General features: G+C 35.8%; 2 protein-coding genes across 2 annotated transcripts; one reads left to right on the top strand and one right to left on the bottom strand.

Annotated features, from left to right (window-relative positions):
* Window positions 1–22,249: 22,249 nt before the first annotated feature.
* On the bottom strand, window positions 22,250–63,198 carry LOC149150737 (protein ALUMINUM SENSITIVE 3-like). The gene is made up of 3 exons (XM_089440795.1): window positions 62,898–63,198; window positions 22,745–22,990; window positions 22,250–22,644 (listed from the first exon to the last, which is right to left on the bottom strand). Exons 1-3 carry the CDS (start codon window positions 63,126–63,128, stop codon window positions 22,330–22,332), a joined length of 792 nt encoding a protein of 263 aa, XP_089296921.1. The 5' UTR covers window positions 63,129–63,198; the 3' UTR covers window positions 22,250–22,329.
* A 2,125-nt stretch (window positions 63,199–65,323) lies between these two features.
* Window positions 65,324–65,740, top strand: LOC149150736 (uncharacterized). Its single transcript, XM_089442926.1, has one exon. It carries the CDS (start codon window positions 65,324–65,326, stop codon window positions 65,738–65,740), a length of 417 nt encoding a protein of 138 aa, XP_089299052.1.
* Window positions 65,741–72,089: the final 6,349 nt, after the last annotated feature.

Below are 72,089 nucleotides of genomic sequence, written 5' to 3'. Positions count from 1 at the left end.
TGAGGGTGGAGGTGGTTTAATCTCTGGCTTCCCTTGATTTTTTTTGAATCAGTTCATCCATGAGATCCCACATTCATGCTTGGAATATGGCACGAGGGTACTGGCTGAAAGAAATATTTGGTTCAGTCATGTCTATGGTCGAGTGTTACGTGGAAGCCCTGAACCTATCGAATTTTCCTATGGTTGATAAAAGTTATGTTCTCTCACTTTTTTCCTTGTTTATATGTGGATTTAATGGTTGTTATCTCACTTTTATTTCCATGGTTTTATGCTGGTTATAAGCATGGTTAATTGACTATTTCATGTCATGGTGACTTCATGTATTTACTTTTAATGGTTAAAATGATGGATGTAGGACCTAATTAATGTCATAACATTTCAAGGGAGAAGGTGGTGATCCTTCTTGTCATATTCCATAAGAGTTTTCAGTGATTCATGTTCTGTCTTGTATCCTAGACCTATAGATTGCATTGATGCTAAGTATTTGACATAATGTCAATCCTAGTTGGGGATGGTCAAGCCTAATCCTGAAGTTTATTTTTAGTTTATTAGTATTGTCATTATGTTTTTAATGGATTCTCGAAGTTACAGCAATTTCTGGGAAATGAATGAAATTATTGTCTAGAAAAGTGTTTTAAATTTCGCAGACGCTGGCACAGGTTTGCTAGGAAAAGTCCCTAGATGCAGGCTTGTGGGAGCATTCAGAGGTTCCTAGACGCTGGCATGCCCATAGAATGAGAGTGTTTAGAGGTCAAGAGGTCTAAAACCTTAGTGGGACCCAAGGGCAGGATGCCAGAGTGGGTGGGTTGCCTCCTAGGAGTGTTGTTGTTGATGTGTAAGGTATGGTTGATATGTTTTCATCGATTCCATTTCCTTAAGGTCACCAAGAAGGTTGAATCCTATCATAGTAACCTCTTTTAACATGGTTACCTTGGTTGTTTGATTACTTGGGTAGACGTGGGAGGAGGGTGGTTATAATTCAGATACATGTGAACCTTCTTATTTGACATTGGCAGCTGGATTACTTTTTCAACTTTTCATCAAGTGCCTCTTTCCTTTTCCAGCACTAGCACTTATTTTCCTACACCTTATATGATCCTAAAAAAGGATCTTCTTATCACATATCATCTAGAGGTTATAAGTATTCACATACTTAAATATTCATGTAGGAAGTATACGCAGTAATCAAGACAATGGGTCAAAACAATAAATCTAAATAAGAATAGTATCACAAAAAATTAACATAAATCTGAAAGGTACTTATCTCTAATGAGAAGTGATAATCTCCCTCTTGAACCAACCTTCAATATTCATGATTGTCCATTGTTCATATAACATTATTTCCTTCATTATATTTCAACCAAATTCATTATCAAACAAGACTATTTCAGACTATCCCTTCTAGCACTAGAACATCTTCACACTAATCATGCTAGGGTTTCTAGATTGCATATCTAAAAAAATTGTCTCCAGGGTTTCATCCAAACCCTAACCTCATAATATCCAACAAACCCCACCAAGGGTAGCTCAATCACAAAATTTCCATGAAAATGACATGTTATGAGAATGAAGTGTTATGAACTAGAAGATTATAGGTTCAAATCTCTAGTTCAACTGGAAAGAGTCATGAAAATGAAGTGTTATGTACCAAGTCTTCCCTACTTATCATGCCTACAAAATGGGCATACATAAGCAAAGTTTATAGTGGTAGTGGTAGTGGTAGTAGTAGGAATTTACCCAAAATAATATGAAACTAGCCTAATTGCAAATTCCAAATCACAAAATAAAAATAAAAATAAAATTATATATATATAATTTTCTTTGAATCATATAACTTTATAATTAATTCCCAACTTTAAATTTTTCCCATAAAATTTGAATTATAAAACTTGTACAAATATTTAGTAAATATTTGTATTCACAAATTAACTCTCTTATCAAAGGTATTTTCATTTTTTAAATTTAACAAATGGTTGAATACTTTTCATTTTTTAAATTTAACAAATGGTTTTATTCAAATATTGAAAGCATCGCAAAGGCATAAAAAGTTGTTTCCATAGTTTTAAACGATAATGACTTTATTTTAAATTAATTAAAATCCTTCTTATCCTTCTTTTCAGTCCCCTCTGAGGTAACAAAAAATTCCAATCTCGTGTGAAGAAACATACATTTCTATTAAAAATATGTAAAATACTAGAGATTACCTACCTATTAACATAAGCACTGGTTCATTATTGTGATATTGAGGAAACTATTATGAAAAATGCATTGTTTTAAAATATGAAATTACTTTTATAAGTTAAATAGTGGCTAACCAAATAGAAAGAAGATGTTCCTATCTCTAGGTTTTGTCCAAAAGGAAACCAAATATTTATGATTCATTAAAGAAAGAAAAACAGACATCCGAACCTCGCTCGACAAACCACCCTGCACAAACAAATTCATGTGTACCTCATAAATATGTCACTATATATGAATTTGGAAAAGGTTACAAGAGTAATACAACTTGTTAACCACACTTTGTCAACAGTCCGAAAAATCAGTATACTAAGTGGAGAAAAGGTTGCAGAGATCAAAGTCATCTACCAGCATGAAGTTGTCATTGTCAAGCCAAATTTTGTGAGAATTGTTGTAAATTATGTTATTATGACCATTTAATTATGTATCAACACCTAGGTAAGCCTCTAATTTTGGAAAAGTATTTCATCCTAAGAAGTTTTTTAACCTCCCTAAATTATGTTCGCTTGTAAAAATGCATAATCGGGAAAATGTTTCTTCCCATTATAACCCCAAAGCTAGGGTGGAATTTGTTGGTAATGTCTTAGGTGAGTCCTAGTATTTATCGAGTCTGATGTGAAAGTGTGTTTAGGAATTATTTTAGTTCATGGTCCCTTGTAATCAGAACACTGTGGCTAAATTTTTGTTATTATAAGCACACTTGGTTTCATACTAGATCATATTGTGTGGCAGAATTGGGTAAATTTTTTAGGGTCTATATCTAAAGGTGTTTCCCATTTCAAGGATTGAATTTGTAATCATTCTAATGTAAAATATTTTAGTGCATGGTCCCTTACAATCAGAAACCAGGGCTAAAATATTTGAGGGTTGAAAAAAATAATTAAATCCCCTCTAGAGTCAATTCATTAATTCTTCTAGATAAATTAAATAAAAATCCTAAGCTAGAAAATTAATTAATTTTGAGCCAAAAAATAATTATAGAGAAATTATTTTCTCTTCGAGTGGAAAATAATTAAAAAATTGTGGGTCAAAAAGAAGTTAATTTTTTAAGGTCCTCCACCAAGGGAAAAATGAACATTTAAATAAAATTTGAGCCCTTGGACCTTGGTGGTTAAGTCAAAGTCAATTTTTTTAGGAAATTAATCCAAAATAACAATTTTTTGATTAATAAAAAATGGTTTTAAAGAGAAATTAGAATTTTTCCTCAAAAATAAAAATTCAATGGGGGGTGTTAAAATATGATCAATTTATTTTCAATGGTAAAGATTATTGTGACTAGGATCAACCCAACTCGTTGTTATTTTCCACTTCGATGGGTTTTCTCTATATAAGGAATCCATTTATATTATGGTTCCCAAATTTGGGTGAGGTGATTTTGTAATGTTGGTACTAAGCTACTACTTTGTCAGGAATATTTTTTCTCATATTAGAAATACTTTGGGGTTCAATTCATGGTGTTGTTATATCTGTTGATTTGTGGTATGTGTTAGCTATGTGTTTATCTTCTATATTGTGCTAAAAATATTTAACTATTATTCAATTTATCAGTGATAAGAGCATTCTATTGGTATGAGATATCTTAGGTAATTTTATTCTCCATATGATCTAACCATTTGACATAAGATTTGATAGAGATTTACAAGTATGTTATCCCTTGGGTTCAAGTTCACAAATAGTGGCGTCAAATTGTTTACAATCATCTCTTTTCAGTTAGATTTTGTTCCTTGCATCCTTGTGCATCTTGACTAAGTGTCGTCTAGTGAAATTGGTGTTTTCCTTACTATTGCAATCATCATCTTCTTTGATCCCCCATCTTGAATTTCATTGTATTTTTTCATCTCTTGCATACATTTTCATTCTTGCATATCACTACTTGCATTCTCAATGACAAACATAAGTGCTCTAGAAGGATAATTGAATTGATAATGTTGATTTATTTCTCTAAATAATATATTATGGATTAATGCTCTCTTTCTCTCATTGATAGATATTATTATTGTGTCATTGTTTCTAAAGGAATACTTCTAGTTTGTCATTGCTATCACTGGTTATTGGACAAGTGAATACATTTACCTTCATTATTATTGTGGAATAAGCAGTTTTTATGGATTTAATAATTTTTTGCAAGTGAGCTTTACATCCTCTATTTATAATCTTGTTCATCTAAGTCACTCTTAAAGAACTTGTCTAATCATAATTTTGATAAGAGAAATATTGAAGTAATCTAATTGTGTTCATAAAGAATTTAGTTTTTCTCTTTTATATCTAATTGGCAAGTTGGAATTCTATTTTTATTATCTACAAAGCTACTAATTGTGTTAAGAAAAATTGGATTTGTTAATTATTGTGAATCATGATATTGGTAAACTTGACAACATTGAATGGCACCATCTAGCTAGTTCATTGAGAACTTTATTTTGGTGAATATTGTCATTATACATTGTTAAGTACTTCATTGTTATAAATTGAATATCATTGTAATTTATCTCTAAGTACTTAAATCATTTAACAACTTCACATTAAGAGTAATCACTCATATTTTTGTTGGATTCTTGGCATTGTCAGGATGGCTAGTGGTTGTGAGTGTGTTGGCATTGATGTCAATTGAATGACTATGGTGAATTAGGGGGTCATATTCTTGGAATCATGTTTTAGGTTGCAAGTGGGTTCATTATTGTATCAGACCCTCTCCATTTTAAAGTGATCTAAAATATATTTCCAACAGTATGAACAAGTCTAGGAAAGGCCATCAGGATCAAAAGTTATTCACTGTCAAAGTTTTTCCAGAATGGGTCCAAATATCGAGGCAGGTTGGCTTATCGAAACCTCAGGAAGCCAAAATTTCAAAGGGTTGAAGTATTGGAGGCTGATGAAATATCGAGACCCGATATCAGAGGATGATCAGGAAATAATTTCGGTAGGGTCAAGTTTCGGAATCTGAAATATCAAAGGACAGCAGACTAGATATCAGGATTTCAGAACTCCAATGAAATTCCCTATGAAGAATGTTTTGATCTAATAAAGCAGGCCCGATATTAGAACCTCGGAACAAATGAGTACATCGGGACCTTGGCAACTTATTCCCTCGGAGAAATATTTTTAAAGGGTCCTAATATCGGAAGGCTGAAACATCAAAGCATTGCGACCTCAGGAGGACAGAATTTCAGAGCCGGTTTCTGGAAGGATGGGGCCATCGGAACCTTGAAGCAATCTATAATAGAGGATAGGGCCATGGAACCTCGAAGCAGGATATATTAGAGGATGGACCCATTGAAACCTTAGAGCATAGGGCCATCAGAATATCAGCGGTAGGAGTCTGAGCATATAGGAGTTTTGGAACCTTAGAACTTCTTAACGAATGAATTCTTTAAAATATTTCATAGTGTTAAGTGACGAGGGATACCAAGAAGTGAAATACAAATGATTTCGTTGAAAAATTAAAGTCCAATGGACCCCTTTCTCTCTCCTCCGGGTGGACACATGGGAGCACTTTATTGGTCCTAAGGGACTAAGGTGGTAGATGATGTGGTTGTATAGCAAGACACGTGGTAGGCAAATTAGGCATTTTGGGTGGCCTAGTGGGCCAAATATGGGTGACACATGTCACCACTAAGGAGACGCCATGTGGAGTGATGATGTCATTATGACGTCACTCAGAGGTCGACATTTCGGAGGTCAAGGATTTTGGGACTCCACTATAAATGTTTCTTTGAAAATTTCCTATAAAGGAGCTCTAATGGACTGGATCTTGGTCATGTGATACTAATAAAACCAAGGGCATGGAGCAAGCTTAAGCACCTAGTTGCTATGAAGAATTTCAGACCTCGGTGTTTCGTAACTCCTAACTAAATGCCCTATGAGGAAAGTTCTGATGAAAGGGGGGCTCCAATGGTGTTTTGATGCTCGGTCATGTTGAGTCTAAGAAACCAAGGGTGAAGAGGAATTAGCAAATGAAGATAGGCCCCTGACAGAAAGATATGTCCTTAGCACCTAAAAGCTAAGACATTGGTTACAGTACCGAGTCCCATGGAGGAAAAAAAGGAAAGTGCCAAACGAAAAGACCTCGAAACATCACGACCTTGTAACATCATTTGAATAGAAGTTACGAGAGATGGTGTCTCTAACATTGTATCACCCAAGGCCTATATCGATGGTCACAAGAAGCAGTCATATAAAAGAACAAAGTATTAAGGGTTAAGCTTTAAGGGGCTAAAGGCATCAACATTGTGAGATATCATAACTATTTTTTAATAAAAGTTACGATGAGTGGAGCTTTGATACAACACAGTTATGTTTGAAGTGCTCGGTCACAGGCAGTAGTCCCATGGTGAGAAGTGTGATAAGGAGCTAAAGGCCAATCGGGACCTTGCGATTTCGTAATCATGTATTAATAAAAGATTTTGATGTGTAAGAGCTCTGATATAATATTTGAGTACATTGTAGGATTGGATGATTTGACAGCTAATGGAATTAAACAAGGTTGGTTGTTGGAGTTATTGTGACTTTAGAAGTTCGTTGAGACAGAGATAGAGGTCATCTCATGTTTCCTATCCATGTCTTACAGTATTAAATGAGGAACAGAGAATCCATTCTCAAAGTACTGGCAAGCTCTGTTAAGCCTTGAATAAGCATGGAAGTCACATTAGAATGGGAAATTTGACTGAGATTAAATTCTCGGTATGGAGGATTGCTCAGGGAGTAAGTGAAGAACTTGGAAGCCCATCCTTATGTTTAAATGCCATGACAAAATTCACCCATTCGATGAATAGTAGCTTGGAGGAGCCCTACATGGGTACACTTAGACAATGATGGAAACTTGTGACAAAGACAACATTAAATAGTGTGCAGCAAAGGATAAACACGACTGATTTCCATCAAGCAAATGGGGAAAAGAGAGTATAGTTGAATGTACTGAGCTGTGTGGAGTCTGTGGGACTGTGTCAAGTGTTGAGTTGAAGTGAAGAGATACTGAGAACTTATGTAAGAGAAGGCCGAGGGTTGAGAATTGGTTGCTGTGAGAAGTGGATAGAGTCCAGTTGTGAAAGACCAAAGGAGTCTTGGAACATTAGAAGAATAATAGAAGAAGTTTAGTCTACAACCAACCATAGTGGTATATTTCTATGTATGTAAATGCCTATGTTTTCAGTTTGAAAATAGTAAGAAAAGTAGAACAGTTGTGTCACGCGGAATGGGTCGATCTTGCGGACAAGATGGACCTTCCTAGAATCTAAAGAAGACCTAACGACAAGCAGACCAACCAGACACTATCTTTCTCTAAATATGCTTTAATTAACAATAGAAAACAAAGTTTTTTAGGGCCTACCTTTGGTCCAACGCAAGCTTGTGGATGCCCTCGCTCCTTTGATCCAAATGAGCTCCTTTTCGCGAATCTGAAAACACAAACAAGGGAAACACATTAAATAGCACCTGAAAAACCAATTGCATAAAACATATTTAACATGAAAGTCAAGGAGTCCATGAAACAAATAACATAAGATACTTGTTGAGAAAAATGAGTTTGATTGTATTAATTCAAAAGAAGAAGAACCTTACAACCTTTGCCTTGATGCTGTACAAGCTCCTCCCAGGGTCCAACAAGATGTCTCCTCTACTTGACAAGTTTCACTCACTCTCCAATGGAACCAAAAGGTATGTGATCTCTCCTCTCAAGCTCAAACAAAGAGTCTCAATTTCACCAGCATTTACCCTCAAAATGTTCAGCTTCTAACCTCCCTAGTCCTCACCCCAATGCCTGTATTTATAGTGCAATGGAGGGAAGTTACTAGGTCCTCCTTCAAAGGGATAAAGCCCTCCTTCAAAGGGATAGCTCCTTTAGTCAAGGGATTAGCTCCTTCTCTTTTGGGATGCATGAACCACCTCAGAGCGAACAATCCACGTCAAAATTCCTTCTAGAAAACTCTAAAATTAACCCAAAGTGAGTTTTTTTAGATAAAAATTGCGCCTTTTGACTTTCACAGGGGTCCGCACCTGCATCGTTAGGAACAGAGCGGGTAGGTACGCAGCTTTTGTACACAGAAGGTGCGGGACCGCAGGTGACCATGAGAGAAAGTGCGGAACCAGAGTTACATTGATTTTTAATGTCTTTCTCCCACTTCCAAAGCTTGATTTGAAGAGCTGAGGTCCTAGACTTGCTTAGGAGGACAGTACAAGTGATGATAGACCCATACTGACTGCAAATATTCATGGTGACGATATTTTTGTGTAAAAAGTGGCATCAATACGTTGGTGACTCTCAGCAAGTAGGCGCTTGCTATCCTAAGGGGGTCAGCGCCTCCTATGAGTGGTTTCTTACAAATCATCTGATGTAATTAAGTAGGTGCTTAATTTTACATCATAATAACAAACAGATTGGTGGTTTTTTCCCTTTGGGTTTCCACGTGAAAAATGTCGATGTCATTATGTGTATGTTGCTCATGTGATGAATTGTATGTACATGTGAATGTCTCATCTTGCTGCTCATTTTATTTATGTATGAATACTTTCATAAGTAATAGATAGTAGAGGAAAGAATTAAAAACATATTCAGTAAAAATTGTAAAAACCTCACTATTACTGATTCACCCTCCCCCCCCAGTAATTCCTTATTCAAACAATTTTTCACTTGCATTTTAGGACTAGATTTGTATTAATTAATTTACCTCTAGGCATAATCTTGTTAGATATATAGATAGGACCACCCTTTTCACCCAACTTTTGAAACCTAGACCCCATATTGTGGTTACTAGTGATTGCATCAAGATTTAGAGTTTTGAAAGGATTTATTGTATTGTTATTAACAATATAATAGTGTTATCATAATAATATTTAATTAATTTTATTAATAAAGTCGTGAACTTATAATGGAGCCCCTTAGTATAAACTTAGGGAAAATAAAATATTAATGTGAATTAATATAAAACTATGTTAGAAGGGTCCAAAATTCATGGATCAAGCTAGAGTTAATCATATTCATTGATTAGGGACTTAATCTCGGTCGTTGAATTGTCAACGAGAAAAGCATAAGAGGAGGCTTGAGGATCACTTGGAGAACACACCGAGTTGATCAAGATTTCGATTTTTTGGGGCAGGGTTTGCTGAGGAAGTTGAAAGAGTGATTAATGATTGCAGCTGAGGGACAGTGAATACAAAATCAGAGAGGCAGAGAGAGTACCAGAGCAACAGCATAGAATCTGATACAGAGGGACGCAGAGCCAACCAAGGCCCACGCAGAAGCAGCCAGGAGCTACGCAGTGCTTGAGATGGCCAGCGTAGGTGATGCAGAGGCTCTAGAGGCTAACGTAGTGCCTCCAGAGGCTAACGCAGGGCAAGGAGGGGTGACATTGGGCTAACGTTGAGCCAGAGATAGGCTGACCTGGTCCCTAGAGGCAGACGTTGGGATTTTTATGGGGCAGATTGGAGCTGAGAGCAACTAGATTGGTCATTCAAGGTTTTAGCCGGAATATCTGCTTCCAAGTAGAGAGGTACTACTGGTGAGATTATTCTCTGTTGGGTGAGCCAGTTTTGGCACCCATATTGTATTCAGAAACTGCATAATAATAAAACCCTCAGATAGTTGCATGGGTTTTCCCGCATTGGGTTTTTCCAGGGACATTGGTTCAAAAACAACGGTGTCACTTGTGTGCTTGTTTTCCTTCAGTTGATGATCTGTAATGTGTTGAGCATGTACTTGTATTTATTTCCAGTATTTACATGGTAAATAACTTGTTAATTAACAGAAAAAGTAGGCAAGAATAAATCAATAAAGTACATGAAGGGTTTCTAATAGTTAGGCTTAGAAATTCCAACATGGTATCAAAGGGTGGTTGCAGATCACAGGAGAACTGAGAACATGAGCCGAGCAGAGTAGTAGTAGCAGAAAACAGTGGTCCTGAGTGACAGAAGTTGTTCCTAGCGGAGAAGCAGCAAGGAAGGGGTGATGTAGTGCTTGTGTCATCCAGTTTGAGCCAGGAAGAGGATTAGTCAGTGGCAGAGGGGAGCGGACTCGACCTACATAGTGCCCAGTCATCTTTCTCAATCATGAAGGATTGAAAACCATGGCCAGGAGGTACGGATTTTTCTTGTGTCGGGATTGCGCAGAGCCTAGAAGCTCTAACCTTCATTTTTCTAGGGCTTAGGAGGCTATGGGTAAGTTGCAGAGTGAAGTTGGTGAGGTACTGTAGTCAAAACAATTTCTAACATGGCAAGACCAAGGAGGAGGGAGTTGTTGCCAAGGATTTATAGCCAAGAATCTATATCAGTGGTGCAGCTGCACTAATGATCAGAGTGGGGGCATCTCGACATTAGCAAAAGGGTTTCCAGGAGAGAAATCGAGGCTCAGAGGGATTCACACCAAGAACTTCCAAGAGGGAAGTAGAGGAGCAGTGAGATGGTAGTGAATGGGGTAAGAGTCCAGGACAGACTGGATGAAGCCTCAAACTTCATAGTCTGGAAGGCCAGAATCTTATCTGTTCTAGACAGCAACCATCTCAAGCAATTCGCCTTGAGGAAAATAGCAGTCCCAGTTGACCCGATTGACAACGATAGGTATGAGGATGCAATGGCAAGGGCCAAGAACATCATCCTTGAGGAGGTCAAGGACCATGTAGTACCACATATTTCCAAGAATAATACGGAAAATAAGATGTGGGAGGCCCTAACAAAGTTGTATCAACATAATTCTATGCAGAGGAAGATGCTACTAGAAAATCACCTATGGTCATACCAGATGCAGAAGGGAGAATAGATCGACACCTTCCTCAGTTGATTGAAGGAGATCCGAGATCAAATGAGTTCCATAGGGGCCATGCCAGATCAAGAATTGATGGTGAGAACAGCCCTGAACACAGTCTCAGAAGACTGGGAGGAGTTTGTCTAGAGCATACTGGGCAGGGCGACCCTTCTATATTGGGAGGAAATGTGGGTGGCTCTTCGTCAAAAATAGATCAGAAGGTTGAGCAAGGCAAGAAGCAGTGGCAAGGGGTTCAAAATCACGAAGGAGGAGGAGGTGGATGTTGCCCTAGCATCTAAGGGAAAGTAGGAGAAACGGAAGAAGAAGGACCTCTCCAAGGTCAAATGCTTCCACTGTGAGGAACTGGATCATTATGTGACCCAGTGTCCAAGGAAGAAGAGCAAGGGAGAGGCTTCTGAGACCAGGGCTGCGCCCGCAAGGGCGGAGAAGGAAGTGGAGACAGATGATGACTGTGCCATGAGTTCTCACACACCACTTGAACAAAAGTGGGGAGACATCGAGCTATAGTAAGATGGACTACAGGCAATGAGGGGCAGGATCCTCAAGGTACCCAATCTCTTGGATTATACCTTGCTACTGGAGCCCCAAAGAGGAGAAGCAGTATTGGCGGATGTCAGTAGAGATAGATGCGGATGAAGTGACAAAGGGAGCTGTTGGGCCTCAGTTTTGATCTTATTTTGCTTTGAGAAACTTACCTAACCATCCATTTATCCCTTATTTTCACTCCATCCATTCCATTTTAATGAATATTTGATGTCTAATCAGGTATTTAGCTTTAATTTGTCAATTTCTAAAGTTTTTATAAAAGTTTGATTTTAAGTGCAATTTTGGCAATTTCAGAAATTCCCGTAATCACTTCATGGTTGATATGGATGCAGGCCACTTCAGCACGAATGGGATACATGAATGAAAAGCTTGGGAACTAGGACCAAGCCACCTATGCTTGGTTCCAACAGAACGAGCTTTATTATGCCTATTTGGAGCTAGTCAATCATGACTAGTCATCCAGAAATCCCATCTAAGTAGGGCAGTTTTGAGATCCCATGATATTAGTCATATTTCTTGGGATGAGAGGAGTGGATTCGACTTGGATAGGTGGCTTAGAGTAGATAATATTGTTAGAGTAAATATAGATCAGTTGGTTTCATGAACTCCTTATTTAAGAGCCACACTTTGATGGCTCAACACATTGACTTATGATACTCTTATGCTGTAATATTTTTGGTTTGAAGACTTGTGTTACTCTCATTTTTGCTGCTCAATACATGGATGTGTGACTGATATAAAGCTTCTGATATCATCTTCAAAAGTGTGCAAGGCAAGGGTGGAGGGCCCCCACTCCAAGCTAAGTACACTTCCAAGTTAAACTAGTTTTATTTCATTGCAAATCTGGTTGATGGTAGCTTTAGTTTTTCAAAGTCTTATTTCAGATTGCCTTATGGTTATTCATAGTGATTGATTTCATTTGTTAATGGTTTATTCATCATCTAATTGAGTTGGAAAACAAGTGTTCAAGTTGGGCATTCCCTCTATGAAATGTTGAATTAGAACTAGTCTCTTTTGTTTACATGCAAATAGTTTGTTTCCATTTAGATTTATATCTTAAGATGAATGAGTTATGATGGAAAACTTTAAGTGTCTCTTAAGTTAAGAGCCTCTTTCATGTATGATTTATGCATCTTGAGTTTTTGGTTATAATCTCTAATTCATTAAGTAATAACTGAGGTGAAAGTGGACTTCTTGAGTTCAAGAACCCTTTCAATGTTTTCTCTTTTGAGCTGATTGAATTAGAGTTATTAGATATATTTTCTTTAGCTTTTAATCATTTATATTTCAAGGTTGGTTATATTAGATCTTCACAAATAGTGAATTTGCCTCAAAGAATAAACAACCCGGATTGATAGTAAATAATTGTGTTAGTTTAGGAACATAAATTAGCTCAACAGGAGCTATAGTGCAGGATTCCCAAGACAGTGTGAGGCAGCACTGCGAGATGCATGGAGTTATTGCAGTAGTGTAGAGGTCAGAGAAGGGGAACTTGTCAGTGACATAGGGAGTTTCATCATCAATGGTGTCTCTAGCGTCACAGAGATGTCAAAGTTGGGAGATCAGTTACTTACTTCTCAGTAACTGAGTTGCAATGCTTAGCAGTGGCAGTGCTATGGTAAGTACGATGCAACATGATGAGAGGGGTTGTCATATAGATGCAGCAGTGGTAGTGACAGGGACATGGGTAGCAATACATGATGCAGTAGTGCAGAGGATGTTTGGCATCAGGCCTAGCATCACCACAGGGACCAATGTCGGATGATCAGGGTGATTCTTAGTGAGGAGTATTACTAGAGCACAGTCCTCACTAAGAGGGAGTGTTGATTTGGGGTAGCATCGGATGTGCTCTAGCCACGAAAATTGGTGGAGATGATAACTCACATGATATCTCCAATTCCCAAAAATGGTTTGGGAATATTCTAAATAGTTTGGGAGACATTAAAATAATTAATATTTTTAATGGACTCCCTAAGTATAAACTTAGGGAAAATAAAATATTAATTTGAACTAATACAAAACTATGTTACAAGGGTCCAAAATTCATGGATCAAGCCAGAGTTGATCTTATTCATTGATTAGGGACTTAATCTCAGTCGTTGAATTGTCAACGAGAAAAGTATAAGAGGAGGCTTGAGGGTCACTTAGAGAACACACCGAGTTGATCGAGATTTCGATTTTTTTGGGCAGGGTTTGCTGACGAAGTTGAAAGAGTGATCAAAGATTGCATTTTAGGGGTAGTGAATACAGAAGCAAAGAGGTAGAGAGAGTACCAAAGAAGTAGTGCAGAAGCTGAGACAGAGGGGCACAGACCCAGCCAGGGCCCATGCAGAGGCAGTCAGGAGTTACGCAGTGCTTGAGAGAGATAGCGTAGGTGACGCAGAGGCTCTAGAGACTGACATTGTGCCTCCAGAGGCTAATGCAGGGCAAGGAGGGGTGACACTGAGCCATAGAGAGGCTGACGCAGTCCCTAGAGGAAGACACTGGCATTTTCGTGGGGCAAATTGGAGCTGAGAGTTGTTGGATTGGTCCTCCAGGGTTTTAGCCAGAATATCTTCTTCCAAGTAGAGAGGTACTACTGCCAAGATTATTCTCTGTTGGGTGAGCTAGTTTTGGCACCCATATTTTATTCAGAAACTACATAATAATAAAACCCTCAGATAGCTGCACCGGTTTTCTCGCATTGGGTTTTTCCAAGGACATTGGTCCAAAAATAATGGTGTCGCTTGTGTGCTTGTTTTTCCTTCAGTTGATGATCTTTAATGTTTTGAGCATGTAATTGTATTTATTTCTAGTATTTACATGGTAAATAACTTGTTAATTAACAGAAAAAGTAGGCAGGAATAAATGAGTAAAGTACATGAAGGGTTTCTAACAGTTAGGCTTAGAAATTCCAACAAATCAAATCTAATTGTAATGATTTTGCGCAGCAGAACCATCGCACTCTGAGATAGCTAGTCGATCAGATAGTTGGAGCTTCACTAAGATATTTTGTGACTGTTGTTCAATGCTTCCCCTCTCCTTATAAATAGAGAGAAGAAACACTTAAGAGGGGTTCTAGAATTTGGCACCCAAGATGACAGAATTATGTGGTTCCATTTTGGTTCAATTTTCTTGTTCATGAGGTCCTTGGGCTGATACAATTGTTAAATGTAACAGACTGGTGATTTGGAATCCATCTTCAAGGTCAATGAAACAGTTTTGTTGATTCCTACCAGAGAAATGCACAGTATGGTTTCCCCTTTGTATAGCATTTCATGTTATGTCTTTCCTCTTCTGAAATAGTGTAATGAAGTTTTCAGTTTCACTCTCATTTATGGATGTATCTATGCTGCTAAGTAGTGAACAATACCTGTGCAAATGACATATTTAATTATGTTAGTTTATAGCCTGCAATACCTGTGTGTGCACAAATTTAATAATTTTTGTTTGGTGATAAATGTGTCCATGAGGTACAGAGCATGAGACCTTAATTTGTGCTCCACTATTTTTGCATTTTCACCTCCTCATTCTTCCATACTTCTGTTGGAACTTGTTGCTTAGGATTATGTGTTGTATCCAACCCTCTGCATTGAATTCCATTCTTTCTTTCTTCCTCTTCATTTTTACTACAACGCCAATATTAAGCTGCCTATGGATGTGTGTCAACCACCAGAACCAAGACATTTCTCTTTGAGATTAGCCACATGTACCCCCTCAGTATTTATATTTATGTGTTTACTTGAGTTTACCTTGATCAAGGGTTATTGAACCAAGCCCTAAATTATCCCTTTTCCAATTACGTGAAATATGGAGTGAAGCAAAAAGACCTACTGATAATATTCAAAAGCACTCCTCTCAGATGCCCTAGGCACTGGTCTGCTATCAACCCAGAGGTTATCTCTAGGAGGCGTCTACATCTTCTGAAGCAATTGCACGATAGGTGATAGAAAAAGCTACAACAATGTACAAATATTGATTGTATACCATTTTCTGTCTCATATACTAAAGCATATAAAGTAAAATTTTTGAACTTTTTCCTTCAAAGTAATACAATGGGGTATCCTTTCTACTCATGAAGATTTTAAGTTCGTAATTCAAGGTCGACAAATTCCAAAACCTTGGACTAATTTCTCTGCGTGTTCGTGATTATTCCTCCAGGAATCTAATTGATTTGTCTTCTGAGTTTATAATCATTATAGATATTAAATATTTTACTTCCTTCTTGGAATATTTTTAAACTACAAATTTTTATGTCTATTATTGCAATTATTTATGGGTTTTCTCAGCCAGAATTCATGTCAATTGGTAACTTGACAAGGTTATGTCGACCTAAATTTTTATTAAAGAAATTTCTTTGTTTTTCGTAATAACATATACAAAAAAACATTTATGTATTAAATTTTGGAGGCTATATTACTATCTTTTATACTATTACTTTCTCAAGTTCTCCATACGATGACTCTGCTCACTTTTATTTTCCTATGTAAGTTTAATTGCTCTATTTTCTAGACTATATATATATATATATATATATATATATATATATATATATATATATATATATATATATATATATATATATATAATTAATTAATTGGAAAATATAAATATGAGTCATACTAAGACTCACAATATTTGAAAGTAGTAATCGAAAGAATGATAAAGCTTGAAGAGTGACCGTAAGTCTTTGGAGAAAAGAATATTGATAACATTCATATAGTAACCATATATATATATATATATATATATATATATATAATTGTTTGTTTTCACTCTGCTAAATTGGTTACTATATGAATGTTATCAATATTTTTTTCTCCAAAGACTTACAGTCACTCTTCAAGCTTTATCATTCTTTTGATTACTACTTTCAAATATTGTGAGTCTTAGTATGACTCATATTTATATTTGCCAATTAATTAATTAATTATATATATATATATATATATATATATATCTAAGTCTAAATATTTCAAGTCTTAACAGTGTCAATGCTACAACCATGCAAGTTTCTATATTAAAACAAAATATATGTATTTTATTGTTTCCTAATTCATAATATATGTCAATATGTAGCTAGCTAAAATTTCAGCAATTTTTTATTTGCACATATGCATACAATGTACATTTCTAAAGTATAATGATTTTTGTTTTTCATTTCAGTATATAAATATATATTTATTTCTTGCACATACCTCATAATATTTGCATGCAAAAAATTGTAGATGCATGCATAAACGTACATAACAAATAATAGTTTTCCTTCAGATTAATTGCTTTGCAATTTTCTTTCTATATGAATATTTTAGAATATACACAAATCCATAGAAAATTAAAACAAAAAATTACAATACTCCATTTATCATTAAGAACATTTCTCATGAAATAAAAGTTTAAGGTAATGACTTGATTAAACATATCTAAAACTTATACTGAAATTTTTTGGCTTCTCCCAACCTTCGATACTTCTTTCATTAGTATTCCCGTGAGCATATATTTCTGCAAGTTCACTTTTTCTTTCATTTTCCTTTCACCAAATTTCTTCTGTGTGATTCTTCTACAGCAATGTGACCAAAAGTGGATTACCCTCTCTACCATTTATTTCGTAGTTGGTAACTACCTCAACTCACTCCACGGGTGGCAGGTAGTTACTAGCTCATTTATGAGGTCCACTTACCCACTTTCCAATCTAGCTTCTTGTCTTTTAGAGAAGTTAATGATCAATTACTTCCTTGATCATTTATAATTTAATCATTTGGAATAAATTCCTAGGACTTAATGAGAGGTAATAAATATCAACAATTATCTTGCATCCATAACTCTTCAACCAAGTGTAATTCCAGCATCAGTCCTAGATAATTATTTTATTAATATCACTATAAATTCAAAATTTACATTCAATCTTTATCAGTTTATCACACTGATAAACTATTTTCAAATAAGTCTTTCAAAATTAAGACGCAATCATACTTAAACATAATTACAAATTCACAATAAATGATTCAAGTCAGAGCATATCATAGCTGATGGGGGGTGTCATTGAAGGGGAATTAAAAGCGTTCCTCTCTAGCTTCCAAAAGACAAGAGCTTCGGCCCTAATGGTTGGGTTGCTCAATTTTTTTTCTTTTCTCGATCTTATTGGCAAATATCTACTTCAAGTTGTGAATAATTCTCATAGTCGAGGTCGGGTTCTCCATTCTTTCAACTCGAATTTCATTGCTTTCATTCCTAATGTTGATAATCCTACCTCTTTTGGGGATTTGTGTCCCATGTCTTTGTGTAATTATGTATATAATATCATATCTAAGGTGATTTCTTGTAGAATCAAACCTTTCCTTTCTAATGTTATCTCACAAGAACAATTGGGTTCCTTGTCGGGCGCCAAATACATGAGCCCATTGGGTTGGCTCAAGAGGGTTTACACAAGATTAAATTATTGAAGTTGAAGGGAGCTATTTTTAAAATTGATCTCTCTAAGGCATATGATTGTGTTAATTGGTATTTCATTAAACTCATCCTCACTCATGTTGGCTTTAATATAATTTTCATAAATTGGATCATGAGTTGTTTGAATTTTGTATCCTTTGTTGTTTTGATAAATAGATCAGCCTTGAACTTTTTCCAAGCTCAGGGAGGTCTACGACAAGGTTGCCCCGTATCTCCACTTTCATTTTTGCTTATTGTTGAAGGGCTAAGTCTTATGATAAAGAATTCTTTTATACGAAGGGATTTTCAGGGTATGGTCATTATTGAGTTGTTGTTGATAATCACTTATTATTTGTCGATGATGTCCTTATCTCTGCAATGGATCTGGTTGAGATTTGGGTAAGTTGTTTGAGATCCTGGATTTGATTGGATCTGCGATGGGTATGGTTATTAATGAAAGGAAATCCTCCATTGTTTTTCATAATATGGATGAGCACGAGATCATATATATGCGCTCTATTTTTCTTTTCAAAATTTGGACTTTGGGTTCAAGTTTTAAATATTTGGGTTTCCACTTGAAACTAGATTGCTATAAAAAGTCGACTAGTAGTGGTTGTTGGGTAAACTGGATTAAAGAAACTCATGTTGGTGTTTCAGGGGGTTTTTTTGTGCTCATAGACTGGTATTAGTAAGATATGTTCTTAAACCCATGCCAGTCTATTGGATGTCATTGGATTGGATCCCTAACAGGGTATTGGAGAAATCTCAACAAATTTGCTTTAAATTTTGATGGGAAAGCTCAAGGATCATTTTTTCTTACCATAGGTTAGGTGGATTAGATTGGTTGTCCCCAACCTTCTGGGTGATTGGGGACTCAAAAACATATTTATTTTCTTAAAAAATCTTATTGTTAAGTGTGTTTGGAGGTTACTCTTATTGTTAAGTGATTTTTTCATAAGTATGTTGTCCCATATTCCTTGGACAATTGGGTATGGATTCAAAACAAATCTACAAAAAATATTTCATTGGTCTAGCAAGAAGTTCTTAACTCCTTTGAATTGGTGGCTTCGGGTATGGCTTGGAAGATAGGGAATGGATCCAGTGTTCACCTCGGTTATGATTTGTGGCCTGGTAGTGGGGTCTTCCATATACACACTCAACCTCTTATCGATCACCTATGTGATCTGGATATTACTCATTTGGCCCATATCAATTCCCTAAAACATTTGACTATTTTGTAGTAAGGTTGTTTGTATGCTAATGATGCCAATTTTCCGATCATATTTCAAGCATAGTGGTCAATTTTCTGATGATGTCAATTTTCCCAAATTGGGTTATTTACGTGACCTTAGTACAGATGATCAGATTGTTGTTGTGGCATGGTGGTGGCGGGTTCTTTGGAAATCCAAGTGTTTGTCAAAATCTAAGTTGTTGGTTTGGTGTATTATGGACAAAAAGTTACCCAGTTGGGACATTATGTAGTGCAGATGTAAAATCAGGTCTGGTTGGTGTGTTTTTTGCAAGAATAACGTGGAATCTTCTTATCATAATTTTATATATTTACCTTTCACTAAGAGGGTTTTGGATACTTCCCTTACATTATTGGGGCCAAGTTATCAATGGGTCAGTTTTAAATTTGAGGCCACTTGGAAATGTCAGGTTGAGGGCATGGTCACTTCTACATTTTGTGTTCTTCCCCTTATTCTTTGTTGGGGCTTTTGGATTGCCTATAACAAAGCTCTTTTCTTGGATTTTGCATCTTATATGGAAAAATTAGTTGCTAATGGGTTAGAAATACTTTCACACTTCCCAAAATCAAGGATTTCTCTGAATGGCAGGACTATTTGTATTGAAAATACAGACGTTACAAATCCTTGGGGTTATTTTGACGCTACTTCTCAGGGGAAAGAACCTATCTCCAAGGGTGGTTTTGTTCTTCATTTAGCTGAAAATAACTATTTTCATGTTAAAATCGGCTTGGGTAGGGGGACAAATAACTGGACAAAGGTTAATGCATGTCGTTCTCTTATTAAATTTTTTGTTCAAAAAGGAGTATCTCATCTTCAGTGCTTTGGAGACTCTTTAGTAATTATCAACTAGGTTAATATGACTCATTGTTGCGGGAATATTATGGTTGTTAACATTGTGGAGGAGATTTATCGTATCAAACTCTTATTCACTTCTTTCACATGCTACCATTATATAGTGAGAGGAACGAGGTCATTGGAGGTCTTTCTAATGCAGGTTTGCACATGTATCCAAGATTATGTATGGTAATAGAGTTCTGAGGTGATGATCATTACAAGTTTTTCCATCATCCCTATATGGATAGGCATCCTTTTTCATGGTTCCTCTATAGTTATTTTTGTATCTTTTATATATATCAGACTTTGTATGAACTCTCATGATACAAATACTTGTAAAAACATGAACTTGTATTCATGTATGCTCTGTGATGTATTGGTTGAGAATGTATGCTCTAGGTATAGAGATTCTAATTATATGTTTTGATAGTTTTTCCATACAAGGATCAGTTTAGGTCCTTGAAGAACACAAAAAAAAAAAAAAAAATTGTGTATATACAAAATGTATTTTCCTTTACATCTATAAATGAAAATACAAGTTTCTTCTCACAAGGAAAAGAGAGGTTTTGATATATCGCAAAAGTAATTATAACCTTTTTGCTTTACATTTAACTAAAAAAATGTTATAAAATTAAATTAAAATAAAATATTTATTGATCATGGAATGAGTTATGGCTTCTGGGCATGTGGTATTGATAAGTCGTGATATTGTAACAAAGCTTATTTACAAGTTAATAATATTCATGGTAATGTAGGGGTGAATATTGATGGTCAAGAATCTTCTTATATTATAAGTATTAAGTTTTAACATGCTTAGTAATTACATTTAAATATGGTTACATAATCATTATTTTAATTTATATTATAAAATGAATCTTAATTTATAGCTACTATATATTTTAATATGATATGTATATTATGATTATTTTTATCTAAAATTTTGTTTGTAAATTTATTAATAAAAAAATTACAATATAAATTGAATTTTGTTATTTTTAACTTTCGATTAGTAATTGAGCCAATATTTAAAAATTTACACTTATTTATGAACACTATAACATGTCCCCGTAATGGACCCCCTAATTGATGGAAGGTCACCTAGCTCAATTATATTTACTTTATGTATAAAGTAAAGTTTATTGTTATTTTAATCGAGAATGAAACACTCATAATGTTCTTAAAAGGCCAAGACTATAGCAATTACTTCTTGATTTACTTTGTACGTTGATCATAAATATTTACTTATGGGTTAATATTAAATATTAAGCAAATATTTTTGTAACTATTTATATATTTTTCTATCTTTTATGGGAGAGTAAATTACTATTCAATATTTATTTAATTAAAGTATGATAAAAATAAAGAAATATATTATTTTTAAGTTATATTGTCAGTAAATTGGGATTATATGTGGAATGTATCTTATTTTCTCCACTTAGGTTCAAATTCTCCCTAGTGACATGATGATCTCTAATGTGTTGATAAATATTGTTGTAATGGCTTAATACTTATAAATATTGTTGCATTTGCTTCTAGCCTTATGAACTCTTAAATGAGTTATTTTTGGGTTTGTATTGGCTTACCCTTGTGAACCCTCAAGTAAGTACACTTTGTGAAAGTTAGCCAACCTCACTCTACCAAACTTCAACTTTTAATATAGTTGCATTGTTTAATTGGGTTGTAAAGATGAAGAAATAGGTCAATTAAAATATATATTTATTTGTTTTTAACAAATAAAAATTTACAAAATAAAAAAATATAGAGTTTTCAAGTTTGAAATTAATATTGTTTAATTACACGTTTAAAAGTCAAAATGCCCATCGGGTTTTGGATTAATTGTGATGGATTTTTTGAAAAGGTCATGAGTTATAATGAGGGTTAGCCTATATATATATAAAAGTTATTGAATTTTTTTAATAAATTAAAATAATATTTTAGATAAATTAAATATATACAATTATATTAATTATAATTATTATAATAAAACTAAGTTAGTGATTTTTTTATTGATATAGATGCAAAGTTTGATATAGTAATAATTATAGTTAAATTAGGTTAAGGATTTTTTTATTGATATAGATGCAAAGTTTGATATTTGATATGTTATTTTCAAAATCAAAATAGCTAATTATGATTAAGTGGACTACAATTTGATTTGTGTTGGGTAATTATTAGAGGTATACATCAAATAAATTGGATTCAATTTGAAAATTTTTATAAACATTAAATTTTGTGAGAAAATGATGAATTATTTCATAGCCAACCAGCGAGAAGGAAAAAGTGTTTCTAAATTTCTAATGAATATTAATTGGCCATGAGAACCTCTATTTTAAGTTGGTATGTGTTGGTGAAAAAGACCCGCCAACCAAGGTAAGTTGACATGATACTACTGAAGGTGGAAGCGCCCATTACCATATTCATCACAACAAGTTGGAGTTGAATTGCTTCGAGAGGAGAAGAACCTCCCATGATAAGGCCAGTCATTACCGCGGGTAGTGAAATAAGCCCAACAGTCTTTGCATTATCGAGAGCAGGTGAAAGGGCCAATTTTATAGCCCTTCTAACATGTTGCAATATAGCTTGCTTTGGAGATGCCCCCAGTGCTAGAGCTGTCTCTACCTACATATACCCAATGGACATTCATTAATTTTTTTAATGTAATTTGAGAGGCAGAATAAATAAATAAATAAAGTAAGTTTCAATGAATGAATAGACCAACCAAGATCTGATGATTTTTTAAATCCTCTCGGAGGCGCCTCATGGTGACTCCAGTGACAGTCATTGCATTTCCAACCATCATTCCTGCTATTGGAATGATATATCTAGGTGTTAAAGGAAACACATTGAATACAAGAAGCAAGCATAGTGTAAAGGATGTTCCCGACATAATGGATGCCCCTGCAACATATGAACTATATGGTACATTCTTTGCTCGCTTGCCTGCAGTATAGGCAGCTACACTTACCTGCATAAAAAAGAATGCCAAAAAAAGTTATTCCTAAATGAAAATTCACGCTTTTTTCAACTCTTCTAAATATTAATAATTAATTATTAAATAATAAAATATATTATAATGGATATAAAATCTATAAACATATTATAGCTATAATTTGAAGACCAGCTTGACCTAATCTTGTGATGATCATTTAATAAACTAATTCAACTTTCATTGAATAAGGTGTTGAGTATCATATAAGTAGCACCACATATTCCATAATAAATAACAAATTATCAACACTATACATTGAATAATATATTGTGTTTTTTGGGGTGAAATTTGAAAAATAAAATAAACTGGTTTATTTGCTATTATATTTTAGCTAGGTAAATTAATTAATAAAAGAAATGATATTGTTATTCAGAATGGGATAATATAAATTTTAGTGAGTTTGATATTTTTATTGTCTAAAATGCATTTTTAAATGTATAAATAGATTAAATACCTTAAAAATCTCTCAAACATTTGATATTTTCAAATTAAATAACTTATACTTTCTAAAAATAATTCTTAGAAATCAACATTACACAAAAATGAATGCATCTAGTGCAAGCAATCAAATAAAATTACAAATCAACATCTACCCTAAAGTCAATGCATAATATGATTAGGAAAAAATAACTACACTAAAATCAATGCATGAATTGCAATCAATCAAATAGGTTTAGGAATCAACATGTACATTGAAATCAATGCATATATTTTAGTGAAAAATGAAAATATTCATGACTTTCCAAATCGAACTTCTTTTACCTTCTGTAAAAGTCGTACTTGCTCTTCTTTTATGGTTAATATATATATATATATATATATATATATATATATATATATATATATATATATATATATATATATATATATATATATATATATATATATATATATATATATATATCCCTCCATCTTTCTCTCCTAGTCTCTTCCTTTTATCTCCCTCTCTCTCCTTATCTCTTTCTCTTCCTTCCTCTCTCTCCCACGTCCCTCTGTCTCTCCCCCATCACTCTGTCTCTCTATCCCTCCATCTTTCTCTCCTAGTCTCTTCCTTTTATCTCCCTCTCTCTCCTTCTCTCTCTCTCTTCCTTCCTCTCTCTCCCACCTCCCTCTGTCTCTCCCCCATCACTCTCTCTCTCTCTCTCTCTCTCTCTCTCTCTCTCTCTCGCTTACCTCCAAATCTGTCACTATCTCCCTCCCTCTCTCCCTATCCCCCTCTCCCTCTCTCCCCTCCATCTATGTGTGTCCCTCTCTCTCTCTATTCTCCTTTTTTTCCTCTCTCTCCACTCCTCCTCTCTTCCCTCCTTATCTCCTCTCTCCCTCACTCTCTTTCCATATCTCCCTTGTTACTCTCTCTCTCGCGCCACCTCTATCTCTTTATGTCTTTGTTCTTCCCTCCCTCTCTAACCCCCTCCAACTCCATCTCTTTCTCCCTCTTGCTCTCTCCTTCTCTCTCTACCCCCCCATCTTTTTTCCTCTCTCTCCCACCTACCTCTCTCTCTCACCCCATCACTGGCTCTCTCTCTACCCCTCCATCTTTCTTCCTCTCTCTCCCACCTACCTCTCTCTCTCACCCCATCACTAGCTCTCTCTCTACCCTCAAGCTCTGTCACTATCTTCCCTCCCTCTTTCTCCCCCTCCAACTCCATGTCTTTATCCCTCCCACTCTCCTATCCCTCCTCTCCTCTTTATTTTCCTTCATCTCTGTCCCACCTCCCTCCTCTTTCTGTTTCTCTTTGTTCCCGTCTCTCTTCCAGCTCCATCCAAATGATCAAAAAATGCCACTCTAGATAATCAATAATATATGTAAGGTCTAATATAATAATGCTTATAATAAAGATGATTATTATTATAATATATTGGAATAATAATAACCAATATTGTTGATTATTATACCAATAATAATATATAAGGTAATAAATTGTTAAAAAAACAATTGTATCTAAACTACTTTACATTACAGACAGACCAATTTCTTCTCATCAAATTTGAAGCTTTATATCTAATATTTTATATTTTACATTTATATATGTTTTAATTTGAATATTAATTAAAACTTATAAAAATGACATCATATTAATAACTTTATATATATATATATATAATGTTTATAAACATTTACATCACTAAAACATCACCTCTTTATTAAAGTATAGAGCACCATTAATCCAATAATCCTTTATATATATTAAATTCTCCTATAATTTTTCATATATTCTCACGCACATATTACCTATATTTATAAATTTTAATTTTATTGTCGATTATTAAATGGTTGTGAAAGAGAAATGGAATATTAAAAGCTGAAGCCCTCATGATATCACTTAAATCTAATATTATTTCATTAGAAATTGAAATTAAATATATTAAAAGTATAAACAACATATTATATATAAGTAGAAAATTTAGTAGAAATTAAAAATTGGGCTTTTAAATCTGATTCAAAGACATTATGACTTTACGTTTTAACTTTCAAAGAGGTTATACTAATGTTATTGATTTATGAGTTTTGGGACTTTTTCATCTTTTAGTAATTACGGGAAAGATATTGATGATAATTATTAAATTTGAGGTTTAAAGTAAAATTTTAATTTTAATGATTTACTTAGGGCGTTTTTTTTAGGATTATAGTTTATTTATAAAATTGATTTAGAATTTGGTTTTTTTATTTTTTTGAAGTATGGATAATTTGGAGGGGTTTTAAATTGGTTAATTTAATTTTTTAAGAATATTTATTAAGATATTTTATTATTTGGTATTTTTTATTTTGATTTGATCATTATATTGTTTGTCATTTATCTCGATGCTATTATAGTGGAAAAATAGAGGAATAAGCTTACAGGACTATTTTTACCAACAAGAAAATTGTAGTATGAAACATTTTGGGAGCATTTTGAGACATCAAATGACATTTTTTGTGGATACACTTTTCGGCTCTTGCACCACATCGTTTTGTGATATTCTACACATAGGGATCTTTCCAATGGTGTAATAATTGCCTCAATCGGAGCCATATGCAAAAGTTACACCGCTCGGAAGTTGACCTTCATTTTTTCACCACCATAATTTGAGAGGATGCCGCATCATCCCCCATAACTTATGGAAAAGGGGTTGGTAGCACTATTATGATGAAGAAGACTATAGAAGAATCCATATTATAACTATGATTAAGAGTTGAGGTAGTAAAACCTAAACACTTATAGGTTATCATGCTATGTTATAATCGAGCCACTAGGAGGAAAAAGAGGTTACATTCCTTTTGAGTGTATTTATTCCATAGATGAGAAAAAATTGGCGTGAAGGATAGGATATAAAGCACAAAAAGATTATTTGTGTACTATAGTAGCCCACTAGCCACATTTCATACTTCTTTATACTCATGGCCATTTTCTATTCAGAGAAAGAGAGCAGAGTGAACTCACCTTCCAGCTGGGTTTTCTCCAAAAAGGGTTTATGAGGTTATATCTAGTGCCAAATCCTAGTTTGTAGTTTTTATTTCGTTGTTCTCTATTTTTTACATAATTTTAATTTCCATGCATACACAATTTTTTTTGTAAGCTTGGCAGTACCTATACATTCATTTATTTCAATAATCAAGTAGGTTACAAACATAAGAAACATTCGGTGACCTCAACCTGCCTAGTGGGAAATCAGGTTTTTTGGTCACCGAACTGCATTATATGCTATCCAAAACTTAAATAGTCTCAGTATGTCCATCAAATCCTTGTAGGACTTATAGTCTGGAAACCATCTACTAAGCATAAAACGATAAACAGAGATGTTACCCGATATATACATCAAAGCATAAGCAAAAATAGCAACAGATGGGACCTTCCATCATCTAATCATCTGAAGATTCCACCAGAGTGGAATCTTTTACACTTGAGCCTGGTAGTTCAAATTGAGGTAGACAAGGAATGTGGCCCTCAAAGCGGCGAAGGTGAGTGTCCTCGTGTTGAAGCTGCAGTTGAATTAATTGGATTTATTTTTGAATGTCACTGAGACCAAGATCAAGGTCTACATTCGCAACAATATTGACAAAGGAATCCATTGCTTGGCAACAATGCATTTCATGAGCCAAAAAAGGTGAACTCACTGTTTATACAGAGTGAGGCAACCGTAGGTGTAACCAAGATCAGGGATCAGACCACTCCAATCCTCCATCGGCTGCTTAATATTAGTGTTTAGGTTTAATTCATCATCCCAGGTCGAGATCATATGCTTTACCTGGGATGGGGTCCCCTCATAATAGGCCTAAACAATGTTTTCTAAAATCTGAGCATCCATTTTTCTACCATGTTGGCATAGAGGCTTGCCAGACATCGAACCTTTTCCATTGCCCTTACCACCCTGATTTTTACAACCATAGCCTCCATGCCCAAAGGCACCACCACCAAGAGGGGTCTTCAACATGATGGACGATGTCAGGCCACCCTTCGTCAACTTCTCTCACCTACCCGCACTCGAGACCCAACCCACTATGCAAAGGCTAGAGAGAGAAGTGACTTAGGCGGAAATGGATTAACAACAATACATACAAGCAACAGACAATCAAATGTAGACTTAATAGGAGGAATGAAGGACATATGCATCATCATACTACACTGCACCACACCATGAATCGACAACCCGAACCAATACTCAGAGAAAATCAAGAACCATCCCAGAGTGTGATGCACCTTTTGATTGTTAATAGTGACCCTTCTGCACTCCTTAGCCTGAAGTCTGTAGACCCTTCTTTGCCCAAATGCACCTTCCTCTGGGTTTTCCAGTTAAAATTAAACTTAGAATTATGGAGCTCAGATTCAGCATGCATAATAAATAAAACCCATAACCCATTAAACATGGCCATACGAGATATAAAATTACCAAAAAAGACGGAGATCGACATAACATAGTCGAGAAATCCAATACATGCTATCACAGAAACTTTCCAATTCACTATTGTTCCTTTTCCCCTCCAAATGCAAGGTGGATAACTAATGTCAACCCCCAACCCAAGGAAAAGGATAAGCATAAGAACATACCAAACCAATTGCACCATCTGTGAGCCAGGACAAACCACAACAAAGTTTCCTCCCTACATTCCAGGCACCACTAACCATAAAACTAGTGTCTCAGACCTCTTAAGATACTTGTTTCTCCAGGTTGAGTGTCAGACAGATGGTTGCATATGTTTCCCAACTCCCACCACCTGGAGATTTAAAATGTTGCCAAACTTTGCGTCGTGGATCCGCTGTGATCTACTATTGTTCTTTTCATTAAGGATATGGTCTGTGTGAGGGTGTAGGAGAGGTCACCCACTAGTCCTTACATTAATTCGATTAAGCATGGCTATGATCCCCATGCGGATCTCCAGTTGGCTCGCATCCTGGTCGGGGGTTCCATGCATACATAATTAAAAATAATTTACAAATTCAAAAATATAAAGAGAAATAAAACCCTTATAATGTAGATTTTGGATTTTTAAATATAGTTTAATCAAATCTGTTGTGACGAACTGCGAACTATCTAGTGGAATATCCATGATAGCTTACAGACCAATTTTGAGGAGCTTGAGTATATTGAGGATGTTTTGGATATTGTGAATATTAGTACAAGGATTTGACTAAGTACTAAAAGTTCACCTAGTTTCCTTCTCAACCATTTTTTAGCAAGGTTTTCATTCACTTCTTGTTGTATATTAATAATTTTTTATACCAATATTTTTCAAGATACAAAATTGTGATATTCTAGTATTTAGATTACTAACAAGTTTTTTGTGTAATTTTTTAAGAGTATTTTTATGACATATTTGTCCATTTATATAGCTTTTAAGCATTATAGATATGGTCTTTAGGCCTAGGTACCTTATTCTTCAACATTTTCACATAGCATATTGGATTGTCATACATTTTTAGGATTGAGATGTGTTGGATTTGCAATTATTGGAGAATGCGCTAACAAAATTTTTCCATGCAAATAGAAATGATTGGTACCTTAGTATACCTACAATACTTTGGGCTTATAGGACAACTTTTAAATAGTTGACTAGTTGGTAGACACCATTTAGAATGGTGTAAGCGCAGGATGTTGTGATTCCCATGGAGTTTTTAGTAGCTAGTTTACGCATAGCTACTTTTCACTTATGACTAAATCAAGTTCCCTAGAGAATTGTCTTGAAGAATTGGTGCAGTTAGAGGAGGATCGAATGGTTGCAGGTTTTCATCAAAATGTGCAGAAGGCTTGAGATAAAGCCTAACATGGTCAATGTATCAAGTAGAAACAATTTCAATAGAGGGACTTGATTTTTCTTTATGACAATAAGTTTCTGAAACACCCAAGGAAGCTTCAAATGCATTTGCTTGGCTCATATATGGTCAAGAATGTAAAAAATGCAGGCACGGTGCAACTGGAGAAGCTTAATGGTGAACCCTTAGAAGGCTATGTAAAAAGGAGTCGACTGAAATTGTAGAGGGACAACCAATCTTCTGCGCAACATTGAGTAGGAATATTTTAGACTTCTTCTTTATAAATAAATAAAATGGTTGGAGCGTTAAATTTTATTTGTGTTGCAGATTAGAACGAATTAGTAGTTTTATGCAGAAGTAGTAGCCAGGTGTATAGTTTCCACAGCCACAACAATGAGAAATGCACAATGTTGGGGGTGAACACCATATTAAAAGACAAGTGTCAAGCATAGGAATAACTAAGGAAATGACCCAAAACATTGGTTACTACAGTAGTTCATAGTGACCTTCTAGCAAAATTATAAGAAAGAGTCAATGTAGATTGTGTCACAAAGTTTTCCACGCTTGCTCGAGAATGACACATCATCTCCTTTGCCTTTCAGTGAATAGAATGATAGCTTGGAGGTATTTTAAAAGTGTGGAGGTGATAGTCATGATCTGCTTGGATGGGATGACTACCAGATCTAGCCACATGCCAATCAAATCACCACCTAGTTCCATTAATTCTCGCAATAAGTTGGATCTGGAGAGACGTGATTCACATCATTTTGCAGTGAGGTGGACTATCCGCAGAGAAGGGATTGTGGGGATGTCACATTGTGTCAACTTTTCTATATAATAGTCTTGCTATTCTATTATACTAGTGAGTGATGTGGTGTGGTGATAACAAGAAGAGAGTTAGTGTTATGAGGCAATGTAGTGTCAGGCATTGTTGGAGGTTTTGCAGGGTTTCATAACATTGAAGGTTTAGATTTGGGATACTTTGTATGATATGTAAGGAGTTCCAATCAAAGTAATGTTGTTTCATGAGGAGTGTATGAACCTTTTTGGGCGAATTTGAGACAAATTTGAGAGATATTCTAAATGGGGACATATCATTGAGCCAGAAAATTTATCATGGCGCTACCCATAGCACGCACCCGAGAAAAAAATTCGGAGAGAAATACTGCAATTGTTGAATGGATGTGGATTACAATATCCAAAAGGAACCATCCTTTCATGCACTAATATTTGGCAGGCATAGCTTTGTGCAGGAACAGGGGCTTCAACATCTAATAAAGACTATGTCGTGGGAAGAAGTAGCTACAACAAACGTCAAAGGATGTGACATGGATATTGGAGATCAATTCACCAAGGGAAGGGACTTTCCGGGACCACCAGAATAGTAAAAGGACTAAGTGGCTCTAGATAATCCAAAAGTGTGTATTGGGGGCATGTTGGGACAAGTTTTGGGTTGACAAAATTGCAACATTCTAGGGAATTTTTGGAAGTGTGCATAGAACGATGGAGTAGAAACAACACGTTGGAGCATCGCACATTTATGTCAAAGTGTGAAAATTCAACTCATAATGGAGAATTGTGTAATCAATAACAATGCTTAAGCGAATGAGAGGGAACGATTATGTTTGAATTTATCATTTTCCTTGTGTTATTCTAGTTTAGTTTCACAATTGTAGCATGTATGTCGATGGTAATTCCCATAGTAACTGCATACCTGGATATATCCCATGATATTTCACTTTATGTAATCATGTATAAATCGACTAAAGCTAAAGGTTTTGAGGTTGCTCATTGTTGTTTCATCATCGGATCCTTAAGGAATTGTGGGTTCACTAGCGAATTGTAATGTTGGAAGTAGGCTCATGAGCTAAGGTGAAATGTTGTTGTAATTTTTGCGCTAGGTGCTCCTTTTTAAAGTTTAATGCTAAATGGTTGGAGTTTAGTTTATTTTTAACCTCTTTGTTTTATGAATTTAACAAGTTTAATATTAGTCATGCTCTATTATTATTGCTATAATGCATGAATGAATTGAGTACAATGTCCTGAATAGTTAAAGGACCTTGTTTACATTTTGGTTTTTGTACTAGTTTATTACCTAGTTTGGGTATTTTTTGTTGAAGTAAATATGAGTTGAACTCTATAATGTAGCAGTGTATTCCTGATTCCAATCCCCTTCATCATTTATAATATTCTTAATTAAGTACCAATGATAGTTATATGGTGGTTATCATGATTGTACTATATATTTACACTATTGCGTGAATATAATCAATCAAATTATTGCTTTTACCATTTGTTTTTGGTGTCAATGAACACTCCTCTTTATATTCTTTCAATTATGTGTTCATATACCTAAATGACCTATATTCAGACTTAGAACTTGGGAAGATCATCTAAAGCATTCAACAAGTGTTAAGCTCCTTGCAACAACATAATATATACAACAATGTGGAGAAGTTCTCATTTAGTATGTAAAGGATTTAATATCTAAGATACATCAGAGATGAGTGTGATGTGCATGTGCATCAACTAAGTGAAAACAAGAATATGGGTAACACATTTCCTTTTTCTAACAATTTTTTTATATGGTCAGCAATCATATTTTACTTTTTTCTTTGATATAGTGAAATAAAGGATTGGATTTTTTCCTAGGGGGATTGAACTGGAGAGTCGAACGATCGGCACTAGGAGAAAACACGTAGATCTAGGGTTTGCAGCAGGAGATCAGTGTTGGGTACCATGGAGAGGCAAGAGGGGGGGAGTTCCACTCCCTCCTACAGTCAGGTAGTCTCTAATCAATTCAAGAAACCATCGGGGACTAAAATCAGGGTTTTAGGAAGAGGGAAATAGGAAAATAGAAGCTCACAGGGGCGAGAAGATATGCAGGAAGAAGTCAAACAAGAGAAGTGAATAGGAGGAGATAATCAGACTGCTAACACCAGAAATTGAACTGGACCATGTAAGCCTAGGGCAACCATCACACCCTGAGTGATGTTAAGTGATCCAGCGCTAGAGGCGCACAGGGAACACATGGCGACTTGTGCAGTTATTTGTAAATTCATGGGGTTATGGCCAACGGAGAAGGCTTTAAATGCATGGATAAAGAATCATTGGAAACCTAAGGGGGATATAGATTTGCACCATGGATCCAAGGGTTTCTTTACTGTAGGTTTTACAAACATAGAGGATAAAGACAGGGTGTTTGAAGGATGGCCTTACTTCTATGTTGCTGCAGGCCTCTATATGCGGCCTTGGGTGATGAATTTTATCTCAGAGCATGAGACATTCACTTCGGTCCTGGTATGGGTAAGGCTCTATTCCCTACCTCTAGATTATTGGCAGCTAGAATCATTAAAAGCCATAGGAAATAAATTAGGGCATTTTTAAAAAATATCAGAGGCCACAATGTGAGGAAAGTACACCTCCTTTGCCCATATATGCGTAGAGATGGACCTTTATGGAGCTCTACCGGATGAAATAATTCTAGAAGTTTTTTATGAAGAATGGGTGCAAGCGGTGGACTATGAGCATGTTCCTTTCAGATGCCACAAATTCCATGAACACGGGCATCTATTCAGAGACTGCCCCTTAAACAAAGAGGAAAGTAGAACTAAAGCAACCTCAGGGAAAGAAACTGAAAGCTTTAACAAAGTGGGGAGCAGAGGTAAAGGAGGGAGAAAGTACCAGAAGAAGGTCAATGAGGAAAAGCAGTTTATTTAGAATAGGTTCAAGGTATTAGAAGAAGCAGAGGAGCATGATAAAGTGAACCAAATAGTGGAGGAAAGCACTGCAGAGAAGGAAAAGGAAGATAGCAGGGAGGATTTACCTGAAAACAACCAACAAATGGAGAATCTGCCAAACAATATGGAACTTGATAGGGACCAAGAAATGACCCCGAGCGAGGTGGGAACAGAGGATAATGAACTGCAGGATATACTAGATATGGAGCATCTAGATCTGGAAAAGTCCCTGGAGCAGAGAACTACCAAAGGAATGGATTCGCTACCTCAAGAGGAGTTTAATAGAGTGCAACAGTTATTCCTATGGAGAACTCAGGAAAAAGGTACGAGGGTCAAAAGAAACTATGATAGTCAGGACAACGAAGGGGTTAAAACAATGAAGGCAACATCGGGACTAGCTCCAAGGAACCCAGGCAGGAAAAGAGGTAGGAAAAAACAGAATGAGTTGTTGATAGAGTGTGGAAAACTCATGATCAATTTAGGTAAGATGAAAGACCTTACTAGTTACTCATTTACAAATCTTTCTTAATGAAGCTAACAACATGGAATATTAGGGGTCTAGGAAGTAAAAGGAAACAAAGAAATCTTAGCAATAGAATGAAAGAAGAAAAACTAGATATGATTTTCATCCAGGAAACAAAATGTTCAGTAGACAAAATAAGAGAGATACATAGAAAATGGCTTATCAAATATGAATATATAGAAGTTAAGGCATACAAAGAAGCAGCACGAATTCTCACACTTTGGAACCCTCAGAAACTGGGTATCCTAGACGCTAAAGCATCCAGGAACTATTTATCAGTGGTCATCCAACCTTTGGGGGACAAGGAAGTTTATCTACTCACAAATGTTTATGGTCCACAAAAGCTGGAAGATAAACTCAGACTTCTAACCTCATTGGAGGAGTTAAGAGGAAGATATCCAGGTATCCCCTAGATTCTGGGAGGAGACTTCAATATGATCAGGTCACTATCAGAAAAAAAAAAAGGGGGGGACCAGATCACTAGGCAAAGATTCTATAGCATTTCAGAATTTCATAAACAACATGAAGCTTGTAGATACATAGACAAGTAACGGCATATTTACCTGGAATAATAAGAGGGGGGGAGTGTCTCAAGTGGCCTCTAAACTTGATAGATTCATTATCTCAGAGGAACTCATCCTCACAGGCCATAACTTGGTAGTAATGATACTTCCTTTTGGAGGCTCAAACCACTGGCCTATTCAACTTGAAGCGTCCTTTATAGGAACTCCAAGAAATAGACCTTTCAAGTTTGAAAACATTTGGCTTACCCATCCTGACTTCCTCAACAATATTGAAAGATGGTGGATAGAAGATACGCAAGTTCATGGTACTAAAATGTTCCTTCTACATCAGAGATTGAAACACATCAAACAAAGGCTTAAAGATTGGAACAAGAATGAATTTGGCAATTATTCGAAGCTAAAAAAGTAGCAGAAAGGAAACTAAGGGAAATTAACCAAACCCTCATTTTAGAGGGCTTCAGTGAGGAGAGTAAGGAACAAGTGAACTATGTTCAACAAGAATGGGAGGGTTTATGCAAGTAAGAGGAGATCTTCTGGAAACAGAAATCGAGGGTAAAATGGTTAAAAGAAGGAGAAAGGAATACAACGTTTTTTCAAAAATCTACCATGGATCATAGGTCACATAACAAGATTTCAAAAGTCAAAGATACTCAAGGAAAACAGTTCACTACACACCAAGAAATAGAAACTATTCTAGTTGAGCTTTTCCAAGGCATAGTCAAGGAGCCTCTCATAGACAGATCTCAATCTATCAAGGACTTCACTAAGCACATTCCTACGCTAGTGACAAGAGAAGACAATTATAATCTTAACGAACCAGTGAGTGAAGAGGAAATCAGCGAAGTCATCAAAGAAATGCAAAATGGGAAAGCTCCAAGTCCAGATGGTTTCAACATTGACTTCTTCAAAGCATGCTAGGAAATAGTCAAGCAAGATATCCTCGATGTGGTGGACTCAAGGAAAAACAAAATTGTTTCGAGGTGCCCAACACATCTTTCATAGCCCTGATTCCAAAGCAGAAGAATGTTATCACACTAGACAGATTTAGACCCATAGCATTATGCAAAGTGGTGTGTAAAATTATTTCAAAAGTAATTGCAAACAGACTTAAGCCCTTGCTCCCAACTCTAGTGTCTAAGGAGCAAACTGGATATGTGGAGGTAGGAAAATTCTTAATAACATCATTCAGGCTCACGAGGTGGTTCACTCACTTAAGAGCAATAAGAAGGCAGGTATGATCATATAGCTTGACCTAGAAAAGGCTTATGATAAGCTGATTTGGGCTTACATCAAGGAAGTATTGATAGCATATGGCTTTGATCATAACTGGATAAGATGGGTAATGGCCCTTGTAACCACCCCAAGTTTTTCAATCTTGCTTAATGGCTCACCATCCAAGACCTTTAAGCCCTCGAGAGGACTTAGACAAGGAGATCCACTCTCACCCTTCCTCTTTATTCTCCTGATGGAAGGGCTAGGCAATGCGATTAAATATGCCAAAGGAGAATGCAAAATCCAGGGTCTCAAACTCACATTAAATGGGGATGCCTTGACCCATCAACAATTTGTGGACAATACCATGTTGCAGGGTACACCTACTGTCAAGGAAGCTCAATCCTCCAAACAAATCCTGAACGACTTTTCTTTTGCTGTTGGGACAGAGGTAAGCCTAAGCAAATAAAAAAAAAAACTTTTTTTAATATTGATATTGCTATTCAGAGAAACCTTACCAGAATTCTAGGCTACCAAAGAGATATGCTATCCTCTAGATATTTCGGAGTACCTCTTACAGACAAACCTCTAATCAAGGTAGTTTGGGAGCCAGTTACTAATAAACTACAGGACAAAATCCATAAATGGACTAACAGGTCTTTGAATATAGTAGGATGGCTAGTGATTACAAAGCTATCCTACAAACTGTCCCCATCTTCATGCTATCAGTCCTTCCAGCTCCTAAAGGAGTAATGCAACACATCAGAAATATCCAAAGGGATTTTCTTTGGGGCAAAGGGGAAGAAAAAAAATGGGCTTTGGTAGCCTGGGATAAAATATGTAAGCCAAAGATTCATGGAGGTTTGGGACTTGATGACCCTGAAACCCTAAACAAAGTCTTGGGGGAAAAACTTTGGTGGAGATGGCTAAGAGAATCAATTTCCCCTTGGGCCAAATTATGGAAACAGAAATATGCAAGCAATTGGCAAGAATGGATTACATTACGATGTCTAGGCTCATCAAAGGCTCCCACATTTGGAACAAATCTTGGGAGAATAGAGCCATAGTTCAGAAACACAGTTTATAGGAGATCAGAGATGGAAACCTTTCTTGGTTTTGGGAGGATAATTAACAATAGGAACCCAAACTGTTAAAAGAAGAATTTTTCAATCTCAAGAATGAAACTGACAACAAAGGGATGCTCAAACTAAATGATTTTTGGTATTAGGAAAGAAGTGATGGAAAACGGATAAAATGGAAGAACCTAGGTTACATTGATGAATCCCCATTGAAAGGCCAGGCAGAAGCTCTTTCAGTCATCTGGAATAGAGAAAGATTTTGAAATCAACATCTTCAGACCAACTAAGATGGGGCAAAAATAATGAAGGCAACTTTAACCTCAAAGAGGCCAAGCGAATAGCCCTGGGGCTCGACTTCCCAAACCCTCATAAGGTATGGAAGGACCTTTGGCAGAACCAAAACTGGATGAAAATTAAACTGTTCATGTGGTAGTGCAGCATAAAAAAAAATATGACTTGGGAAAACCTCAAGAAAAGAGGAGTAGCTAGTCCATCTAGATGTCAGCTATGTGAATCACAAGAAGAAACTATGGAACACCTTCTCAACCTATGCCCATTCACCTCCACCTTATGGAATTGGGTGGCTTCAATCTTTGGATAAACAGATAGGAACATTGGCAACATCACGAGTACTTTGAAGAATTGGAGGAAAAATTTCTCTGCAAATGAAATAATCAACAAAGCATGGGCTTTGGTCCTAGGCTTTATAATATGGGATGTCTGGAAAGAGAGCAACAATAGAATCTTCAAGAACAAGATTGGGTCACCCCAGAGCATCATGACTCAAATCATAAGACAGCTCAAAGAGACTGTAGGAACCCTTTTAAGAAGCCTATCTAATAACCAGCCTCACTATCAGGATGAGCAGATTCTTCTAAATTTGGGACTGCAAGGGCTTTTACCCCAGGTCACAAACAAGAAAGTAGGTCATATAAAATGCTGATAAGGAATTCTAATAGCATCATAATTGAAGTTGATTCCGAATTGATCATTAATTTGGTCAATAAAATTAGCAATGGCTCAGCACCAGACAAAGTGTCGAGACATTGGAGGTTGCTACAAGTCTATCAACGTATTCAATCCCACCTATAAAACATGAGAACCCTTAGTTTTATCCACATGCGCAAAACAACCAACAAATTAGCAGATATTTTGGCAAACGAAGGTCTGCTCTGCTCCAAAAGCATTATAAGATATGATAGGATAAGGGTTCGCCAAGGACATTTGAGGGAAGAATGTTCCAGATAGGTGACTTTAGACAGAGAGCTCCATCAGAGCAAATAAAATAAGTAGGATGAAGACTGAGGGAGACAAAGGAATGTGGGACCACAGGGGGAAGAAGTATATGGTAAAGTGCGAGTAGGATGTCAAGGACCCCTCCAAAGTCTGCATTTGGCCTTCAGGCTGGAATTTGCTCCTGGAACTATATAAACTAATGGTTTTTAGGCCAGATGATATAAATATAAACAGGATTAGTTGGGCCAAGGATACATTTATGGCCCCTAATAACATTAATATTAGAATATTGACCCTAATCAAATTAATAAATTAGGACAAGGATTCATATAAAAGGGCAACAGGTCGACTAAATCGCAGCAATCCCATGCATTTCACATGGATAACAGCAAGAAAGTTAACCAAAAGATTGGACCCAAAATTACTTAGGTGGAACATTAATCCAACTTCGGGTCCAATTCGATGGTTAAATATCATGCTTGTCGCACAAACTCATTGAGATCGCGTGAATATGGAGGATTTTGGGCAGGTAAAGTGATCGAGGGATATCTCCACAAACGGACCTGAAATAATAGTTAATTCAGTTCATTGGGCTCATCAGGTCCGAGTTAGAGGTTATGGGGTGGGCATGTTTGCCACCCGAAATGATTTGCAACCATTAGATCTGTGGAGGTAGATCGTACAGTCTACGGAGAGCTTTTTGAAATTAATTGTGGGCCCTCGTCATCTATGTGGCCACTTGGCATTGTAATGTAACAAAGGTTATGGTTATGTGGGTTTGACATTTATGTGGGCCACACCTCCTTTGTTTTTAATGTACATTATGTATCATTTTTAGATAAATGAAAAGAAGGAACCACTCTCGCTTAAGCAAAAAAGAAATAAAGGATTATATGCACAATATATCATTTTTTCCAAAAATGTTTCTACAAAATTATTTCTCCAAACACTTAGAGGTGACAAAAACCTCTTTCCAAAAAGTTTTATTAAGTTTTGTAATCTATTACTGGATGGGATCTCTATTTGATTTGTAAACTATCATGGATATCCAATTGGAACAATTCATCACAACTCTAAGGTTATTTTAATTCAGATATTAGATTTTTTAATTACTATCTTTATGCTTAAATATATGAAATAGTTGAAATGACAAAAATAGAGAACAAAAAAATACACAAACACTAGCCACAAATAAACACAAGACTTACCTTGGGAAGTCCATATGGGAGAAAACCTAATTAGAAGGTGATTCTACTCTACTCTCTTTTCTCTATTCTAGTTTTATGCAAATACAAAGAAAGAGGTACTCTCCATGGAGTAACATAATACCTGTAACCTATAAGGCTACTATAAAACATTAGCCCTCTTTTATTCTTCTCTAACTTTCCACTCCTAGTTGCTTTTCTCAACTATGGAATAAATATAATGACATTGAATCGAAACCCCACTCCTAGTGGCCCAATACTTAATCTAGCTTAATAGTCATATAGTGATAGGGTTTTGACTTCCTCAACCCTCAATTAAAGTTGGGATTTTGTAATGCCCCCTATGGATTAATTGCCTACAAGAGGATGAAGTAGTTGATTCAACCCTATAGACTATAGTTTTGATAAAGGGGTAAAACCAAATTTTTCAATGTTGGGGAAACATTGTGTAAAAGTTGGGTTGGATGCGGAAAAAAACCCAAAATTATGGGTTGCATTCAGAACCCTCACATTTGGGAGCCCATGAAGGAATCTATAAATAGAAGAGAGTTGGAATCAAATTAGGATCATCAAATTGGATTGGGATATCTATTGCATTGGGATATCTATGATTTCCTCAAGCATGAGGCTCCAGGGGTTTTAAGACCCCTTCTCTTTTGATTAGTTTCGGTAGAGGTGATCCCACCCTAGCTAATCCCTCCATCTAGTTTTGGTGGAGTTGATCCCACCCTCACTAGACACCCTTCCTCTTGTTCTGACCTATGTCATTGGAGAAATTTTGGTTTTATTCCAGGATTGAAGATTTCACTTATCTTGGCATAGTGTATTTGTTGGAGTGGATAGAGTCTAAACTGACAAGCAAGGAGGACAATCTCTAGTAGTGAAATCATTCTTGTGTTTTCTTTTTAAAGCAAGGTATAATTCCTCAAATTATTTCCTGGCCGCAGAACCCTGGATCTAAAATAACGAGAGTAATTTTGAAGCATTTTATCATGGATAGGTCACATCCACGAGTGATGATCAGTTGGGTAGCTACTATTAGAAACACCCGTACCAAGAGTTCTTTAAACCATTAAGTTATATTTATGTGAATTAAAATATTTAAGGGTTAATATCTCTAACCAATTATTTTCTTATGTACTTTACTTAACATTATTATAACTTTACACTCAATAATATCTATCTAATAAAAAATTCGATACACATATATTTTGGTGAAAATTAAATAATTCTATATTATTGAATGGAATGGAAATTATAAAAAAAAAAATCTAAATATTATATAGAATTATTGAAATAAAATTATAAATGGATGTTTTCTAATTTATAGAGTGTAGTTATTTTTGTTTTAAATTAATAATAAAAAAAAAATATTAATTTTTTCAAATTTATTTATTTTAAACATTATTATCTTATGATTTTAATTTGTGAAAATACATTATTGATAGATTGTAACTCTAAATTAGTTGAATTTTTCATGTAATTTTTATAATTTTAATTTGTGAAAATATATTACTGATAGAGTGTAACGCTAAATTAGGTGAATTTTTCCCCGGATGTGGGTGGTAGATGAGCATTTAAGTCAGGCGTGCCTCCGGACATGCAGGTGGTTGAACCACATGGTAACCTGCGCTTTCCCTTGTGGGAATTTAACGCAGACCATTGTCCCTCAGCCAGCGCCATCATCTCATTGGGAGGATCAAGACATCCCCTGCAATAACAGAACCATGGAGCCATACCCTCTGCAATTCTCCATTCGACCTCTGAGTTGCGCTTGCCACCCTGCAGCCGCAGAGCCTAGCCTTCGCACTGCTACGGGTAGACGTTGCAGACTCCTCTGTTGCGTCGACCTAGGTAATGGTCTGCACTTCTCTCAGTCCCTCCATTGCGCCCTGCAAATTGAGGTCTCGGCCCCTGTCTCTGGCCTGGACTTGACTTCACCTGTTCAACACAATTTTCCCTCCGTTGTTCTTACCCCACTCCCTGCTCCTTTGGCTCATTCCTCGTTGTGGCTTCCAACCCAGAGAATCATGCGGCAACGCCATCACATGTGAAGTAGGCGAGGTGGCAGTCGTGGTAGTGCCATTCGGCCCTTGTCTTCGCCTCCATCTGTTTCGACTTCCCCTTTAGCCTCCCCACCCCCTAGCCCTTCCTCTTCCCGCTTCCAGGGGAGATATCCGGATACTCGCAGCGGCCGAGGTCGAGCTGGCTCCCATGAGGCTCGACGTGTCGGTGGAACCACCCAGCACACGGATTTCTCTGCTACATCCCAGCAGGCTCAATTCAGGTTTCTCTACTCCATGGACTAGCTAGTAATCATCGCTACCGTCACGGTGGACTTCCGGGAAGTCACTGGCTCATGCGTAGTTCCAGAACACAGCCATGAGACGCACCAGGCCTCTCCTTTGCTTGTCAATATCCAGGGGGAGCCAAGCTCTAGCCGCCCGCCGATAGAAATGGACCATCCGTCTAGTAGCAGACAGAAGACTCCAGGAGGCAACGCCACCCGCAAAGACAAAGGCATACAGGTGGAAGACCATGAGCCTCAGGACACTGCAGGTGGCAGACAGGCAGCGGAAACTGACTCTGAAGATTATGGCTGGTGTCTGATCGTGGAAGAAAAGCCGCCATCCTAAGACACCTTGCAGCTGCATGCTACAGGTCACGTGTCTAGCTCGGATTCTGAGTTTTGTTTTTTTAGTTTTACAGTGGTTAATACTGGCTAGTGTTTTTGAATTTTACAGTGGTCAATTTTGGCAGACCTTTTTGAATTTTACAGTCTTTTCACAGTGGTCTATTTTGTTAGTAAATTTTGAGTTCTAGAACTGTCACCCCTACGTGGGCAGAATGAATCGAATTTTATCCCATTCTCAGACTGGTTTCCCCATCTGGGACAGTCTAGATTTCAAGACTGGTTGTTTAAAATGGTTGTATGGTTGACCTAGTCCTATAGAGGCCGGTGCCTCACTGTACATTATGTTTTTATTAATAGATTAGTTTTACATAGAAAAAAAAATAGGTGAATTTTTCATGTAGTTTTTATAAATATTTAACTACATTTCATTTTAGCTTTTACATTATAATGAAAAAAAATTGTATATAGTAAGAGAATATTATAATCAAATAATATAAAAGTCATTGCTTAAGTAACTATATTTTTGAACTAAAATCAAAATGATAAGAAAATTAAAAATTAAACAATATAAAGAGTAATGAAAGAATTATTCTTTTTTAATTTTACTTTTAATATAAATATTTTAAAATTTGATGAGATAGTTGTTATGATTTACATTTTATGTAAGATTTTTCTAATTTAATTTTATGATTTACATTTTATGTAAGATTTTTCTAATTTAATTTTCTAAGTATCAAATATGTCTTTTTAACGAAATTTTAAAACCCATATGTTTTTTAAACAAAATTTTCTCATGTAGAAAATTTGTAATGTAAATGATATAATATTTAATGAACTTGATACGGAGTGTAGCACACCTAATCCCCTAATGTCACTTTCGAGTTACATGATATAACTAGACTTGATCTTCAAGGATTATTATGGAGATGGGGTTATCCAATTACCTCTTTCTTCCTTCATCTTAGATCATAACTCCAATAATGTCACCGTCTTCTATTTGTTGAGAGATCTCCAATGATATAAATTTCATATCATTCTAATCTCTAGGCATGAAGATATGTCCATTTGATGATTTACCCCTCTAAAGGACACATCAGTATTTGTACAAGCCACATGGCATACAAATGGAAATTGTTTTCCACATTTCACTCTCGCTTTGGTCCACATCTGTTACTTGTATGTCATATCAGAGCCTTGCCTTATTGATATTTCCCATAAGATGTGTCTTGTCCAAATCCCTGAGGTTTTTGGTATTCTTGTAAGTCGATATATCTGAAACGCCAATATGTTGATATGTGTATAAATCCTTTAATGTGCTAATATGGTTAAATCCATCATTATGTTGATATAGCATTAAATCCTTTGATATGATGATATAGCATTAAATCCTATGAAATGTTGATATAATAATATTGCAACACAAAATATAGAGATATTGACAAATTCTCTATAACTGCAAGTCATTGTAATCTATTGATAGGCCAATAGGTCAGTGGCTAGATCAACATGCCATCTTACTCTTTGACACGCAATCATCATCTAACATGTGTGGGTTGCTAACATTCGTGACACATGGAACTACTAGTGTGCATACTGGGATATCGTGATATAGGAAATTTTGCTAGGCATAACCCTCATGAAAGCTTGATATACCAATATGACAACTCAACTTGCCACACCATCCCCCAATTTCCAATCGCCAAATGACATGTGGAAAATGGTGATGTGTGCACTCATATTTTCCTAATTGACATGCCAAAAACCCAAAATCTAGGTGATATGTGTCCACCTAACATTGTCATGCCATCCTTTATGATGTCATCATGACATCATTCTTCAATATTTGTCAATACTTCGGTATCCAATGTCATTATCTAACATGCCTAGAAATAAATCCAATGTTATCAAGTGTCAGTTCATTGGCCGATGTTATGCCATTGTGAGGGTTTTCATGTAATGTATATTTTCTAGCCCTCTAGTAGCCCAGTATCCTATAAGTCCCCTTTACACTAGCTCTTGATCATGTGTCTTGTTGGCCATGTGACTAGGGGCTAAGACTAAACTTACCAAACTCCAAATTTCTAGTAAAGCCTAGAAATTCTACCCAAATTACTTCCAATATCCAAAGCTCTTTAGAAGCTTCTAAACAAAACAACCCACTACCTTTAACTAGGTGCATCAATCCTCCTTATCTCTAGAGCTTATGCCATAGAGAGAGCCACCTACTAGCTTATCTCTAGAGATGCACAGAGCCTTAACCTCCTACCAATATACTAGCTTCACTTTCACCATCATGATATACAATAACTCTGCATGAATTACAACCAAAGGTAACTTCCCCATTCATGAACATACATCACACAATGATCTCAAGTAACATAAATGAAAGGCTTCCATTTAACACAACCTTCATAATCATAAAAGGAATGCAGTTCAACATTCAAGCAAGCCATGTTAGTTATTTAGCTCACTTATTATACTTATTCAACAAGAAAACACAACACATTTCAACCTACCATTGCATAGATGCACAATAAACTAGCACAACATTAAACAATAAGCATTGATCAACACTAAAATTTCATTTACAAAGAAGCTAATATACTTATTTGTTTCACTTAAACATGTTGGAAACTAAAGAAGGGATAGCCACTCTCCACCTAGTCGTAATTGCAAATACAATACAAGTTTCTTACAGTTAGCGATCCTTGGTTGGATCCAATGTCGAAAGGATGCTTCACTCATGGAATTTTAGCAAAGAGTTAATTCAGGGTGTAGATTATGAAGGTAACTCTTATTCACTAGTAGGAAACATGTATGCAACCACTCAAGCATTAAGTCTAGGTTCATCACATAGAAAAATATGGCCATTAAAGGTATGCGCAACACAAAAGGAAATCCCTTCACTATTTTCTACATTCCCTCAATGATTCTCCTTCTCTTTAGTTCTTCACATGCAAAAAAATAACCAAACAACTAAGTTCCTCTCAGTCTACCTAACTCAATATTAAGTACTCCTCAATGGTTTCCTTAGTTAAAATAATTCAAACATGGCCTCTATCATCCAATTTCCAAACACAGGTTTACATGTTGCCTAAATGTGATGGGTTAGGGAACATCACAATCAATCTCTCTCTAATAGTAGTTTGTGTCACCATTTCTATTATATCCAATGGCTATAATGGAATTCTCATCCTCACGAGTGCTACCCCATGAATGAGAGGTATGAGGTCCCTTCTTGGGCTACAGATTCAATCAAGACTCGATTGTATGGTACATAGCCCATGCTTGTGAAGTTCAACCTCTCATAATTTCTTGGTGTTAGTATATCAATTAAAACATTAATTTTAGGAAATATATGAAACTTCCCAATCCCCCTTACAGGCTTGCTCAAGAAATCTATCCTTTCATACATTACAATCCATATAGGATTTCCTCATATTCAGCTTTAGTAATTTATAATAAAATTGATAGGATATTTACATCAAACATTTTTGGCATGGTATCCATGTTGGCCTTCCAACATTATCATCTTTCAATTACATTTATAAAACTCAGGGATTAGAAAATTGATACTAAATGGAGCATAATGTTTTGGAGGCTTATAATAATATTCCATCTAGAAAAGATCACATTTCAAATGTAGAAGATGAGGAGCAAGATGAGAATTGAGAAATGGATGAACCTCAAGATTGTAAAGTTAATCCAATATACTTGAGATGACCCTTATTTTGTTATAGGCATTCCATTAGTGGTGTACGAAACCATGAATGGAATTGCACAAATGATGTGATTCTTATTATTTTATTAACATCATTATTCCTCTATTTTGGTGTAGTTGGAAATTTCTAATTGTATCAAGATTATGAATGCCACTTTTAGTTTGTATTTCGCATAGGATTAGATTATATTTTGCAATTTTCATTATCAATAATAAATAAACTAAATAGAAGTAAATAGAAGTGGTAGCTCAAAGATGAATATCTCCTGAGCTTGACAAATATGGTTGTCAAAATCAACACATGCAGGAAATTAGTGGCAAAATATCATCAAAAGTGAGACATGGATATGCAATAGTGTATAATATGAAACCCTCACAAACAAAATCCCTTATACTTATAGTGCTCTTTCTAGGAGGGGTTTTTTTTACAAATATGTAAAATGAATATATTCTAACTTAATGAATATGTTTTCCTATTATTATACACGGTTTTATACTTTATCAAAAAAAATTAATGTTTTAGTAAAGATTCACTAAAACTTTACGAAGTGTTATAATTTAATGAAAGATTCACCAAGATTTTACACCATTTTATATCTTAGTGAAAGATTAGTTCAAAAATTGTATATGCATGTTATATTATTAATAAAGTAGCATTAAAAATTTTCTATGTATCATACGGATTCAGCCATTTATTATTTATATAAACTTGGGGTGGAGCGAGGTGGGGTTCCTAAAATATTTCATACTTCCCGTCCTTGATTACGTTGTAATGGTTGGATCTCCGCATGAAGAATACATCCCTCATATACATGTAGGGGCTTCTAAACAGTACTCCACATACATCAAGGGCTATTATGTCTGATTACACTTCATTAATAAATATAGCACTTACAACAAAGTTAATTTTATATTGTTTCATTGACGTTATCTCTACATCCTTGTTTACCCATCCTAATTGATATAGGCTTGGATGATCATGAACATCCAATCCAAGATGCCAACTAGATCCACGACTATGAGATTAGCTAGTGAAACATAGTCAAATTGAGCATCTTTCATGGTTTTATTGACTTAGATCTTGATGTGGAAGAGTTTGGTCATATCCTCTTCTTCATGATGAAGGATACTCAAATTCACTTCCTTTTGCATTAATGTGCAAAAAATCTTCTCATCCAAATCAGACTTGCTTTCAACTTGATTGCTCAAATATGTGGTTAGATTTATTTTTTCTTTCCATCCTTCTTATGTTTTTAAAGTTCATCTATGAATGTCATTTCCATCATTTTCCTCGATGTGGCCATTAATATTGCAATCATTACAATTGTTTCTAGGATCTTTGCATTGATGTGTAATGGCTATTCTTTTATTAACCCGCCCCCCACCCCTCCCCTTTCCACTTCTTCTTCCCATTCTTGGAAGCTTCCTAATGCTCTTTCTATTTGGAACCACTTGGATTCCCTTCCTTGTGGCCTATGTTTTCAAGATAGTACGCCTGCAAACATGCTTCATCCATTTTCCTTGGCTTGAAAAGCGTCACTTTCTTTTGTAGATGACTATGTAAGCACCCTAAATGCTCAAGGAGTGCATCTGGATTCTTGGATAGAATCCTAGAATGATGACCATATTTTTTAACTTAGTGGTGTACTGCTATACACTTTTCCCTTGCCTCTACCTAAAGTAGTGCTATTATATCCTTTGATCCTCTACATACCCAATGGAGTAAAATTGGTACTTAATGAGGGTTTTGAAGTCCCCCCACCTAGTTACTAGTGGATCACCCTCAAGCTTAAGTGTTTTCATATGTCTTTCTCACCAAGTTAATGATCCGGATTTAAACAGGAACGCAACAAATTACAGATATAACCATAAACAAAGAGACGAAGTGGAAATAATACTTCATTTCATTAATGTAAGGTACTGAAATATGCTTACAAACAGAAATGGAAATAAGCCAGCTAAGGCGATGGTAGCTTATCTCTCAGAAGAGATGTGGCTGCTACATGCCTCTAAACTGTGTTAAAATGAGGCTCGAAGGCCTATTTATTGTTGAGAAACAATGGAAAACCCTAAACATCCAAAAACCTAACCCTAGAAGATGAAACGCCAAACTATGGGCACAGTTTTGGGTAAATTGGTACATCAACTTCCCGGGGTCGTAACTTTGGCACCCGATCTCCATTTGACGCATACAATAGCTCATTGGAAAGATCTATCCGAGAACTATAACTTTGGGAAAAGTAACATCAGTCTATGGATCCATGTTGCTCGCAAATTTCCCCAAAAAATGTCATTTAGGGCCTTAAAACGGCTCCAAAAGTTCAGGACTCGAAAAACTGCTAAAAATAGTAAATTGTGCTACAAATAAGGAAACTGAAAAGCTGAAAGAGACAGTTGTGGGGGTCAAAGTGGGATAGGTGGGTGGCCACGAACATCCATCTGGATCATTCCTCCCCCCTTAGGAAGCAATGGTCCCCATTGCATTAAGTTCCTCCATCTACTGAACTTGGTCCTTGGTGAGTTGTTCTACAATCTCTGATGTGTCCAGTAATGGTGGGAAGCATGGTAGAGGGAGTTCCACATTGAACACTCGATGCAAGTGAAGGAATGGAGGAATGTTGTGCTCCAAAGCATTGTTTCCCACAGCCTTGGTAATGCTATAAGGACCATGTCGAAGTGGTCTGAGCTTCTGATAGGCTCTTGTAAGTCGTTCTTTCTGCAGATGCAACCAGACTTTGTTGCCTACCTGAAATTTGTGTGGTACCTGATAGTGCAACGGTGTCCCTATGGGTGAGCAGAAGATGTTCCTATTTGTTTTCATGACCGTATCCATCTGCTGTTGCTATTGCTGTGTGAGGAACCCTTCACGGGAGTCATGGATGTGGCAATGATCTTCCCCTTACTTTTGGAGTGAACCAAAAATAAAATTAATTTCCTAGTATGGGAGATGAGCTTGCTGCCTTTCTTAGTAGCGATCAAAGAGGTGGCGGTAGGTGGGGCTACCTCTGGTATCTTGTATAATGAATTACCCAAAATGATAATAACAGCGTGAGGCCTTGACTCATACACAGCATGTTGCCTCCATAAGTATGGTTGGCCTAATAGTACATCACAAAAATCAAGAGGTGCAACATCACATGATACCTCATCTATAAAGGGCTTGACACTGTAGGGAAGGCAACACTGCTGGCAGACTTCGAGATCTCATCCTTGGTGAAGCCACCCAATATTGTACGACTGCGGGTGTGGTGTAGTGGGTAGGCCCAACCGCTTCATGACCTCTGCTGAAATGAGGTTCTTTTGGCTGACAATGAATTGTAGCGGCGAACCCTTCACCCACATTTGTGAGTGGAAAAGAAGCTCCCCCTCCTTTGGATCTTCGGGCTCATTCTTCTGGATCTTGGAGGTAGCAACAGTGGTGCTGGGCTTCGCGTCAATGATCTAATTCCCTTTGCAATTCCCCTTGTCGAGTTCTGACTCAGGGTCAAAACATGCATCTGATTCTGAAGCCTTCAATTCGACTGCTTTGTCCGACACTTGCTTGTGTTATGAGTGGGACCCTTGTGGAACTCACACCACTTTCATGTGTCCTTCTTCAACTTCGTGGTGTTGTTCTTTTCCTGCAGCTTCAACGAGTTGTCTTGGGTTTCCCCTTTCTGGCTTTGTCTTTTGGTCTTCGAATTCGCAGATCCAAAGTCTCACTTCTTCTATTTAAACTTCTGCTCGATTTTGACAGCGTATCAGTACGCCATGCTGAGCGAGGAGATGTTCAGGAACTCCATCTCTTCCTAGATGTATCTGTGTAGGCAATCCCAGTATTTGAGTACCAAATGTAGCTCAGAATCCTTGATACCCAACTGTGTGTGAAGGGTATGAAAAATGTTTGTGAACTCTGGCACATCTTGGTCTCTTCCCTGCCGCAGTGTGGTCCACTTTATGTATTTGTCCTCGTAGCTTTTGACAGGTTAGTACTGCTCCTTGATGGCATCCCAGAATGAATTCCACATGGGTGCGGCTAAAAATAGTGAGACCGTTCTTTCATCCTTCTGCTCGCACTAGGTTTCCCACCAATCCTTGACGTGGGGGGCTACTTTGAGAAGAGTGACAATAGTCTTTTCCCAACTGGAAAAATCATGAACAGAAAAATAACCCTCTAGCAGATTTAACCATTTATCTACGGCATCTGCGTCTATCTGACCCTCGATATGGGGATTTCAAAATTAACTTGTACGTTAAATGGTGTGGCATTTCGAGAGTAGCTGTTGGAAGCCGATGCATTGCCTCTGGGTAGCTGCTAAAGGATCTAGGCAAAATTGTCCATCATCGCACTCCTTTGTCACTCGAGGGCTTCTTCGAGTAAGATTTTGATGGGATCTCCTGCCCCCTCGTCTTTCTTTTCATCAACCATGGGTGACCATCGGGATTTGCAAGGCTGGTCTTGCAAAGGTTCGACGAGTTCCAGCCCTAACTCCTTATATCCTGACCTCATTAGGGACATGCAAAGAAAGACAAAGAAAGAGAAGACCGCTCTGATACCACTGATCTGAATCTAAATAGGAACACAACAAATTATAGATATAACCATAAACAAAGAGATGCAGTGGAAATAATACTTCATTTCATTAATATAAAGTACTGAAATATACTTACAAACAGAAATGGAAATAAGCCAGCTAGGGCGATGGTAGCTTATCTCTCAGAAGAGATGTGGTGGCTACATGCCTATGAACTGTGTTAAAATGAGGCTCGAAGACCTATTTATTGTTGAGAAACAATGGAAAACCCTAAACATCCAAAAACCTAACCCTAGAAGATGAAACGCCAAACTGTGGGCCCCATTTTGGGTAAATTGGTACATCAACTTCCAGGGGTCGTAACTTTGGCACCCAATCTCTATTTGATGCGTACAATAGCTCATTGAAAAGATCTATCAAAGAACTATAACTTTGGGAAGAGTAGCATTGGTTCATAGAACCATGTTTCTCCCAAATTTCCAAAAAAGACGTCGTTTAGGGCCTCAAAATGGCTCCGGAAGTTCAGGACCCGAAAAATTGCTAAAAATAGTAAATTGTGCTACAAATAAGGAAACTGAAAGGTTGAAAGAGACAGTGTTGGGGGTCCAAGTGGGATAGGTGGGGGCCACCAACATCCACCTAGATCAGTTAAGCATGGACCTCTAACTTCAATATGAAAAATGACATCTTTTGTTCTTCATCTATATGGCGAATGATGAAATAAACTTCTAGTTGTTGCAACCAGTGATTCAATTTTAAATTTCACTTCCATATTTAATAGGGACCATGAAGTGTTAATGGAACTAGAACTCAAATTCTCATTCTTAAATTATTTCCTTGAATCCTTTTTTATCTCTTCGTTATCTCCCAATTTCCCATCTAATCCAATTTCTTTAAAAGCCGCAACCTCTCTGAACATTCCAATCTTAATTTCTACAACCACTATGAGGAGGTTCATATCATAGTTGATGTCAGCACCCTATGCTTTTAACCTTGCAAAACACTATTCTTCTAGATCTTGAGGGTTATTATGAATACACTCATTAACCATGACTATGGTTTTGTGACTTTCTACTTAAGTTGGTTCCACGACCCTTTGCAACTTCCCACAAATACCAAAAATAAACTTGGCTATATTACTAATATGATTTGTAAATTGTCATGGATATTTCAATAGAACAATTTGAGATAATAGATCTAAGAAAATACTGTAATATATACCATGATGGTTAATTTCCTTTAGATCTTATATTCTTTGATTACTAGTTGTATGCTTAAATGCATGAAATAAATGAAATGAAAAAAATAGTAAACAAAAAATACGCACACACTATCCACAAATAATCAGAATATTTACCCTAAGAAACCTGTAGGAGAGAGAACCCAGTGAGAATGTGAAGCAACTCTGCTTTCTTTTCTCTAGTACAGAAATATGCACATATAAAGAATGATGTACTCTCCATGGAGTTACACGAGATTTATGGCATGTAAGGCTACTATAGAAGCTTATTCCTATTATTTTTGCTCTAACTTCCCATTCCTAGTTGCTCTGGTCAACTATGAAACAAATACAATGACATAGAATGGAACCAACACTCCTTTTTGCGGCTTATCGTTTAACATATTCCAATATCCATCTAGGGGTAGGGTTTTGAATTTCTCAACCCTTAAGTAGAATTATCACTTTGGACCTTCTAGACTCTAATTAAAATTCCGCAGATGGTTAGCCCATATACATGAGTAATAAGGGATGATGTGGCATACTCTTGTACCATGGTGATCAACATAGTAGATTAACCTGTGGGAGTCATAAATTTTCATATGAGCTTTGATTGACATGATATTTTCACCATTGGAAATATATGTGAGTGTAGATGAGCATCAAGGGTCCAAGCTAAATCTAGGAATGTTTCAACCCCCAAAAAATCCATTTTATGCCTCAAAATTGCTTTAGAAGTTTTCAAACCCTGCTTTTCCTAGGACCTGTCGTTAATATGAGTTTGTGACTGATTCCTCCATCTTTCTCCACTTTGAAAGCATCGTTATAAATAAAAAATAATATAATTATACAATCTAGATCATTACCTTCTTGAGAATGACCATTATATATCCATGTTGGATTTATCTCACATTACTCACCCCCTAAGCCCTAGACCCTTACATTTAAAGTTTGCATTGGAAATTTGAATAATAAGACCCTATAATTGCATTTTGTTGCCATAGCATCATAGTAATTTTTATTTCTTATGAAAACTGTGTTATCCTCATATTTCAATCCTAGAGGTACAACCATTTAAATAATTTATCTAGAAATCCAAAATGGGTCTCCACAATGCACTCATACTATTGGAATCTTTGTCTTCATAGGTTGCTACAAGAATAACTCCCAACTTCCTCTATTAAAAAATGAAGGCTAAATTTCCCATTAGAAAGCTACACACTTCATTATTCATGGGATCTTAAACATTAACTTCATTGAAGTCTTACAAGTCCATCCATGCTCCATGGAATTTTCGTGCATGGAGCTTCTCGAATGGAATCTAACTTGCAGACTCAAGGGATTGGATACATAACTCTCTTTAGTAAGCCACATGAATTTTCACAATCCATAAGATTACGACACTAAGATTTGAGAACCATACAAGATTTACTCTATAATAAAATACAAGGAATGTTGAAACTTGTGAGCCTTATGCTTGAATTCATCATTATACCCTTCCAACATGATCTAATATTAAATTCACCTGGTAATTTTGTTAATAGTAATAACATAATAGTGGAACTCCATTAACACTTCACATATTCTACCCATAACACCTTAGTGTTGTAAGCTAATATCTATTACATTCTATAGAACATGTGGACCCACCTCCTTGGGTTGTTGGGGTAGTCTTTTAAAAGTTCATCTTCATTCCCAATTGGGATTTCTTATTTCTAAGTCAAACTCAACTTCAAAAATCCCATGATTTATTTTATGTACACATTGATATACAAACTCAACATTGTAGTGGAATATTAAATATCCATGTATAACAATTTCCCAAGATTGTACAACAAATATTTAACTACATGCATGAGTTACAAAATTATCATCTCATCTAGTTACACAACTAAACATGTCAAAACATAAATATCATATTATTTGTTTATTATGTGAAGAACATAATGTAATACATATAAAAGTATCATATAGAGAGGTAATAAAGCTTGACTTCAAAAGTCCCATGATTTATTTTATATACACATTGATATACAAACTCAACATTGTAGCGGAATATTAAACATCCATGTATAACACTTTCCCAAGATTGTACAACAAATATTTAACTACATGCATGGGTTACAAAATGATCATCTCATCTAATTACAAAATAATCATGTCAACACTTAAATCTCATATTATCAGTTTATTATGTGAAGAACATAACATAATACATATAAAAGCATCATATAGGGAGGTAATTACAATTCTTTTGTCCTTTGAGCATCATCACCAATGCTCAGAATTCCAATTCCATACATTTTGCATGGTTCTATCTCATTTTACACAATGGAGGTTGAATCATTCATTTTATAGCATGAATTCATGGTTACATCAGCCTTCGAATATACACACAATTATTTCCAAGACAATGCATAACATATTACTTATTTACTAATGGTTGCATTTAGGGAAATAACTTAATAAGATTATTTTTCCTCCTAACACTAGGCACAATTTCATTTAGGTTCCACCCCTAAACTAGTCAATAAGGCAACCAAGGTGTATTTTTCAATTAGAGCTCTCAGCCTAGTACTAAATCATCTTGCAACTTATATGGTATTTTTCATTTAAAGTATAGAGACCTAGGAACTTAACTAAATCTTGACCACTGTAGAAGTATTTTCCTTATAGCACAACCTTAAGATATCAACCCCTGCTCTATAGAACAACCCCTCAAAATTCTAGTCTAGCCATCTATTCTTTTGTAAGAAGAGTTGTAGCTACAAAATTTTGTATGAGAGTGTTAAAAACGTTCAGATAGCAAGGATAGTATTATTCCAATTCCAAGTTTCTCATAGCAACATTATTTATCCCATGCACTTCCCTTCAACAACATACTATCTCTTGGAACGATAACAACTAACTTGCTAACTAAAAAACAACAATATCAAACTATTCTTTGGGTCACTCTAGCCTCATTATCATAGGATTTCCTTCAATTGTAGGCATAAAAATAATGAATTACCACACAATATCTCTCACAATTAATAGAGGAGTAATTTTGGATGTTTCTTGGTTGAAGAAATAATGAAGAAATGAAATAATAAAATGAATCACCCAAAAGAACTTGCACAATCTATATTCTCCCTTGCATTGAGAGTTTGGTCCTTGAGGAATAAGTTTGGAAAGATAATCAAAGGGGCACTTAATAATATATCTAACAAGGCCCACCCTACCTCCCCTCTTGTTTCCTCATTTCCCCGCAGCTCTCTTACTAAGATGTAGTTGACCCCAAGTGCTTATTATTATTATTATTGTCTAATAATACCAATATAACTCAAATGGTAGTATACTAACCATTACAACATAATCACAATACCTATTTCACAAGGTTACACCATCTCACATGCTCTATGTACTATTATCCTATAATAGGCCTTAGCCTTTCCTTGTGATGCACTTGAAGCATGAATATATTCATATTTTCTTGGGCCCATATTGAAGTATTACATAAGTAAAATGGTTATTCCAACAATTTCTCTTAATCATCATTTGATAATATTTTATGGTAATTCTTCTTATTGTAACTAATGACAAAGGGTGTTTTTATTAATGACACTAAATGGGTGGCCAACACAATGACAATAAATGGATGGTCATAATATATGTTCACACAACATTTAATTTTTATCCTATCTATTAAGAAATGCCTTTCCATTATCTTTTGATCTCTCACAAATTATTGCATGGAAAGGAACTTCCTATAGCTTAGTATGAGGGAGATGAGCAACTCCTTGCATGCTCAACATGGTGTAGAAAAGTGACACACACACACACACATACATTCTTTGGTAAATATTTTTTGTCTTAGAGGGACTACTCAAACACAACAAGAAAGCTAGAAGCTATTACAACAAAGCGCATAATGTCACTTGTGAGAATTGAACCTGGGTAGGGAGGACAACAATCATTCCTCCCAACCACCTGAGATAAACCCAATTGACTTTTGTACATATATATATATATATATATATATACATCTTAATTTTGTATCTATCATGTCTCGAGAGGGATCAATCTTGTCAAGATGAGAACTTTTTTTAGATTAAAAAGGCTTGAGGGAAGGCTTGCAACCTTGAGGGATTATATCCCTCTAGAACATAATGGATTTGTAGTTATTGCATCCATATGAATTTTCTACAACATAGTATGAGGGACATTTTACTATAATTCCTTAAATGTTTAACATGAATTTGACATGTGGCATTAAAACAAATATTTCAAGGTTGACCATAAATAAAATATTTCAATATGTAGCTTCAATTTTTAATGTGTGTGTCTAAAGAATTAAAAGTAAAAAAGAAACTATGGTTAAAACATTTGAATGATATACTACTCAATATAAGGGAGATGCGTATTTCCATGACATATATATATATATATATATATATATATATATATATATATATATATATATATATATATATATATATATATATATATATATATATAGAGAGAGAGATCCATCTTATCTTTAGATTTTTCACGAGAAGATAGGGATCAAGTCCTTTGAGGTGTACACCTTTTTTAGGTTGAAAAAACTTGAGGAATGATTTGCACGTCAAGGGATTCAATCCCTATTATTGCATAATATTTTTGGTCTTAAGATGGATTTTGACTATTTCAATGGTGTGCTCCTTGATATGAGAGAGATGTGTAATTCATTCCATGCTCAATATAGAGTTGACATGTAGAACACATGCATATATATACACAGGCATAGACTAAAAACCATCCTAATTCCATCTTAAGTCCAAATCTATTATACAAAAAGAAGTATCAAGTCTCTCGAGAGACTTGTTACTCATCTATACATAACAAATCTAGAGATAAATTGATCTACACTTATATAGTAAATTTATCCCTCTAATGTCTTAACTCACACTTAAAATAATACTAAAACTTTTTATGTTATGTTTTTAACCAATAATATACCTTTTAACATAATAATTATATAATTTACAAAATAGCATTATAAACTTAGACCCTTAGTAATATAATTTTAATTGCATAAGCCCATTCAACCCAAAAAACAAAAACAAAAAAAACAAACAAACAAACAAACAAACTTTTTACCACATAACTTTCCAAAAAAAATTCTACAACTACAATACATTTTTAATTTTCATACATGATTTTTCACCATTAACATTTATTATTCCCATACTTATTTTAAAATCACTTTAACATTTTCATCAATTTTACCTATATAACATGTCTGACTATACGTACATATATTTCTTTTAATAAAGCATGCAATATAATTTCACTATCAACATCTTTTCCTTTTCTTTTTCATTCTTCTTCAAGTAAGACGATTCGTCATATTTTCAAGCAAATGTTTTTAAATTTTCCTTTTTGCACCCAAAAAAACAAACAAACAAACCACCTAAATACATTATATCTTTCTATCTTGGTCTTCAAAGTTCATTCACAATTGAGGTTGCCTTCAATGGACTATGAATCATGGCAAGCGTAAAAGTTTTTCTGGCCCAAACGGTACTTCATGCATGTAATAATGAAGATTAATATTTTCATTTGGTTATACTTTAATTTTATAAAACATCATTTGAGTTGTGATGCAGTGTAGCTTTATACTTCAAACACAAAAGTTATTTAGCATGTTGCAACTGAACTATGTCAAGAGACAACTTGAATGCTAACCACAAAAGCAAAGTGCATATCAAAATTTTCTTTTTCCTGCGAATGGTTTCAAATTTTGCAATTTTGCACATATTGAGATCTTTAGAATTTGAATTATTTTTATTATATAATTTATTTTTTATAAAAACAAAAATAGAATATTAACAGTTAAGTACAAAATAAATAGTCAAGAGGAATGTAGAAAAATGTTCATATAAAAATATATCACTATATTAAAAATAAAAAATTTAAAATAAAATATAATATAAAAAAATTACCCATAATTGTTAAACTCACTACATTTTTTTTATTTAATTTAGTATTTTTTAAGCTATTATAAGGCTGAGGCTGATTGAAAGACAAAAACACCAAAAGTCCCATCATGATGGGCACTAAGATTATGGTAGAAATTTTCATTGAAATTATATAATTTAGAATTTTCATTCAAAAAAGAATGTTTTAGGTGTCATTTATCCTACACAAAGGGAATTTGATAATCATCACTCAAAATTTTATGCTATAATCCTACAAAATATGTTTTCGAATCATTCACCACAAAATATGTTTTCAAAGCATTCACCAATTAGGTATATTTTAAGATATTTTGAAATTTGTATCACTTTAAAGATGGGAAAAATCCCAAAGCATTCACCAATGAGGTGTACTTTAAGATATTTTGAAATTTTGGATTTCTTTAAAGATGGAAAAATCCCCAAGGGCATAGTGTCATCATAAAGGAAACTATTATCATGAAGTTATTGTGGTCATCATAGAATTGTGGTTATCATGGAACTATAATCATGGTATGTGTTTTCACAATATTCAAGTCACAATTTCACTACACTGAGGGTGTTTTGAGAATCTTTACCAATTATCTATAACCAGATCTAAATAAAAAATAAAAAATAAAAATTATCTATACCCAAATCCAAAGAAACAAGAAGAGGAAGGTGTTTTGAGAATCTTTACCAATTATCTATACCCAAATCCAAAGAAACAAGAAGAGGGTTGTGATCATTATGGTACTATGATCAAGGCTAAGAAATATACTGAAAGAGGGCCATTTGTTACTGAAAGTGGAGTTTTGTGTGCCCTTCATTTTATATTTTTAGAACTTTTGTCCTTGTGAGTGTTATGAAGAGATTTTGATTCCTAATAGTCAAATTTCTCCGTTTCTAGCTTATGTTGATGCAGCGACATGAAAAACACTTGGAAGCATAGTTCCACGATGACAGGAATGGTGATTACAGTGTTAGAAGCATAAATAAAATAAAATACAAATAAAAACAAGAAATCACCAAAATTATGGTACATTTTTCATTCCAATTTTGATGGTTTTTGGTGGATATAGCGAAGGAATTTGAAATTTGTCACTCAAAATAATCCACTTAAAATCCTACAAAACAAGACAAGATATTCTCATAATATTAATTGATCGAATGTCTTTTAGGATTTTAAGGTATTGAGTTGATTCGGAGATGAACAATTTCCCAATGAGCATACTTCTACAATGAAAGGAATTATGATTATGGTGAACTATGATCGTGGTAGAATTGTAACTATGACAATGGTAAAAACTCATATTGGAATTGGGCCAAAATTTCTAAGAAAACAAGGATTTTGAATCTCCTTTTTCTATATGCCACCAAGAAAAAATGTTTGATAATTATGATTCAAAACACCTCATTGCAATGAAGTTTATCCTGTTTGCAAAGAAAAAAAAACAGGGCATTTTCTCAACCTGTATGCCCCATATAAGGATAGGGCTACTTTTTGGAACCATATGGAGGCTTGTGATATTCTTAAGATTGGATCCCTCATTATGGCGGGGGATTTCAATGCCACTTTATCCAGGGAGGACTGTTGGGGGGCTCGTTGTAGAAGGGATCCTATAGATGATCGTTTACATCTCCTTTTTTATACAAATCACGTGATGGATATCCAACCCAACCCTCACTCACCTACGTGGCATAATGGAAGATCGAGAAAGGACCATATCAGAAAGAGACTAAGCTGCTTCTTAGTACACGAGAACTTAGTCGGAAGATTGGGTAATTTGAGGTCCTGAGTTGATAGGACTTTTATTTCAGATCATCTTCCCATTGTTCTATAATGGTGGATGGAGCATATTCGCCTGGGTATTCCATTCAAATTTAAGAGGATCTAGTTGAAGGATGAGGAATTCAATGAACTTGCAAAAAATTATTGAAACTCAATGACGAGGGAGACTGATATATCCTCGATGGCACATATCTTAGAGAAATTACAATATCTCAAGAGTCGTGTCAAGATTTGGGAAAGAAAAAAGAAAAAGTCACTTTCTCTAGAACTTAAGGCTATTATTGAAGATGTCGAAAGACTTAGCAGAAATATTGATCGGGGAGTTCCTATAACCTTCATGTTGGAGACGCTGAAAGAATTGGACCACAGAAAGAGGCACATTCTCCAGATACAAGAAACCACTTGGCCCTTGAAAAGTAGAGCTATATGGCTCCACGAGGGGGATAAAAACACCCACTTCTCTCATAAATATGCTAATCGCAGAAAAAATATTAACACTATTTGGAATATATAGGGGAGGAATGGGTAGAATGTATACACTACAAAGGAGATACAAAATGAAGCAGTACACCTTTTTGAGTCTTTCTACCAGGCTCGTTTGGGTGTTAATATTGAAGATCAAATTTGGGGTATGATGGACTACCCTCTTATGTTTAATGAGGAACAAAATGAAGCATTGTATAGCCCGATTACAATTGAAGAAGTTCATCGGGTGTTGAAATCCTTTGCAAAAGAAAAATGTCTGAGCCTGGATGGCTGGACAGTGGACTTTTTCCTCCATTTCATTGATTTGATGGGAACAAACCTTATGAATATGGTCAAAGAATCGAGGATCTCTAGTATTGTATCTGGATCCATAAAATCCACTTTTATTTCACTGATTCTGAAGGTTACTGTCACTTCTTCCTTCTTGGATTTCAAACGTGTTTCACTTTGTAACTTTTTTTATAAACTCATCTCTAAGATTATAGCAGAGCATATGAAGATTACCCTCTTGGTATATATTTCTTGGGAACAATTTGTCTTCTTGCATAACAGATTGATTCGTGATGAAGTGGCTACTACACATGAAACTATACATCCCACCCACAAAAAAAAAATGGAGTCTTTGGTCATGAAGGTGGAATTAAAGAAAGCATATGATTGTGTAGACTAGTCGTTCTTGCCCCTCATTTTGACGAAGATTGGTCTGGAGGTTCAAAATGTAGAATGGATTATAGCTTGTGTCACATTTGTACATTTTCTTGTTTTGGTAAATGGTTATCCTTCTAGTTTTTTCAAAGCAAAGAGAGGGTTACGGTAGGAATGTTCACTTTTTCCATTACTCTTTATTTTGGTTATGGATGGTCTCAGTCAAAAGATTAATGCAGCTCGATCTTCGGGCCTCTTTTGTGGTATCCATCTGGGAAACCATATTGATATACCCACAATATTTTTGTGGACGGCATCCATACTTTTGGGATGGTATCGAGACAACAATGGTTGACTCTGCACAATATTATCATGAGATTTGGCGAGGCCTCAGGATTGATGCTTAATGAAGACAAATATTTAATCATGTACTCATATGGTGATCATGAGGAGATTAATAGTATTGCATATCTCTTTCATTTTCGCTCCCAACCCTTGTGTGAAGGCTTTACTTACCTAGGCTTCCTTCTCAAGCCAAATAATTATAGGCATGCAGACTAGCAATGGGTTCGGGATAAAATTTTCCATAAGATATATTGTTGGTCCCATCGATGGCTTACTCGTCCAGGAAGATACATACTGGCACAGGTAATACTCCAACAAATATCGATGTCTTGGGCACTTCTATATATTCTACCTCGACCATTATTACAAAGATCAAAAGCATCATGGCACATTTCATCTGGGCAGGTTCGGATATGAAAAACAAATACCACCTTATTAAATGGGAGAAGATCACTGTTCCAAAAGAATTTGGTGGATGGGGAATTTTGGATGTAATTTTTTTTGGATGGGCAGTCAAAATCAAATCAATATGGCATGCTCTATTTGGAGAGGGTATTTGGAAAGATATAATTTCTTCAAAGTACCTATAAAATAAGAAATTTGATGACTAGATTAGAGAAGGACGCATTGGGATAAAATTTGGTTCTTACCTAGCTTCAACAAGGTTAAAGTTTGGTTTCTCAAGAGAATTATATGGTCATTTGGCAAGGGAAACCACATCATTATTGGTATTGATAAAATATTGGGTGTTGACGATGTCAATCCCCTCACATAGGAAATCATGGTTAGATTACAATCCAGAGGTTACTTTTTTGTGGAATAGGTCATACTTCGATGGAGAGGCAAGTTTCATGTTTGAAGAAATGCAGAGGATATTGGTCTGGTTGGTCACAGTGCAAAGGAATGGAATGGCTACATATAAGAACTAAAATGGACGGGTCTTTGTAGAGCTGAGGAGGGAGATTACATCACCTGGGTAGGGAAGTTACGGTGTAACTCAATGGAGGTAGCAGACACCTATAGGTTCATTATGTGCACACATTTCTCCTCCTCTCATCCTTGTTGGTTCTATCAGATTTGGAAACTAAATGTCCCAATTAAGATAATTCTTTACTCATGGCTGGTTTGGCACAACAAAACTCTCACCTGGGAAAATGTTTAAAAGAGAGGTATACATGGGCCTGGTAGATGCCCACTATGTCGGGATTTGATCAAGACAAATGTACATCTTTTATTGGAGTGCCCCATGACATTACATGTATGGAGAAGCATTCTACTGCAACATAACATCCCTTTTAAAATCTTTTACTCCATTGAACAATGTCTATGTTGGTGGATCAAGAGTGGGGGTAAATATCAGGCCACTCCCTCTTCACTTTCTAGGAAATCTGGCATGCCATAATTGGTTATATATTTGAGGGCTCCCCAATTGACATTCACAGAATTTCTTTCAACATTGGGATGTGGATGGATACTCTGAGTGTCCACATACAGAAGGATAAAGGTATATCGCTAGAGTTCATCCCTCAAGACATACATTATCCTTCTGATTATTTTGATGGAGCGGCGCAGAGAGATATCTATGGTTGTGTCGTATGGCTCACGATATATCACAAGTTACATTACAAGATATCATGGAATGGAGATGCAGGTACAAACATGCGGGCAGAGATTCTAGCGCTTTGGGGGCTTCTATGGTTTTCTAGGAGATTGTCTATTGATACTATTCATGTATATGGAGACGCTAAGTCCCTCATTGAAGGGGTTTCAGCCAATACAATTTTTTCCCTCCAAATCTTAGTAATTGGATATCCCACATCAATATCCTCAAGCAATCCTTTAATCAGATTACCTTTCAACACATCTTTAGGGAGTCAAATGATGTAGCTGATTCATTGTCTAAGAAAGGCCTTGCAGATGACACTAGCTATATGCACTTCGAATATATGGAGGAAAACCCAATCATAGATGAAAGCTCCATCCTACTACCTTAGCTTTAAAATCTATGGTTTTGTATTTTTGAGGTATTGTTGAAATCATTTGCTACTATTTTATTGGTAAGATTAACATACACATGGGCAGGATATGTAAGTTACTCCCTAGATCATTTTTTTTTTAATCACAAATCTCATTTAGAAAAACTTAGACTTTCTCTGTAGTTTTGATTGTAGAATCTATATTGAAGAGACAAGATTAACATACGCATGGGCAGGATATGTAAGTTACTCCCTGGATTTTTTTTTTTTATCACAAATCTCATTTAGAAAAACTTAGACTTTCTCTAATTTTGATTGTCAAATCTATATGGAAGAAATTTAATATGTAAATTTTTACATTTTATCCCGAAAATATACTGGTACATTATATAAACCAATTTCTTTTTCATCAACATTTCTTCACACAGACGGTTTTCTATTCTTAATGCATACCATTCTGCTTAACTCTCAAAACTTTTCACAGACGGCTATCTATTCTTAATGCATATCATTCTACTTAATAAGGAACATCTTTTCAGAAAATTACTTTATGGGACTGTTCTTAGGGCCTGAACGCCTAAGCGTCTCTACTGTGAATTGATTTGATTGGCACTGGTGTCTAGCAATTTCTGTACTGAGCTCTGATGTCATTTCAATTTCTAAAACAAAAAGATCCAGAAATATCCGCCAGTTGATGCAAATATCAGCCTCATCCATGGAACCGATAACGCCGTATAAGACATTGAAAAAAGTAAATAGAGCGCGAACACAAAATTTGTTTTCAAAGGAAAAACAGAGCAGAAACAGAAACAGAATTGAAGTGAGAGAGGGAACAAGAGCGTACCATGAATAAATAAGCCAACAAAATCCAGCCCACATTTTGCTGAAGGAAGATAAATTGCAACGCGAAGCCAATAACAGAGAGCTGGAGAAAGGCCCTTGCTATGGAATATGGCATTTCCCTTTCCAGTTCAAGCTTCTGAAGATATGAGAGGAAGACGGCAACTGCTGGCACTGCTAAAGCAGCCATTGGCTTCACCATTCCTTTCAGGAAATCAACCAAATCTGAGTCCATTGCGGGTACCTGCGTTGGGTCCCGTCAAAAAACAGAGGAGGATAAGACGATGCAATAATGGCCAAATGAGTGAAAGGTTGGAATCATAAGATTTGCATTGAATGGTAGATAGTAAATATGATGAGAGAATGATCGGCGAGGTTTTGAATGGTAGATGGTAAATATGAGGAGTGAATGATTGACGAGATGGTAGATAGTAAATATTGAATGGTAGATAGTAAATATGATGAGAGAATGATCGACGAGGTTTTGAATGGTAGATGGTAAATATGAGGAGTGAATGATTTACTTTACAATATTTACTTCTTTGTTAATTGATTTTTAGTCCTTTTTATCACATCACATGAATGATTAATTTATTTATTGTATTTTCATGAATAATAGGTAAATAATTAATTTATTGTACTTACGTCAACTAATAAGTGAATAATTAATTTATTGTACTTTTCATTAATTTATTGTACTTTTCATTAGGTTTATCTAACAAATAGAATAAAATAAAAGAAGTGTAATATTTTAGTACAAAAGTAATTAGTAATTAGGTAATATATTTGACTTTTTTAAATTTGGTAGAGGTTTGTTGGAATAGAAAGTTGGTAATGTATAAGAGTTAAATTGAAACATATCCTAATAATTATTAAGGTATTGAATAATTAATATTCAAAAATATTATTTTTAACCATTTTATAAACTATTTGTAACTATTTTTACAATTGAAATTATTATAATACTTTTGGATTTCAAAGTAAATAAGATATTTAGATTTGAAAAAGTGGTTTGCCTAATGTCAATTATATAGTCTTTAAAATGGATTTTCAAAGACTTATAGATTTAAAAATGTAAGATTTTTTTTATAATATTTTTTTCATAACAACTAATTAATTTATTATTACTAATATTTAATTTTATAATAGTATTTGTCTCAAATGATTCTCTTGTGACTTTTATGTTATTACTTTTATTTTATAAGTTCCCTCACTAAACTTTTATTTTTTTTTATATATTATTTATTATTTATGATGAGTGGAATATCCACTTAAAATATCTTATATTTCAAAAAAATTATATAATATATTTTAATTTTTTTTAAGTAAATATTTATTTTTTTAGAAATAAAATAATTAAACATTTAAATTATTTAGAAATAGAATAATTCTAAATAATTAAAAATAAAAGTAATTTTTTCAACTAAATATTTAATTTTTTTTAAATAATTAAACATTTAACTATTTAAAAATAGAATAATTAAAAATAAAAGTAAATTTTGTTTGATGTTTAAAGTAAATTAAAGTAGTTTTATAGATTTGGTTTAAAATTTCATTTCTTTTTTAAATAGATATGGTTAAAATAGTAAAATTTGTTCATTGAAATTGTATATTAAAAATGTTAATATTATATATTATCAATATTTTTATTATTTTTGACTATATGATATTAATTATATTTATTTTGTGTTTTTCGTGATTAAATTTAATTTATTAAATTTTTAATATTTAATAAAAAATCAAATTAAATAATTAACTATTTAATTGGATCTTAAACATTGTTTTATTTTATTTTTTTTATTTTTCTTTTAAGTCACCAACAGCTATCCAACACGCGCAGGCTCTGACTTAGCTTTGCTCCCCTGATTTTGCTGCCTCCTGCAGCTCCTGCTGCTATGCCCTCCCGTCTGGCTCCTGGCATTCCCGCGACTATCTGGGCTCTGCCTCGTCCCTCCTGGAAGCTTTGCTATAGTTCCTCCCCTTCTTTCGCCCCTCATGGAAGGCAACGATTCACCCCATCTGCAACGCCCTGAGGAACAAGCAGCTGCCTTTGCTTCTCTAATCTCAGACAACGGTGCCCCAAAAATCAAGCCAACAGTAACTAAATTTGTCAAAAAATTGGCAGACATTCCAGAAATCTCTTTACCTCCAAGTCTACCCAGGAAAGCTACTATTTCATTATCTGAAAGAGGACTGGTAGGCCAATTCACTGGACTGTGGCCCTCCCCTAGAGTGGTTCAGAAGTGGGTGGAGAAAAACTGGAGCACCAATATCTAAGGGAAAATAGCAATAAGATTTTGTGGCAAGGGATATTACACATTCCTCTTCAAAACCAAAGAAGATCAGAACCTAATATTCAGAAGCAAACCATATTTTATGGATTCAAGAGGTCTATACTTGAATAGATGGTCCCCAGATTTCGACCCAGAGATGGACATCCCAAATGTTGTGCCGATCTGGGTCAGATTGCCTCATCTCCCCTTTCATTGCTGGGGAGACGAATCGGTCAAAGCAATCGGAAATGCAGTCGGAAAATACATTGATAGATGCGAACCAAAAGACAATATGCATGTTTGCGCCTGGATCTGCGTAGAAGTGGATTTGGGGAAAGGCCTACCGGAGGCAATAAAGATCAAGGTGGACCACTGGACTCACATTCAGCAGCTGGACTACGAGAAAATTCCGTTCAAATGCAAGGTATGCCGTGAATACAGTCATTTTGCTAATAGATGTAACAAATTAAAACAAATTGAAACTGCTGAGAATGTAGAATCAAATGAAGGCACCTGGGAACAAGTTAAGAGAAAGAAAACCAACAACAAACAATCTGGTCCAAACCCCAAATAGTCCCTTGAAAACTCTGCTGCAATCCCCACTCCTCCCCTTAACATGGTCCAACCAACACCCTCAACATCTAATCCCTTTGAAACCTTGGAAGAAGAAGAACCATCATCCCCTCGTTCTCCTATTCAAGACAAAACTTTAGTTGTCATCCATTCCCCTATCCAGAACTTCCCATCCCCTCCACCCACCATAGATTGAATCCCCATAAGAAACAAAGTCAAAGAATCCAACAATACTTCAGAACAACCAAAAAAAGCAAGGAGGAAATTGAATAAAGAGATTAGAGACGAGGCAGCAACAAAAGAAATGGCTACAGGTACCCAACAACCAATGGACTCTTTCCTTACTAAATAAAAAGGAAGTGGAGAAAAACAGAAGGAGAAGGTCGGGGCTCATCAAAAATCAAGTAAATAATGATTTTGGTCTCTTGGAATGGCAGGGGTTTGGGCTCCTCTCTAAACATCAACGCAGCCCGAGATTTAATAAGGCAAGAACAGCCAGGTATTTTCATGATCCAAGAGACCAAAGTGACTAGTCAAGAATTCCAAAAATTAATGAAGAAGCAAAAAAGTTTTGAAGGAATAGCGACAGACTCTATTGGAGCCTCAGGAGGTATTGGTACATTATGGAACAAAGGGAAGTGGGGTCTCATCAGTCAAAAACTCAATAACTGGTGGGTCAAAACATATCTCAAAAATAAAAGCACAAATGAAGAGTACACCATGCTAAACATTTACTCTCCAAATCATTACAAGGACAAAGCACTATGTTGGGAATCAGTAAAAAAAGAAGTGCAAGAAAGCCAAAGAAACAATTTGGTTTTAGGAGGTGATCTAAAGTTAATTCGGAACATTGAGGAAAAGATGGGAGGGAAGTACCTCAATGACCCTTCTAGAGCAGCTCTGGAAGAAATCATAGAAGCCTACAAACTCTTGGACATTCCTCCAAGTAATGGGAAATTTACTTGGAGCAATAAAAGAGCTGGTACTCAAAACATCAAAGAAATACTGGACAGGATCTTGATCCAAGAGAGCATAGCTATAGGATTCTCATCCATCAAAAGTAAGATTGTTCATGCTACAGCCTCCGACCACAAGCCTGTGGTTCTGATTTTAGACAGGTTGGAGAATTATGGGCTAATCCCTTTTAAATATAATAAAAATTGGGATAGCAAGGACGAGTTCAGCAAGATCATAAAGGACCGTTGGGAATTAGATGTAATAGGCTCCCCCCACTTCGTTTGGGGATCCAAGTTAAAAAATCTAAGAGAAAAAATAAAAATTTGGGCAAAGGAGAATGCTCTAAAAGAGAAAAACAAAGAAGTCGAGCTGCAAAAGAATCTAGAAAAATGGAGTCAGGAAAATGAAAATCAGCAAGCAACGGAGCAAGAACATGTCCACGAAAAAGAAATATTTATGGAACTCTATAGGCAAAATAAACAAGAGGAGGAGGAACTGAGGCAAAAATCCAGGTGTCTCTAGGTAAAAGCAGGAGATAAAAATACTTTCTTTTTCCACAATAACCTCAAGCTAAGAAGAGCGGGCAGCCAAATTGACAAGATTCAAGCTGAAGGGAAGGAAGTAAAGGAGAGGGAGGAAATCAAAGAAGCAGCCCATAGATATTTCAAAACCCTTCTAACAGCAAAAGACCAACAACCGGACAGCGCTGAATTCCTTTAGCAAGTTAATAGTAAAATCAGTGATTAGCAAAATAGTGAGCTGGAGAAGCAGGTGACAAAGGAGGAAATAAGAGAGGCGACGTGGAGCATGCATCCGGATAAAGCCCCAGGGCCAGATGGCTTTACCATCGCCTTTCACAAGACTCATTGGGACATAATAAAGAAAGAATTTGTAATAATAGTTAAAAAAGTTTTTAAAAAATACAATATGGGAGAAAAAACCAAAGCCTCACATTTGGCACTTATCCCCAAGGAGCCAAACCCTCTCTCTTTTGACTGATTTAGACCCATCTCTTTATGTAATGCATCTTATAAAATCATTACAAAACTTCTGGAAAATAGACTAAAAAAAATCCTGCCCAGTCTCATCTCTGAAAACCAAAGTGGGTTTGTTCCTAAACGACAGATAACGAACAACGTGATTCTTGTTCAGGAAGCCATACATAGCAGTATTCAAAGAAATGAAAAAGGCATGGTCATCAAGCTGGATATGGCCAATGCCTTTGACAGAGTCAACCATCAGTGCTTAGTGGCAGTTCTTCAAAAGTTCGGAATCTCTATTAAGTTCATCAACATTATAATGGAATGCATCTCAAATCCATGGACAGCTCCATTGATCAATGGGAGGCCCAGTCGTTACTTTCGTAGCACCAAAGGTTTGAGGCAAAGTTGTCCACTCTCTCCTTTCCTTTATATCATTATGGCGGAAACTTTAAGTATTCAGCTTGAAATTCAAAGGAATAAAAGGGAAATAATTGGCATTAGCATAGCTCGAGGGATTAAATAAATCAATCACTCTCTCTTTGCGGATGATACCCTCCTAATTGGAGGAACCTCAAGTATCATTGCTAGGAGGTTCAAGAAAATCTTAGATGCCTTTCTTGCTGTCTCAGGAGGGCTGCTCAATAACAAAAAGTGTAGAATTTATACTTGGAATGTTTCATTAAATGTAATGCAAAGGATTTCCCAAATTATGGACATTCCGGTCCAACGGAAATGGGGACACTTCACTTACCTCAGGTTACCTCTGGCAAAGGAAGGGGTCAAGACAGAGGCGTGGAATAAACAGATAGAAAATATGAGAGGGAGACTCCAAAGATGGGGGTTGATGTGGTTAAACCTAGCGAGAAGAACTATTCTCATAAAATCTCTTCTCTCAGCCCTGCCTATCTATCAGTACGCTATAATTTTGGCTCCTGCCAGCATCCATAAACAAATGGAACTAATCATGAGAGGCTTCCTCTGGCAAGGAGAAAAACAAGACACCAAAAAATTCAGCCTTGTTCGTTGGGACCAAGTGACCCTCCCATTTGAAAAAGGAGGTATCTCCATCAGGATTCCGAGCCTGACAAATAAATCTCTAGGCTTCAAGCTTGTTTGGCGAATGTTAATTGAGAAAGGCAGTTGGTGGGTTGAGGCACTGTTAAAAAAATACCTCAATGGCCAGCACTCAAAGATCCTCACTGAAATGATCTCAGAGCAACCATGCACTCAAGCATGGAAACTCATTAAAAAGGTCATCCCTCAAATCAAATATCATATATCAAAGAGCCCGGGGAATGGGAAAGATACTGCCATATGGACAGACAGAATCATGGGATCTGCCCCACTGAATCAAAGCCAGCAATTCAGAACTTTGAAAGTTTGGATGGACAACAAAAACATAACCTCTCTGTATGATATCTCAGACTGGGATCAAAATAGTTGGACTACCTAGAAAGATCTGCCTCTCCCAAATAGATTGAAAAAGCAGTGGGATGACATGAAGATTACCCTGGCTGGAGCTGCCCCTATAAACAAAAATATCCAAGATAGCTATGTTTGGGAACCTAGTGGAGGAAAGTTTATAGTGAATTCCGGATATAAGTTCCTCCAACCCAACAACAACCTTGAGAACTGGAGTCTCTGGTCTGCAGTATGGAAGAATGAGTGCCTTCCAAAAATAAAATTCTTTGCTTGGACCCTCTTAAAAGGTAAGATCCTCACTACGGAAAACCTCAAGAAAAAAGGTATACAAGGGCCATCAATGTGTATTTTATGTCAGAAGGAGGAGGAAAGTAGTCAGCATCTCTTTTTAAATTGTGCCATTGCAAGGCACTATTGGAAGCAAATTATAAGTCCCCTGGAGATGACCAGCAATAATTTGGATCAGCTCACAACTCTAAATAAGAACGGGGAGAAAAACTATCCATATATAAAGCAAAACAAAATGACTATTATTCGCATTTGGAGATGTCTCCCATCTGTCCTCTTCTAGCAAATTTGGATTGCAAGAAACAGCTGCATCTTCAAAGGTAAAAATCCTAACCCAGGACTCATTCTTGCCAAAATGTGGGGGCTTGTGGTAGAGATGATTAGCGCCAATACAGTGTATAGTGTGGATCAAAATAATAGGCAGCATGAAGAAAATGAGTGGTATAATAAAATTCCTTTGGTGTGTTCTGTGAGGAAACAACTACCAGCAAAAACAAGGGGAAGAAACAGAGGTTGGAAGCTCAGGAGAAATGAAATGGAAATTGAAAAGTGGATCCAAAATCAAAAGAAATACACTCTCAAATTTGATGGCGCCTCCAAAAATAATCCTGGCAGAGTAGGAGCTGGGGGAGTTATCTATGATCAGAAAGGAGAAGTCATCTCCTCCTATGAATGGGGTCTTGGTAACATGTCAAATAACAAAGCGGAGGCGTATAGCTTGTTTCTAGGCTTATGCATCCTCAACAAATTCCAAGCCAAAGACCCAGTTGTAATTGGCGACTTAGCAATAATCATTGCTGCTATGGAAACTAGAGGAGAATTTAAAAATCAGGCTTTAAATAGAATCAAACAAAGAATTTTGGACAACACCAAACATCTAGGAAATATCAAATATACGCATGTTTTAAGAGCTTATAATCAAGCAGCCAACTCCCTTGCCAACAAGGCAGTGAATCGGAGAGCCAGGAAAGTAAAAGAAAATCAAGATACATATGAAAAATCTATTCCATGATTTCCCCTCTCCTCTGGACAGTACCAATTCGCATTGTACAGATAGACAAATCAATCAAATGGCATCAACATCTCACAGACAAAAGCAACAGGCGATCGTTCAGCACAACTCTGACAATAGAATCTCATCTTATCCTCATAGAGCAGAGCGGAGAATCTTCAGCAAGAAGAATGATACGCATAGGTTCTCAGATTTGGTAAAAATATGTCCAAGTGATTTGTATAAGTTAGGCTCCAGTCAAATCAATAGCAGAAGCACCCACACTGGTGAGATTTGTAATGATAAATGTGGCAGGAATGAGCTCGAGAATAGTGAGCAGAGACACGAGAAGAGTGTGAACAATCAAGCATATAAGTAGCATTGGGCTAGCAGGTTTCATCAGAGAAACAGTTCATGTGATATTAAGGCTAGAGATCGCTCAAAGTGCGCAAATTCTCACTTCTCTGAGTCTAGCGAGGACAACTTCGAATGCAGCTTCCTCATCTGGCAGGTTGCGAAACGAGGTATAAGCGAGGTCCTTTCTGTTTATTGTAATTTATCTAATAGCTTTGTCTCTATTGAGTTTGATTGCAGTGGCCTCATTGGGACAAGCTCTCTCACTGAGGACCTCACCCCTCCCACTCTTAGACATGCCCTGCGCCCTCTTTTTCGGCCCTCTTATATTGCCCTGGTCTATCTACCCCGATATCAGTAGTTAGCTCTCTATCCTCTCCCCTACGTGGATTCAATCAAAACTATTGTCCCTCTTACTCTCTCTGTTAGCAAGCTCCTCAACTCCAGTGCCTTCTCTCTGCTTTGCCAATTTCAGATCTTCATTGCCTTCCTCATTCACCGAAGAAGTCTTGGAATATGCATATGTCTATTCTCCCCTCAGAAGCAACTCAGTTGTCTCTCTTTCCCCAGCAAGAGACTACAATTCAGGTGGCAGCTCAAAAAGGTCATTGCTAGAAGCCCAATCGGTGCTCTGGAAAGACTCGACCAGGCCATTCTAACATCACGAACACAGTCACTCAACAAACAGAGACACTCAGGCTTCGTCAAAATGTCTTGTAATCCATTGGAAAAGGTAACGAAAAATGACAGCTGTGCCCTGTGCCGAGCTAACAGGTTTATGATCGGCCAATTCATCCAGACTCTCAAAGAACTCCGAGCATAAATGAAGAATGTCAATAATTACAAACAAACAGAGATTGACAAACAGAGAGAGGAGATTGAGGCTTTGAAAGACAAGTGTAAGCATCTCGAGGACGTTGTGGATTACATAAACTCTTTGAACAAAAGTGAGCAGGGGGAAACTTCCTCCCGTTACAGCAAAAAGAAGGGCCATTATCCGAAAGAATCAGTAAATCAGTTTTGGTGACCAATTCATCTTTCTCTCTTCTATGTATTGTACCTTTTGTCTTCTGCTCAGCCAATATGTTCGTCAATATAAGTATCTCTTCTTTCAATCTGTTAGAAACAAAGGCTATAATGATGAGGTAGGGACTGTGCTCCCATTTTGGTTCCTCCATTATAGACCTTCTACCTATGGTTTGTACAAGGACCTAGTCCTTCTCTTTTTTATAATATAAAAGTATCTGACCTTGTTAAAAAAAAAAACATTGTTTTATTTTAGGTTAATAATATATTATTATTATTATTATTATTAATTTAAATTAAATAATTAATTATTGAAATGTATTTTAAAT

This window comes from Pinus tabuliformis, chromosome 9 (genome assembly GCF_031772625.1).
Source record: "Pinus tabuliformis cultivar Carrire ecotype Pingquan chromosome 9, CPIR1, whole genome shotgun sequence".
Classification (NCBI taxonomy): Eukaryota; Viridiplantae; Streptophyta; class Pinopsida; order Pinales; family Pinaceae; genus Pinus; species Pinus tabuliformis.
Note: the sequence above shows the minus strand (reverse complement) of the source record. Positions and strands in the feature narration are given on the sequence as shown.

Bases quoted from the DNA above. Each gene is read 5' to 3' on its own strand.
- LOC149150737 (XM_089440795.1), bottom strand. From the start codon at position 63,128: ATGGACTCAGATTTGGTTGATTTCCTGAAAGGAATGGTGAAGCCAATG. The intron at 22,991-62,897 runs GTACGCTCTTGT...TTTTTTATGCAG, and splicing joins TGTTGGCTTATTTATTCATG to GTAAGTGTAGCTGCCTATAC. The intron at 22,645-22,744 runs GTTGGTCTATTC...GGGTATATGTAG, and splicing joins TAAAAAATCATCAGATCTTG to GTAGAGACAGCTCTAGCACT.
- LOC149150736 (XM_089442926.1), top strand. From the start codon at position 65,324: ATGGACATCCCAAATGTTGTGCCGATCTGGGTCAGATTGCCTCATCTC.